The sequence below is a fragment of the Nuphar pumila genome, chromosome 1 (genome assembly GCF_984573655.1).
Source record: "Nuphar pumila chromosome 1, dmNupPumi1.hap1.1, whole genome shotgun sequence".
Classification (NCBI taxonomy): Eukaryota; Viridiplantae; Streptophyta; class Magnoliopsida; order Nymphaeales; family Nymphaeaceae; genus Nuphar; species Nuphar pumila.
Window position 1 is genome coordinate 54906124 of NC_143249.1, and position 72089 is coordinate 54978212.

Here is a 72089-nt window from a genome sequence, read left to right on the forward strand (position 1 = left end):
CCAGCTTTGAAATACATGATTTTTTGATAAATTCAATTTCAATGCAGTTTCTCAAAACTAACGATAAAAATGAGTTTTTAAAGCGATTTTAACACAGATCGTGCATAAATAAAGATGAATAAAATGTCAAATGTATGCATGATCGAATACCCCCATGCTTATCATTTGCTAGTCCTCGAGCAAACTGAAGCAAAAACAAAAAATACTAAATTAGACACAATAAAAACCTAACTCACTTTCGTAGGAATCACGGTTGCATTTAGCGTATGCAACAAGCTCTGTCAACCCCTAGGTTGCCCCAGTGGACGAGTAAGGTCTCGTGAGGATTTACAGTGATGCTAACCACAAATATCTCTATCATGTATGCATAAAGTTCAATTTTAAAAATCATTAGGCAGTCAAGGAGTTTGTTTTCACAAATATTTCATGCCATTATATTATCAAAACATGATTAGAGTATTTTACCTGCCACCACAGAATAATTTGCCTATCTTTCACTTTTCTAAATAGCATAATCATTTATGTTTCATTCTCAGAAATTTAAATACATACATGTTATTTACTTATCCTCACTCATATGTGTTCTGCACATGTTTTCTCAATATTTACTTCTAAGCAATGAACTTTTCTCTTTTACGCTCTTTTCTTTTTCTTTTTCTTTTTCTTTTTCTTGATTTTTAATTTTTTACACATTTTTTCGTTCTTTCTTTTATTGAGCACTATATCAAATTTTCGTGACCCGTGTAACGAGCTTTGGGTTAGTGACTCCTAGGCCAGACGACCTTAGGGCACCAGATATAAAGTATCCCTTAGACTTAATTGCTCGAGTCACTAGACCTTCAATTTTCATAGTTTTACGTATAGTCTACTTCTCTGTCATGTGCAATGTCAACATCTATTAGGCTCTCTACAAAGTTCATGTAACAGGCTTTCAGGCTGGTGGCTCCCGAGCCAGATGGCTTCAGGGCACCAAGTGTAAACACCCCTCAGGCTCTACTTGCTCGAACAAAATAGGCCACAAATATCAACTAGACATTAAAGTGATTTCTTTCGTTATCCTTTTCAACATGGGACTCAAACACTTTAACTTTGTCTGAGCCCAGCTACTGAGGAGTACGAAGATATCAAACAACTAAACGTATGTTCTTTTTCACTTTTTGAGCTCTTATTTTCAATGTTGTTCAGTTGCTTAGTTTTTTTAAAATAAAACTATGCATATTCATACTTGTGATTCAAAATAAACTCTAGCATGCATTTATAATCATTTCTTTGAAATCCATATAAACAACCATGTTTTTCTGATCCATGTTTCATGGGGCTTAAAATTTCTCTAAAAACATTAGATTTTGCAAAGCATTCATATAAGATCAAACTTATTCCTTAAAAGCTCAATTTTTATGAGTTTTCATTAATTTGCAAGTACAAAGACAAAAAAAAATTGGGTATGCAAATTACACCCTCCCCCATGCTTGAATGACACTTTCCTCAGTGGCACTCCCCCATGCTTATATGCAACTAAGGAATGCACCTGAGAACCAAAATAAATGAGAAAAAAGAGTAGAATCAACCTGATATGACATATGAATGCAAGTCCTACACTATAATGAATACAATGTATAATACACGACATGACATGACATGAAAACTCATAAATGAAAAGAAAACGAAAACTAAAAGAATCTACAAATGCTAAGGGAAAATCTAATAATATACAATATATGGGCTGCCTCCCATAAAGCGCTAAGTTTCACGTCCCCAGCCAAACGGATCCCTGAAAAAAACCTTCATCGTCCATGAGATCAATCGACATGAAGTTAGGCTCAATCGGGCTCTCTGAGAAAAAAAGTGTCATCTGTGACACTGCGCACTGTGTTCTCGCCCACTCTACCCCTAAAAGTGATATCATGACTCTCTCCACAAGAAGACAGAAGATTAGTCTTCTCTTGGAGACTACTCTCGAAAGGAGAGTCTAGGACTGATGGACTATCGATATATAAAACATCAAACAGGGCGTGGCTATGATCCTGCTTGACTAGGTCAAGCATCGTTTGCATATGCACCTCTTGCTTGCTAAAAGCAATTGATGATCTAAATGCCTGGGAGAATGGGCCTCGATGAATATATGATGGCAATACGAACTATGGGCCTTGCCCCTTCTCCTGGGGCCTAATGGAGGAGATCAACTCATCAGTGGGTATGACATTGAAATCATGAGTCGATTCTTGAATAGGGTGACACGCCTTTCCGCTCTGAAGAGATGTAACAGAGTTAACCTGCGCAGGATGTGAATCTGTGGGGTGCAGATCTAATGACATGGAATCCTCTCCCTTTGAGATGACAACAGGCCGACTAGATAGGTGTCCCTCGCTTTGCCTGCTGAAGGCCTGAGCCAACTATCCATTTGAGTCTCTAGCTTGGCTATTGATTGCGTATGAAAACAAAGTGTGGCCTTAATGTCAGAAAAGGCCTCTAACATCTTCGCCTGAAACAATATGCTCGATGTGGGATCCTGAGGAGAAGGCAGACTATACTGGGGGTGGACCTGTGAAACTATGTGACGCGAGTAATTTTATGAAGAGTTACTTTGTCTATGTTGTGTCTGGGAGGGCTGATAAGGTGGGTTAAAATTGGGGTGGTTTCGCCATCCCAGGTTATAAGTAGGTGCAAATGGATCGTGCACGGGGTGGACAACATTCACCTACTTCTGAATGAATTCAGGATAAAGAGGTGTTGCGGGACACTCAAAAACACAGTGTGCAGGGCTAGCACATAGCTCACACACTCTTCCTACTAAGCTTCGTGAAGCATTGGTTAGGAATTGATCTAATTTCCTAGACAACAGGTCAACTTTGGTTTGCAAATCTTGCTCGGACCCTACTTCAGAAATCCCTACTTTTCTAAGACCACTAGGCACATATGTGGTCCTATCAAGCCATAAAGACAATGCATGTTGCATCATGTTTTCACTCAGATTCTCAAATAATGACCATGCCTCATCCTCACTCTTGAGCATGAAAGTGCCCCTATACGATGAATCAATCATTTGCATGTCCTTCTCGGTTAGGCTATCATAAAAATACTGCATCAGTTGCCAACGGGGCACCTGGTGGTGGGTGTTGAGAAACTCTGTTTTGATGTTACATAATATGCTACACTGTCTTATTTGATTTCATATGATATGATAATATGTCTTCTTGAAAAATGTTATATAATGACTGGATATGTTTTGCCATATATCTAACGAGTATTTGATGCAAGGATATCTCACTCAAAAAGGATGGAGACCTCTTGTTCAAGTACAACTATGATGCAATCATACTCCTTGAAGAAAAAGCTTGTTGAGCCATGCACTCCTAAAGACCATCTAAAGAGATCGGCTTCCACAAGTTGAAGATTTTTTTCTTTAGAGTCATTTGTAACAGAACCTTCAGAAGGATGCATATTGCATATTACATACTCACTCATAAAAGCTATTTCATAAAAGTATACGATAGTTTCAAAAAGCTCCTTTTTGAAAACAAATAATTGTACCTTCTTACAACCCTTTATGAAAAAGGTGTTTTGACATGATTTCAAAATGTAATAATTGTACCTTATATCATATACAAGACAACATGAAAAGAAAGGATTTCAAATATAGGAAAAAGACAAAACATGAAATCGGCTACACAAAGAAAACAAATATAATATTGGTTTTGAAAAGACTCTAGTTACCTTTTTTAAAGAAATGATTTCAAATATAAGAAAAAGACAAAACATGAAATCGGCTACACAAAGAAAACAAATATAATATTGGTTTTGAAAAGACTCTAGTTACCTTCTTTAAAGAAATGATTTCAAATATAGGAAAAAGACAAAACATGAAATCGGCTACACAAAGAAAACAAATATAATATTGGTTTTGAAAAGACTCTAGTTACCTTTTTACAAACTCATAGAATGTCGACTTACTTGAAGGCATCATTCTCTTTGTATAGCATTAAATACCTTCTGTAAAGAATCCTTGTTAAATATCCTTCTCAAGAATGTCGACTTACTTGTAGTCTTCATTCTCTCTGTAGACTTTGAAAAACACAACATAAAGAAAACTCTTGACATGACTATGTACAAATAAATATCTCAAAGCATTTATTGTATTTACACTCATTTAAAGTAAAGAAGTACTTATGTACCACAAATCATTAATTATGATAAAGACAAAACTACATGACAGCCTACAATCCAACGTTCAATGTACTATTGTAAGAAATAAACTTTTTACATAAAATATATATTACCTAAAATATTACAACGACTAGTGTACCCTATATTTTACTTTTATGGAAAGAAGACTTTCTCGAATTTCTCTAAAGATGTTTTCTGAAATGACATGACATTTCACATCTCAAAAAAGGCTATGATTTCAAAAAGCCAACGACTATTTTTTTAAGCTATAAAAACACACTCAAATGATCTATTCAAAAACAAGGGGAATGGAATAGACAAGTGAGCTTACAACGAGAAAAATACCTATTAGATATTTGAAAGAGAGCCTAGAAAAAGAAAGAGAAAAGAAAGAGAAAAAGTCAAAAATAACTCTTTGACAAAGAGTATCTTCTGAGTGACAAACAGAACATTCTGAGAATCCTTCATTCGTGCATTCATATCATCCTGAAGGTTCTATAGGAAGTATTGTAACTTTCTGTTATTCACTGTATTCCTTCTTTATTGAAAGAAGTAGACCTCTGAGAAAGAGGGTGTTGCCCTTCTCTGTTGAGAGAAGAAGACCTCTGTGTAAGAGGGTGTTGTCCTTCTCTGTTGAGAGAAGAAGACCTCTGTGGAAGAGGGTGTGCCCCTTCTCTGTTGAGAGAAGAAGACCTCTGAGGAAGAAGGTGTTGTACTATTTATCCGGTGACTCGGATGTTATAGTAGAAAGCTCAAGTGGTTTGCTTGGGGACTGGATGTAGGTCAGGGTTTTGACCGAACCAGTATAAATCCTGTGTTTATTGTGTTGTGCTTTACTGCTTTATTTTTATTATATCAACTTGCATCGTATTTCACTATTCACCCCCCTCTAGTGGAATTTCATTTGGTATCAGAGCAGGTTTGCTGGTTTCGACATAACAAGTCTTCCAGCACATATGGCATCTACCTCTTATGCTTGTGATATTGAAGGTCAACACGCATCTCGTCCTCCTTTCTTCAACGGCTCCAACTATGGATACTGGAAGTGCAGAATGGCTATATTTCTCAAATCCATAGATTTTGCTGTATGAAAAATTGTTGAGCATCCATACACATCTCCTTCCGCAGACTATAACTTATGGTCTGATGAAGAAAAGAAAATGGCAAACCTAAATGCAAAGGCTATGAATGCCTTATATTGTGCCATCGATCAAAATGAATTCAATAGAATATCTATATGTGAATCTGCATATGATATTTGGCATTCTTTGGAGGTCATTCATGAAGGAACCAACAAAGTGAAAGAAGCCAAAATCTCATCTCTTGTCAGAAAATATGAGTTGTTCAAAATGAACAAAGATGAACCCATCACAGAGATGTTCACCAGATTCACCAACATCACCAACGATCTGAAATCTCTGGGTGTAACCCACTCTCAGACAGAAAAGGTGAAGAAAATCTTGAGATCTCTCACAACTGATTGGGAGAAAAAGACTACTGCTATTAAAGAAGCTCAAGATTTGTCTAAACTTACTCTGGACGATTTAATAGGCAATCTTATGGCCTATGAAGTCCATATGAAGGAAAGAAGGGAAGAAGAACAACCTTTGAAGAAAACTCTAGCCTTCCCAACCCTTTCTAAGGATGAGGACTCAGAAAAAGAAACTGAGATTGCACTACTCACCAGAAAATTTCAGCGCTTTATGAGAAGGAATCGGCTTACAAATAAGCACAAAGAAAGAAAAGAACCAAAAGAAGATTCTATGTGCTACCAGTGCAATAAGCCAGGTCACCTGAGACGTGACTGTCCTCTTCTCAAAAGAAAATCCAAGACTGAGGAACCAAAGAAAAGGTTCTTCAAGAAAAAGGATCTGCATGCTCAATGGGATGATTCAGAACCATCCACCAGTGAAGAGTCAAATGATGATGAAGCAGAAATCGCCAACATGTGCTTCATGGCAGAAAGCTCTGTAAGTGAATCTCTTGATTTCTCCTTTGAAGAACTTCAAAATGCCTTTCAAGAACTTTTTGAAGAATCAAGGAAAACGATTCTCAAAAATAAACATTTGAAATCTGAGAATATAGAGCTCATTTTGAAAAATGAAAAACTCAGTATTGAAAACTCTGAGTTACAAAAGAAAAATCTTCTTATTACTTCTGAAATCTCTTCTACCAGCTCCAAGACTAAAAATCTGCAAGTAAAAATTTCAGAATTAAAAAGTAAAACTGAGAACCTTATGAAAACGGTTTTCAAGTTTACTAAAGGAAAAGAGAACTTGGATAAACTTCTATCCTCTCAAAAAGTGTCTTTTTACAAGAATGGTATTGGCTACTCTCATTTCAACAAGCCTTCTTGTATGAATCAAAAGACCACATTTGTGAAAAGTTCTTCTGAACCTAAAAAGGAGCATTATAATTTTAACTTCTTGAACTCCTCCAAGGCTGTAGACAAACCCAAATCTAAATGGATATGGGTTCCAAAGTCTAACAAAAAGGGACCCGACTGGGTACCAAAAAGAAATTTTACTTAATGTTTTGCAGGCTCCAAACAAGAAGAACATATGGATACTAGACAGTGGATGTTCAAAACACATGACTGAACATTCAAACCTCTTTGCTGTTCTTCATAAAAAAGAAGGAGGAACCGTCACCTTTGGAGATAACAACAAAGGTTTGATAATAGGTATTGGTAATATTGAAAATATAGATAAACCTCTTATCAAAGATGTTCTCCTGGTTAAAGGCTTAAAACATAACCTTCTAAGTATTAGTCAAATGTGTGATACAAGTTATAATGTTAGCTTTAATCATAATGCTTGTCTTATAGCAGACACCAACGAAAATATTATCTTAAAAGGTATAAGGAAAAATAATATATATGAACTATACCTAGAAAACATCACAGAACATTGCCTCATAGCTAATAATGACTCAACATTTATGGCACATGAGAATGGGTCATGTCAATTCTAAGTACATGTCTAAATTAGCTAAAGATAAGTTAGTACGTGGGTTACCCAAAATATCTTTTAAAAAGGATTATTTTTGTGATGCATGTCAATTAGGAAAACTGTCTAAATCATCTTTTAAATAAAAAATTATCATTTCAAGCAAAAGACCTCTAGAGCTTCTCCACCTGGATCTCTTTGGTCCTTCTAGAGTAGCTAGTCATAATCACAATAAATACATTTTTGTCATTGTAGATGACTACTCAAGATTTACTTGGGTAATATTTTTGAAAAACAAAAGTGATACGTTTTGTCAATTTGAAATTTTTACAAAATGAAAAATCTTGTTCTATTGTTAAAATCCGTAGTGACCATGGAGGAGAATTTGAAAATGAACTTTTTGAAAATTTTTGTAACTTGCATGGTATTTCTCATAACTTTGCCTTTCCTAGAGCTGCACCTCAAAATGGTGTAGTAGAAAGAAAGAATAGAACCCTTCAGGAATCTGCTAGAACTATGCTCCAACACAATAATCTTGCTAAATCTTTTTGGGCAAAAGCTGTTAATACTGCATGCTACATAACAAATAGAGTTCTCATTAGACCCTTATTAAATAAAACTCCCTATGAACTATTTTATGACAGAACTCCAAGAATAGACTATTTCAAAGTCTTTGGTTGTAAATGCTTTATCCTAAACACAAAAGATAGCCTAGATAAATTTGATGCTAAATCTATTGAAGGCATATTTTTAGGATATTCAAGTTATAGTAAAGCATACAGGGTTTTCAATAAGAGTTCTAAGTCTATTGAAGAATCTATGCATGTTAGTTTCTGTGAATCTATTGATCAATCTGTTCATAAGCAAACTAACGATGATGATGTTGAAAGTACAGATTTATTTTTAGATAACACAGCTAAGTCTAATGAAGATGATCATCAAAGAACATTTGTCGATATCAAAGATCATCCTCAAAAGCAGATTTTGGGAGAACTGACAAAGGGGGTTCAGACTAGAGCTCAGCTAGAACGGATTGCAAATATGGCATTCATTTCTCAACTTGAACCAAAGAAGATTGATGAAGCCATCATCGATGAGTTCTGGATGCTAGCCATGACTGAAGAACTGAATCAATTCCAAAGGAATGAAGTTTGGGATCTTGTACCAAGACCAAAGGATCATCCGATCATTGGGACAAGATGGATCTTCAGAAACAAGCTAGATGGAACAGGTAATGTTATAAGAAACAAGGCCAGACTAGTAGCTCAAGGATACAACCAGGAGGAAGGTATTGATTTTGATGAAACATTTGCTCCTGTTGCTAGACTTGAATCTATTAGAATGTTTTTAGCATATGCAAGCTATATGGATTTCAAATTATATCAAATGGATGTTAAAAGTGCTTTTTTAAATGGTTTTATAAATGAAGAAGTTTATGTAAAACAACCTCCAGGATTTGAAAATGAACAATATCCAGATCATGTTTTCAAACTAAAACGTGCTTTATATTGCCTAAAACAAGCACCTCGTGCTTGGTATGACAGACTCAAAACCTTTCTATTAAAAACTGGTTTTTCTGTAGGCAAAGCAGACTCAACATTATTTGTGAAAATAGTGAATAATCATACCCTAATTGTTCAAATATATGTAGACGATATCATCTTTGGATCTACTAACAGCACTCTCTGTGAAGAATTTTCTAAGTCCATGCAGAAGGAATTCGAAATGAGTATGATGGGAGAACTCAACTACTTTCTTGGACTGCATATTAAGCAAACCAAGGATGGAGTTTTCATCAATCAATCTAAGTATGCTCGTGAACTTCTGAAGAGGCTCAACATGAACTCAACTGCTTCAAAAACCACTCCTATGAGCACTACTACTGTTTTGGACAAAAATGAAGATGGTAAGTCTGTGGATACAAAGGTATACCGAGGTATGATAGGATCACTACTATATTTAACTGCTAGCCGTCCAGATATTATGTTCAGTGTTTGCTTGTGTGCTAGGTTTCAGTCAAATCCAAAATAATCACATCTTAAAGCTGTAAAAAGAATAATGAGATATTTAAAAGACACAGTTGATTTTGGATTATTCTATTCAAAATCCTTTACATTTGATTTAATCTCATACAACAATGCTAACTTTGTTGGAAGTAAATCTGACAGAAAAAGCACAAGTGGAACATGTCATATGCTAGGGCACTCACTTGTATCATGGTTCAGTAAGAAACAAAATTGTGTATCCTTATCAACTACTGAAGCCGAATACATTGCTGCTAGCCTAGCCTGTACACAAGTTATCTGGATGAAACAAACCTTAAAAGATTTTGGTTTAAATTTTGAAAATACAACTATTTTCTGTGATAATACTAGTGCTATAAACTTATCTAAGAATCCTATTTTACACTCACGAACTAAGCACATTCAAATAAGACACCACTTCTTAAGAGAACAAGTCTTAAACAACATAATTAAACTCGAATTCATACCCACTAATCAACAGTTAGCAGACATTTTCACTAAACCATTGAAACATGAAGACTTTACACGAATTAGAAAAGAACTAGGAATATGCAAACTAAGTGACTTATAAATTAATCACACTTATTATAATACTTCTTATAAGTTTTGTTAAAATCTTATTTTAAAAGTCTTTTTCTTCTTATCGATTTTTGTTAGTCAAACTAGGTTTCCATATTCACGTATACTCTAAACTCTTATAAGACACATTCTTTATGTCTTTCAACTTGTCATCTTTCAAGTACACATCCATAATGACTCCTTGTCCTATCTCCTTTCACTCATATCCATAAGAACTAATTATATTAAAAGCTATCATGACATTGTTCACATCACTCATCTCATATCTCCTTTATTATTTGTTGTCCTTTTGTGAAAACTTCTCTTACGATAAGTTGATTCACCTTCAACATGATAACATATTATTTTATGAGAAATCTTACTTTTCAAATTTTAGTCAAAATCGAATGATGTTTTTTGGTTCTTTTTACCTTCTTCTAAAGATCTAGTTGCTATGTTTTTACGTATAAATTTTACTATATCATTTGTTATATCATATAGTATGTACACTCTATTTTTATCATGTCTTTCTTTCCTCCTATCGAGACACTTCACTAAGACATTAATGTCTTTCATGAAAAATTCAAATGATTATCCTCTCGTACCACCTTTTAAGTTATTATATTTCACGTAAATTTTTACTATATCATCTATTATATCATAGCCTAAGAACAATCTATTATCATCTCTTCATGGTTTACATCTTTTACGAAAAAGTATTGTAAAATTCTCTTTTCAAAAACTTGTACTCCACTCATTAGTACGTTTTGTATCACCATTTTATCTCTCTCTACATTATACGAAGTTCCTTTTCATCCGTGACCATGACTCTCTCATATATTTTATATCTCTCTTCAATCGAGATTCATTAAAACCTTGTCCTTCACTCCACTTTATGTCATACAATTTCTATCCAACTTCAAGTGATTGGTGTCCTTTATGACCACTCTCATTTCTTTTACATATCCGTATCACCCTCCTTTATATCTATTCACACTCCTTTCACGTATATCAAAATATACACTTCTTAAATAAGAAATTATTGCATTTCCTCATACTCTCATGTTTGTCCTATTCCAAACTCCCTCTTCACGATTTTGGAATGCTTTCACATAAAGTAAATTCTTAAAAAAGTTGTTTGTTCTTATTAGGCCATTATTCACTCTCTATTCTTCATGATCTTCACGAAAATCTTTAAAAACTCTTGAATCTTTCTTTCTCTTACGTTTAATATGACACTCCATACTCAATTCATGACTCTTCTCACTATCCAACAAGATTGCCCATAGTAAATTTGTTACATATATAGAAAAATTATTTCGAAACTATGTCCTTCTTAATATCTATGCTAATATAATACACTTTCTTCCAAAATTGATTTGATTTGTCATTCACAAGTCTCTTATTTTACAACTCACGCATTTCCTCTTTCCACTAAAATTTAAAAATCCTTCACTTCCAATGTCATTCATTTCTTATCACCATTATTTTTCTTCTTCTATTTATTAGATTGATTCATATCTCTTTCCCACGATTTTATCTATTCTATTACAAACCCTTACTCCTTCCAAGATCTTCTCTCTTGCTTATTCTTTCTAAGCTCTTGCCATGGCTTCCTCCTCCAACACTGCTATCACTGCCGCCGACCTAAGGTATCTCGATCTATTTCACTTCTACAACTCCCTTTGTTCTCGACCAATTCATGAAAGTAAATTGGTTAACTACGACGACTTCATATTATTTGACCTAGAAAGATCTCTCTCCGAACTCAAACACTTACTAGGATCTTCATCCCAAGCTGCTTACTATCCCGAACTCGTCCGACTCTTCTACACAAATTTTTCTTCTGATCATGAACAAACTACCATCACCACCAAAGTACGCGGACGCCTGATGTTCTTTTATGCTTCCTCATTAGGCAAAATTCTTAATCTTCCTTCCACCGGACTAAACCTAGACAACATAGTACCACTCGAACGGTCGGTACTTCGAAAAATTATTCTCTGCACCAACTGCTCACAACTTCCGTGGCACATGAGGAATCTCCAACCTCATGCTCAACTGCTTGCCCAGATTCTTCTCCACAATATCTATCCCAAGCCTCCACGCAAGGGATTAGTACCAAGAAAAATCTCTCTCCTTCTCTACGCAATTTTTTCTTCTACTCCGATAAACTGGTCCAACATTCTTTTCGACCTTTTTATTCGTTATAAAAAATTTCAGCCTCTTCTTTTCGGGTGTTTTATAACTCCCATTTTAAAATACTTCAAAGTACCCCTTCAAAACGAAGTTATCCTCCATCCCTCTCAGGTCCTTGATGCTACTTCCTTCAATCTCAGGTCCCTGCACCTGCCCGGCTCTGATGAAGATGCTCCAACATCCAACAACTTATCTTTTAGACTGTATTAGCTGTATTTTTCGGTCTGTAATAACCTTTAATTAATTCTGGTCTGTAATAACTTTACATTTTCTTTGGTCTGTAATAACTCTCTTACTCTGATCCCTTCCTTTTTGTCCATGACAAAGGGGGAGAAATCCTGTCTCCATTATTGGAGAAAAATACTCTCTTTAACATTTTTTCAATAGTTTTATGATATTATTATTTCTATGCATGCCTTTTTGACAAGGGGACCATATTTTGTCATCATCAAAAAGGAGGAGAATGTTGAGAAACTCTGTTTTGATGTTACATAATATGATACACTGTCTTATTTGATTTCATATCATATGATAATATGTCTTCTTGAAAAATGTTATATAAAGACTGGATATGTTTTGCCATATATCTAACGAGTATTTGATGCAAGGATATCTCACTCAAAAAGGATGGAGACCTCTTGTTCAAGTACAACTATGATGCAATCATACTCCTTGAAGAAAAAGCTTGTTGAGTCATGCACTCCTAAAGACCATCTAAAGAGATCGGCTTCCACAAGTTGAAGATTTTTTTCTTTAGAGTCATTTGTAACAGAACCTTCAGAAGGATGCATATTGCATATTACATACTCACTCATAAAAGCTATTTCATAAAAGTATACGATAGTTTCAAAAAGCTCCTTTTTGAAAACAAATAATTGTACCTTCTTACAACCCTTTATGAAAAAGGTGTTTTGACATGATTTCAAAATGTAATAATTGTACCTTATATCATATACAAGACAACATGAAAAAAAAGGATTTCAAATATAGGAAAAAGACAAAACATGAAATCGGCTACACAAAGAAAACAAATCTAATATTGGTTTTGAAAAGACTCTAGTTGCCTTCTTTAAAGAAATGATTTCAAATATAGGAAAAAGACAAAACATGAAATCGGCTACACAAAGAAAACAAATATAATATTGGTTTTGAAAAGACTCTAGTTAACTTCTTTAAAGAAATGATTTCAAATATAGGAAAAAGACAAAACATGAAATCGGCTATACAAAGAAAACAAATATAATATTGGTTTTGAAAAGACTCTAGTTACCTTTTTACAAACTCATAGAATGTCGACTTACTTGAAGGCATCATTCTCTTTGTATAGCATTAAATACCTTCTGTAAAGAATCCTTGTTAAATATCTTTCTCAAGAATGTCGACTTACTTGTAGTCTTCATTCTCTCTGTAGACTTTGAAAAACACAACATAAAGAAAACTCTTGACATGACTATGTACAAATAAATATCTCAAAGCATTTATTATACTTACACTCATTTAAAGTAAAAAAGTACTTATGTACCACAAATCGTTAATTAGGATAAAGACAAAACTACATGACAACCTACAATCCAACGTTCAATGTACTATTGTAAGAAATAGACTTTTTACATAAAATATATATTACCTAAAATATTACAACGACTAGTGTACCCTATATTTTACTTTTATGGAAAGAAGACTTTCTCGAATTTCTCTAAAGATGTTTTCTGAAATGACATGACATTTCACATCTCAAAAAAGGCTACGATTTCAAAAAGCCAACGACTATTTTTTTAAGCTATAAAAACACACCTAAATGATCTATTCAAAAACAAGGGGAATGGAATAGACAAGTGAGCTTACAACGAGAAAAATACCTATTCGATATTTGAAAGAGAGCCTCGAAAAAGAAAGAGAAAAGAAAGAGAAAAAGTCAAAAACAACTCTTTGACAAAGAGTATCTTCTGAGTGACAAACAGAACATTCTGAGAATCCTTCATTCGTGCATTTATATCATCCTGAGGGTTCTATAGGAAGTATTGTAACTTTTTGTTATTCACTGTATTCCTTCTTTATTGAAAGAAGTAGACCTCTGAGAAAGAGGGTGTTGCCCTTCTCTGTTGAGAGAAAAAGACCTCTGTGTAAGAGGGTGTTGTCCTTCTCTGTTGATAGAAGAAGACCTCTGTGGAAGAGGGTGTGCCCCTTCTCTGTTGAGAGAAGAAGACCTCTGAGGAAGAGGGTGTTGTACTATTTATCCGATGACTCGGATGTTATAGTGGAAAGCTCAAGTGGTTTGCTTGGGGACTGGATGTAGGTCAGGGTTTTGACCGAACCAGTATAAATCATGTGTTTATTGTGTTGTGCCTTACTGCTTTATTTTTATTATATCAACTTGCATCGTATTTCACTATTCACCCCCTCTAGTGGAATTTCAGTGGGGACACTTGTGGAGAAGATCTTTCATCCTCTCCCAAGTATCGTGGAATTGTTCTCCCTCAATCTGAGAAAAAATGGTTATGGCTTTACGAAACTGATTTGTCTTACCAATTGGGAAGTACTTTTTGAGAAACTTGCACTGCATTCCTTTCTAAGTGGTAATCTGAACCATATCTAGAGCCTTTAGCCAGTGCTTGGCTTCATCTTTAAGGGAGAACAAAAACAGTGACAACCTCAATGTGTCATCTCCAAAGTTGTTGATTCGCACAATCGAGCAAATCTCAAGGAATTCGTCGAGATGATGATAAAGGTGTTCATTGCTAAGGTCGTAAAATGAAGGTAACATTTGGATAACGTTGGACTTGATCTCAAAGTGGTTCGGTCCTACATCAGGTCTCGTGATGCAGAAGGCAGGAGTGTATTGATTTGGCATAAAATACTCTCTAAGAGGATTAATCAAAGGTTGATCGTCGGCCATGGTGATGGGATGGGGGGGGGGGGGGGGGGCTCTCCTAACGAGAGGCTCAGGATCCTTAATAGGCTCTACAAGCTCAGGGTCGAGCGATCGTCACCCTTGCATGCACCAACGGAGTAGACCTATGCGGCAAATGTCTTAACTTTGGGTTTTCTACCTAACTAACGCACTAGCGGACAAACCACAAAGCGAGTAAAAAAAAACAAATACTAAAAACTGAAAAATAACATGCACCACGCAGTTGCACACAACAAGGATTATGCAGAAAAATAAAATCTATGTACACAGTATTGATTCGTACACAATCACCTCTAAGGGTATCCTAATGGGTGGGCAGTGCAGAAAAAGTAAATTGTTTTCTACGTTGTGCAATCATGTGGTTCTAATACTAAATGTGAAAAACAAACTAAACAATCCTAAGTAATCAACTGAAATGTAAACCAAGCAACCTAAAGTAAATAAACAAACACTAGGCAATAAAGTGAATACTCTTATTTTGCCGTTCTCCGGCAACGACGCCAAAATTTGGTGTGAGTTTTATGAAAACACTTTATAAAACAATATTTTGTATGAAAATCAATGTTAAAGCCAGACACCAAAATTACTAAAAATTGATCTATACTATGCTTTATTGCCAAAATAAAAAAAAACTAATTAAATAATTAACTAAGGGAGTACGGCCCGCCCTACGCAGAGGGCTTAAACAAAATAAATAAATGGTTTTATTACAGACCCAAGAATTGAATTGAATTAAAAATGAAAACCTAATCTAAAATTAAAGCAAAAGTGTCTTCAGTGCTTGGATCCTTGTTCCCTTGTGTTCCCTTATTCTGCTTTTCTTATTTGCATATCACTTTGTGGCTCCTCTGAGGGCTCCTTGAGGGCACTTCTGAGGGCTTGAGGGACCTCAGAGGGTACTTTTAGGGCACAAAAAGAGCTCTACCGCACGTTCCAACGCTTCCCTGCAAAGCACAAAAATAAAACAAAGCAGTACCAATGGATCTAAACAAGAATTAATTATCTAATGACTAAAAAAATTCAGCGAAAACAAGATTTGATTAACTAAACTAAACATGAACTAAACTAATAACCTAACACTAAAAGACAAAATAGGAAAACAACTTAACTACTTGAAACTAATTTATGACCAACTAATGACAAATTAACTAAAGAACTAACTAACTAACTACTTTATGTAAAATGTTGAATCATGCCTAACCAAATAATTGGTTCTAACTACAAAAAAAAAAAATTGAGCAAAACATGGAAATTTATGACTAACTAAAAAGGAATTATGAAGACACGTAAATCTGGTCTAACTAATTAAACCTGAAATGCAATTAACTATCACTAATGAGCTAATGCTAAATTAATCAAATAGTGACTAAAAACAAAGGAACCATATGAAGCTTCACCCTAATTGTGATAAACTACTTAACTTCAAGTCACAAGTAAAACATTAAATCTAAACTAACTATTACTATTAAAGAAGATAGATCTAATATACTAGCTACTAATTAATTGACCTCACATTAACCACTAAAACCTTGCAGCAACCTAATTACGAAACAGGAAATTAAAACTAACTGATGTTAACCCAACTCTCTGCAATAATAATTGACAGACTCTACTAAATCCAACATAAAGTGATGCTTAGCGGAAACGTCATCATCGTTGATTATGTTGGTAGATGTGATTAATGATGATGACAAGACCCATGGCTCTAAAAAAATTTGAATGCACTCAGAGAATCACAATTTGCTGAAATCCAACTCTACCTAATTTATTATCGTTAATTGCATCAGGCCTGAAGATTCAAATTCAGCAGATTGCTCAAGAGCCCAGATCAAAACGTAAGATCGGTGCACACTAGCCAACACACGTAACCTGAGTCTCCCACTGATCGGTCCACAGTAAACTGGTTCCCCCAATTATAAAAATTCCATAGATCAGCGTGCTTTGAGATTCATGTTGCTCTCCTTGATGTTTCCCCTTTTATTTTTATGGGACCTGGTCAGTTCTAACGTTGTTCGGCCAATCAAATAACCCGATCTTGATCGAATCTGTCTGACTGATAAATCAGATTGCATAGGTCGAGATTAAACAACACCCTTCAAAGCAAATCACAGTCTGCTAATCTAGACAATAACTTAACTATCCTATATACTTAAAACAAAAAATTGATTTTTGATGTCTCACTCTGAAAGAAAATCGCTACTATTAAAAAAGCTAGATGCAATCAAATGTAAAAGAAACACAAATCAGAATGACTTTCTACGGTGCAGATGATCTATTCTAAACACGTGAAATCACAAATAACTAATCAAAAATATCAGATTGTATTATATGCAATGAAAATATGAAACACATAAATAACTATATAATATAACAATCCTACAATCTACGGAAATGGGGAAGAAAGAAACGACCTGTCATGAATCGCCTCCGATGGACTGGTTGAGAGGAGAGAGTGGTTGATCCAGTTGCATCTACGCTGCCCCGATGAAGAGGAAGAAGTTGTCGATGACAAAAGGGTTTGAAGCTTGAAGAAAAAGAAGAAGAAAAAGAAGAAGAGGAGAACAAGGGAGAAGGAAAAATCAACTTTCAGAGGGAGAAGGCAAGGGAGAGAGAGAACAGGGAGGCAAGATGGAGGGGGTGCAGAGGCTGCTGAAAAAACATGTTTCCAGCGCTTGACATGACTATTTATATTAGAATATTAGGTTAAAACACATTTTTCAAAACAAGTCCAATAATTTTTCAATAATTTTCAAAAAGGGTCTTTTTAAAAATATGTTTCATAAAACCAAACTTCCTAAACTAACTGGGACTCCTAGTTGAACTCTTCTAAACTAATTAAAACACTAATTAAAAATTCCTAAATTAAAAAAATACTAAAAATACAGGGCAAACTTTGAAATACACAATTTTTTTTATAAATTCGATTTCAATTCAGTTTCTCAAAACTAATGATAAAAATGGGTTTTTAAAGCGATTTTAACACGGATCATGCATAAATAAAGATGAATAAAATGCCAAATGTATACATGATCACAAACATTTGTAGACTTATAGAGCGTGCTTTTCAAAATGTGTGATTGTTTTCAGTCACAGATATCGCTTTTATTATAAAAATGTTGTGAATTTTTAATAAAAAATGACCGTATTGTACAACAAATATAACATGTTTTCTCAAATAGCCAAAAAAATTCAAAATTTGACCACTGCCCAAAACTGTAAAGAGAAAACCTTTTAGGACCGTTTTACTCTTCATACAAATGAACTGCAATCAGAGGCGGAGCTCGGGGGGGGGGGGGGTGTGGGGGGAGGCAAGACTGGGCTATAGCCTAGTCCTGCCTCATGAAACAATTAAAATTTTATTTTATTTTTATTTTTATTTTAAAAGCCCAGTCCAGATTCCATATGAAATAGATTTTTATCCATTTTTTTAGCCTAGTCTAGTCCTAGCCCAGCCCTGACTGCAGCAAATAGTTTGATTTGTCCATATGAAATAGATTTTTATTAATAATTATAGCCATTTTTTATTTTATCTCAAAAAAATATTTTTGGGGGTGCTGCCCCCGAACCCCCGACTATCACACCATTTTTTTTTTTTTTGCTACACCCCTGTTTGCCCCCCCCCCCCCCCCCTCACATGAATCCTAGCTATGCCACTAACTGCAATATATAATTTTGCCCATTGGCTAAGGCAAAACTTTACTTAAATTTCATATTCGCACATATTTTTTTGCAAATTTCAAGAAGCGGGCAAAAAATTATTTTTTATGTTGTCTTCTCTATTAATCATAAAATCACAAATATCTTAGCAAAATTGCATACTTTATACCAAAGTCACAAAAAATCATGCAAATCTGACTTGTTTTTTTAACCATCACTTAAATGTATGTTAACACCTATTTTTTTTGCATTATTTATGAAGTACGCAAAAACAAGTTTTGTGAACCTCCTTATAATTAAACTTTACAAATACCTTAGTAACATTGCATATTTTATACCATCATCAGAGACTTTGCGAACCTCCTTTCTTCGTTTTCCGGTCCTCACAAAGAGTGCAAATATAACATGCAATTTTAAACTCAATTTATGTTGCGTACATCACTTAAATGTATGTTCATACCTTTTTTGTATAAAATATACAATTTTACTAAGGTATTTGCAAAGTTATATTTATTTTTAACCATCACTTAAATGTATGTTCACACCTTTTTTTTTGTATAAAATATGTTATTTTACTAAGGTATTTGTGAAGTTATAATGCATTCATTAAAAAATATATTATGCTCATACATTGCACTAATTCTATCTATTAATTCATAAATGTGCTTGCTCATCCAATTATTCATTCATTCAAATTTGAACTTGCTCATACATTACATTCATTTTATTCATTCAAAAATGAATCTGCTTATACAACTACAATTACTAATTGTCAATTACTTTCCTATCTCACCCATATCATATGATCAAGCTCTGACTTGTCAAAAGTCTAATAGCAAATAAAAACTATTCAGAGAAACATTATATATCACCCTTACAAAATGAAAATAGTACCATGCCTTATCAACTAGACTCCTTATAAGGTTATAACAATTTAATATGTTGGAGCACTTGCATTATTTATAGGTAAAAGAGAACATATCACAGAAGTGGAGTTTTACAAGATCTAATATGCTAGAGCAATTGCATTGTTTACTGGCGAGAGAGAACATGACACAAAATTAGACTAATAAAATAACAGTTTTGCAAGATGTTCTCAAAGAATCTTAAAATTTAAATTGGACAGTCATCATGAACCTATGAACAATTTTGCCAGTAATATTGACTTAACGCTTAGAAAGCTACATGCTTATTGGATGCTACCATCCACTATGTGTTTAACTTTGCAACCAATAATATCTTCTTTAGTGTGATAAATGTCGTCGAAAAATAGTTGCAAGAACAAGGCCAAAAAAATTTAACCCAGAGTAAGAACAATGTTGCATAATAGAAGATACACACAAATATAATAGATGAACACTCACACGTAAATGATTTAATTAAAGAAAAAAATAGAATAGGCAATTAAACATGCAAAGATAGCTCAAAACCCATGCAATTCTTTCACAAAATAAGTAACTCATGTCAATGTTTAAAAAAACAATTGATTCAAGTTATTGTTTCAAAAAAGGACAGGTTCAATTGTTAAAGATATGCTTACCGAAAAAACTCATCATTGATGATTTTCTTTCGATGATGTACCATCAATGAATCGTCACCTATGAAACGCCAAAATTTGTTGTTTGGGGGACGTATGTTGGAGACCACAAAAAACCTTAGTTTATGTGAAAATAGCCCTAGGGTGTAAAAAAACCTTAGTTTTATACAATGAAGGCCACATTTAATGCTTGTCCAAACATCCGCTAATAAGAAAGAACTTTGTTTTATATTCATTTCTAATATTTGTGATGTATCGGAAAATCTGTAAATTCTTCAGCAAATCCGCATATAAAGAACATATTCACAATGACATGTTTTACAAAGTTAGTACCTAATCTGCGGACTTCATTTTTTAGTGCAAACTTCACGAAAAGTGATGACAGCAGAAGGAAAAAAGGAGAGTCACACGGTCTTCAGTAACTTTGGTATAAAATATGTAATTTTAATAAGGTATTTATGAAGTTACGATTATAAGAACGTTCACAAAACATTTTTTGTGTGCTTCTCGAAGACCACAAAAAATAGGTGAGAACATACATTTAAGTAACGATTAAATAAATGAGAAAGGAGGTTCACACGGTTTTCTACAACTTTGGTATAAAATATATGATTTTGCTAAGATATTTATGATTAATAGAGAAAACCACATAAATAACATAATCTTTTTTGCACGCTTCTTGAAATTCACAAAAAAAAAAATATGCGAATATGAAATTTAAGTGAGGTTTTGCCTTAGTTGACGAGTGAAACGATATATCATGTGAACTTCATGAGGTTCACGTGTGAAGAGTAAAAAGGTCATAAAAAATTTTCTCTTTGTAGTTTTGGGCATCTGGTAGACTTCAGAAATCTTAGGGTATTTAGGAAAACACATCATATTTGTGTTACACTATGGTCATTTTTCAATTTTTTAACATGATACAATGTCTTCGTTAAAATGATTACATTTTCAAGAAATCACTTATTTTGAAATCACCATGTGAAAAAAGATTTTGCAATTTTTGTGTTATTTATATGTTTATATATTTTGTACTTTAATATACTGATTTTCCCAAGATTTTCTAGTGAAAACCCATATTTTTTAAAAAACTAATCAATCTCATCTTTAAGTTTGTGTTGTCCAATCGAGAGGGCAGATCAGGTGCAATCACATTGCACACTTTGTGTGTGCCGCTGCACCAGACTGCCCTCCATCTCTAGGGTACAGCCTGTCAGATGAGAGAAGATGTAGGACAGATCAGGTGCAGCGGCAATGTGATTGCACCTGATGTGCCGTCTCCGATGGATCTTTCGATAACCGAGTTTAACCAATCAGTGTTGTCGATGCACATGCTCAGCATGTGAAGTTGATGCCTTGGTGCAGAACAGAAGTGGCTTTCAGCGTTACCCAAGCCAGGCAAAGCTTGGGAGTGCAAGCGTTTCATTATTTCCACTAGACGAAAAAGAGTGAAGATGGTGAAGAAAACTATAGCCATTACCCTTTGGTTGCTTATCATGGTCCTCATGTTTGTCATGAGCCACGCGATTCGCTTGCACACTGACAGGATAATCAAGAATCATCGTCCAATTAGTTCTCTCCCTCTCTCCAAAGATTTTATTAGAAGTTTCTGGATGGCACTGTACTTGACTACATTTAGGGGTGTCAATGGTCGGGTTTGGTTCGGACACAGGACCAGATTTTCGGGAATGGTATCTGGTCCGGACTCGGGTTTAATCGAATTCACTATAAGAAAAACCATACGTGGACCGATAAAAACTACATGAACCAAACCCAGACCATACCCGGTAAAACCATATCTTTTATCATTTTTACATTGAAAATTTGTGGGTCTTAATCAAAACTCAGATTGGGTCCAGGTCTGGTATAAAATTTCACAAACTACACCCGGGTTCATGTATTAATCGGACTTTCAGGTCCGGACCCAAGTATTAATCGTGTCTTCTTATTTATCACCAGACCCAGACCCTATAGGGTTTGGTTGCGATCAGGTCTAGGTAAACCAGGCCCGTTGACACCTCTAACTACATTGGTAATCCTAATTTTTTTAGTTCATCCTCGTTTCCGTTTCCCAGGATGCCACTGTTGTCAATTTTCGTTGGATGAACCAAATATTTTTTTTTATAGCCAAGCTTTAGGCCGACCCCTACCAGTTATGCAGCCATACCATTAGGATTCAAACTTGCAACGTCCCAATACAAGGTGACATGCACTAGGTGCTCATGCACTATTTGGTAGGATGCCTCAAATTATGCTGCAACTAGATTCCATGCTTATCACAAAAAAGTAGGAAGGAGAATCCTGCTTTCTTTTCGAGCAATTGGATACGTACGAAATGAGAGAGAACTATAAGACAAAGTTCCCAGTAAGCGCGGATATATTTGTTGTGCGTGCAACAAAATGTCAGAGATATTGTGATTGTTGTTCTCACCTACTAAAAAGTTTGGCAAGATGCTTTATTTTAGTAATCCTTTTTCTCTTTCTGTTTCGAGAGAGAGAGAGAGAGTAAAATATGACTAATTTTATTGACACTTCACAAATCGGACATGAATTAAAGTTCCAACAAACATTACACAGAAAATACTAGAAACCACCTTGTATTCAGGTATTACCTAGTAGACTGAAACAAGTAACCATTTTCCATTTACATAAAATTCTATACCCAGCATCAAAACAAGCAGATTTTTATATGCCATCAGATCGACAAAGCCTTCAATAAAGCTTGATCCTTGTGGTGATACTGCTTCGGCAAATGGGGCACAACGGAAGATCTTTACCGCATTCATAGCATGTCTAAGAAATAAACGGCCTTAGTAATGCACCCACGATGAAAAATGAAACACATTAATAAGAGGTGTTTGTTCCTCACCTGATGTCCGCATCCAAACGCAAGATTTTTGTTGTTCCAAATGCATATGGGACACGTCTATTGATCAAAGAACGCATCAGCCATAAGATATGAAATGGTTTAAATCATAAAGCCTAAACCAAAGACAAAAGAAGGAAAATGCCACTGATGATTCTAGATGATCTTGTGAAGAGCCCATGGACTTTTAAATTCCAAATCAGAGTTTTTACCTTCACTAATTATCTGGATAAGCAAGTCCAACCCCCAAATTAATGCAGAGATGGAAGCCACAACATTAACTTCGCTCCAAGACAATGAACACCACAGTATTTAAGTTCTTTTTTATTTCATAATTGATGAAATTCAGAGCAAAAAACTCTCTCAAGAAAAAATACTGGAAAATCAACTAGCACATGTTTTCCATAGTGCATCAGACAGTTCCAATTTATTGATCTGGATAGTCATGAAACAGATTAGTTGTGGAAAACATTTCTTTTTAACAGGAATTGTGAAACATGTTTCCTTGATAGATGATTTAACAAAAATTAACATGATAATGCTGATTTTCAATGTGTTGACATTGTGTCACAGAGGCACCAAAGCCTGGGCAAACTAGCTCAGTTACTTGTCAGAGGTATCTAAAAATGAAAGTTCTAAATTTCCCACATTTATCAATCAACCAACTCAGTTCTGTTTGACAGCAGCATTTAGTGCATACAGGGATGCTATTTCTTACAGAGTATTCCAAAAGATCAGCATTCATCAAATTCTTAAAAAACGAGTCCCCAGACTTTACTAGCTGAAGCAGTCTCTCGGACTACTTATAGCAATAAGAGCAGAGACAAACAAGAGGAGTGCTGGAAAAGATAAATACAAGCCAGTTACCTGGCTATTGCTGGAGGAATTTTCTGGAGGAGCAGAGCCACTCTGGTAAGAAACACCATTCTGTTCAAAGCTGCTTGATCTCAAGTACTTCGAACTTGAATAAGACGAGGCATAATTCCCTGAAGGAGGGGGAAGAGCAACCCTGCCAGAGCCCTTTCCTCTCCGACGACTTCAAAACCACATCACAGATCTGTCAGCTTAACTTTATATTAAACTTTGATCAACAAAAAGAAATTGCATGGATTTGTGGATAACTACCCCAAAATCTGAAGGTCCAATGTTGCTTTATATTGTGATGGTATTTCCATCAAAGCTGCAAGAGCAAATTCTGTCTCCTTCTTGGACATGGGGATGTTTCTGGACATTATTTCTGTAAAATTAACAAACTGCAGGAGAGAAGAGTCATATATCACCATTGCTAGAAATCTAGATTCACAACCACAGTTTAGTTTTTTCAGCAACCTGGAAATTATCAAAAGCCCTTGCTGGGATGTTGTCATCAAATTGGCGCATCATGTCCCAAGGACCATCACCAACACCTACTAAGACTATGGACAAGGGGTATTCACTACAACACGAAGCATTTTGTCAGCAAATAAAAGCAGTTATTATGAAGTATTATGTCTGGTTGCCTGAAACCTAGTACCTAGCATTGACTATGGCATTCACAGTATCTTGTTCTTGTCGACTCAAATGGCCATGCTCTGTGTCAACACTTCTTGTCACCTTAGACGATTTAGAGACACAAAACATCAGAATTATACAGAGGTACACTTCAAAACAATGAGAACTGTATGCAAGAGGACATAGTAGGGGTTCAAATAGATAGAAGCATACAAAAAACAAACTGAAAACACTTTAAGATTTTACTTCTCTGAGAGCATAAAATGAACTAGCCAAAACAAGTTGAGATCATCAACAATGTGAATGCTTGTTACTTATACCACCAAAACAGAAGAAAGAATGTTAATTGAGAGTGCCTTTAAATGCATATTTGACAGGCAACCTACTTACCTGTCCATCAGCAATAATCAGAAGAACATGATACTGCCCACCACTCTGCTCAACAATGCTTATAGCTGACTCAATGATTGGAGCAAAAGAGGTTGGACCTGCCATGTACCAAGAACATCAAGCATGAACCTAGAACACCCAAAGTTGAGAAATACAAAAAAAGTTAAAAAATACAGACCAGCCAACCTAAGAAGTGGAACAATTTCTCGATATCGGCTCAGTGCTTCCCCAAATCCATTGCAGGGACGTTCATCTGGATAAAAACTAAAGATCTCCTGGTCATGAGTTGATGCTGCATGGTTGAGAAAGGAAACAGGCTATCAGTGTAAAACAACAAAATAATGATCTCTAGAAACTTGCCATTACATGGTGAACATGAATAACACATGCAAATTACACTGCTGCCTACTCACCATCTCCAAATCCATAACAAGGAATCAAATTGTCTTCATCAAAAGTAGATAATGTTTGTCCAATAATAGAGATTGCCTGCTCATAAGGGTTGGGAGAATCTCCAATGTGATGCAAGCACTGACGGTTGAATGATCTTGCCCCTAAAATCAAGAGTAACATACATATACTTCTAAAATGTCAAAGTAAAAGAGGAGAAAAAAGGGGACCACTGACTTTATAAGGAATAATTCTACGTATGTAGTATTGTTTAAATGATTTTACAGAGCCCCTTTTTGGAGGAAGTATGGTAACTAATTGTTGGTCGTTTCCATGAGGCCATAATAGTTGCTCCAGTAGATGTGTCTCTGGTCAATATATGAGACAAGGATGCATAACCATATGGCCTCAACCAGTAAAAAGCAGTTAAACTGGGAATGTTTTGCACATGAATATGTCCACTAACCTCGGAAAATCACGATACATTTTCATCTGGTGCTAAACACATGAAAATGCATGATGTTGGAAGTAATACAAAATAGAGAGGGGACATGAAGCTCATAAACTTCAGTCATTGTCTGGAATGTATAAAAATGTATTAATGAATTACTAAGGGAGTGGAAATCAAGCTCGTAAATAGCATCAAACAACCAGGGAAGTGAGATTGCTTATTAAACTCTTGTCAGCCCATCCAACAATCATGCAAGACAAAACCTCATTTCTAAACATTTTGAAGGTTGAATACGCAAAGGGAAATTCATAGCGATCCAGCAAAATGCTAGTGGTTGATGAATGCATGATCCTCTAGTTCAGGGTGCTTGACAAACCTGTCCATTCATTGCTTTTTGTGAAATCAATACCCACAATCAGATTTGACGATTCAAGGCCAGCTTGAGCTAGAGCTTCAGTCACCTGTTTCACAATTAATACAGTAAGAAACAAGGAAAATGGCATTTAAAAGAGGTTCTGATGCACTTAACGAACCAGGTAGTAGACTAAAACAAAGATCTTTTGGGGGGGGGGGGGGCGATATTTAGTAAACTTCAAAGCTAAGCATCAACAGGAACGAGTTCTAAACATACAATCTAAACCATTTGTCTGCTAAAAAAGGACAACCCCGCTCATAAGTTAAAGGGAGAAAAGGGGAATAAAATTGCAGGCTGCCATACAGATACGAATACATGAATCAACTTCTGTAACTAATTTTAAACCAAGAATCAGAATAATTTCCCATTGTTAAGTGGGTTCTCCTCTACATATTATTTTTTCAGAATGACTCAATAACCATAGCATCCTCAAGAATGTGATAAACAACCCCATTAACCACAAGGCATGTTACACAGATTTGGAAGATGACCACGATCCAAAACTACTAGCATGTTACACACAGCCTGACACCTATGTCACAGGGACTCGGCAAAACAGGTGCCGCACCCGCGTCGACGCGACGCGGGTGCGGGTGCGCGTGCGGCACCGGGTGCGGTCAACACGACCCTGGGTGCGGTCAACGCACCCAGGGTCATTTTTGTCCACTGTTTTGGCGTTAAAAAAAAATCCCCGATGAAAAGGAGGATTAGGGCAAATTTTTTTTTTTGCCCTAATCTCTCCTCTCCTCTCCCCCTGAGCTCGAGCTCTCTCCTATCGACGCCCCAGCTCCACCTCCCAGGCTCCTCCTCTCATCTCGCAGGTATGTACCCTCTCTCGGTCTCTTGTTGGGTCGGCAGGGGAGGGGCCGAGCCCCTCCCCCCTCTGGCTCTCTTTTTGGGTCGGGGTCGACAAGGGAGGGGCCGAGTCCCTCCCCCACTCTAGCTCTCTTTTTGGGTCGGGGTCGACAGGAGCCCCTCCCCCCCTCTGGCTCTCTTTTTGGGTCGTCAGGGGAGGGGCCGAGCCCCTCCTCACTCTGGCTCTCTTTTTGGGTCTGCAGGGGGCCCCCCCTGCTCCCTCTGTTTTCGGCAGGGGAGGGGCCGAGCCCCCCCTCTCGCTCTCTTGTTGGGTCGACAGGGGAGGGGCTGAGCACCCCCTGCTCCCTCTGTTTTCGGTAGGGAAGGGGCTGAGCCCCTCCCTGTTTTTGGCAGGGGAGGGGCCGAGCCCCCCACCCTACTCCCTTTGATTTCAAGGGAAGGGCCGAGCCCCCCCCCCCCCCCCCCTCTCGCTCTCTTGTTGGGTCGGCAGGGTAGGGGCTGAGCCCCCCCCCCCCCCTGCTCCCTCTGTTTTCGGCAGGAGAGGGGTCGAGCCCCCCTCGCTCTCGCTCTCTTGTTGGGTTGGCAGGGGAGGGGTTGAGCCCCCCCATTCTCCCTGTGTTTTCAACAGGAGGAGGGGGTAGAGTATAATTGATTTGAAAATTTCAATGTATTTTTTTATGCGTTTTCAGGATAAAAATGATGGATAAAGGGAAAGGACTTGCGTCATCCTCATCCCAACATGTGAGTTCTGCTGCTAGTTTTGTTGATAGTTGCAGTGGGATTGATGATGTGGGGCCATTATGGGTACATGTAGATAAACTTGCAAAAATTGGAGAAGGAGGTGGTGGAAACAAGAGATTTCGATGGAAGCTCTGCGAAAGAGATTTTGTTGGGTCTTACACAAGAGTGAAGGCTCATTTGTTGAAGATACCAGGACATGGCATTTCAGCTTGCAGAAAAGTTGATGAGACAATGCGAAGACAATACAAGAAAATACAAGAAGAATATGAGAAGAGAAAGGCAATGACCGATTCTTCTGCAGTCAGTATGTCATTTGCAAGCCACCAAGAAGATGCTGGAAAAAAAAAGAAAAGTCAATGTAAGAGGTAGAGGAACGATATAAGCAACATTCAATACATATGGAAGAGAAGAATTGGATAGAAAAGTTGAGAGGTATTTTTATTCTGGTTTACTCCCATTTAATGAGGCTAGAAATCCTTATTGGAAGGATTTAGTAACATCTTTGGCAAATTGTAATTTGAGTGGTTATGTGCCTCCAAGTTCAGAAAAAATACGAACCACACTTCTGGCAGAAGAGAGGGCAAATGTGGAGAGGTTGCTAGAGATTAAAAAATATTCATGGGAGCAAAATGGAGTTTCTATTGTGTCTGATGGATGGACAGATATTCAAAGGCATCCATTAATCAATTTCATTGCTTGTTCGCTTAGTGGCCCAATATTCTTGAAAGCAGTTGATGCATCTGGGGAATATAAAAATGCAGAGTATTTGAAGGGATTGTTTATAGAAGTGATAAAAGAAGTGGGTGATCAGAAAGTGATAAAAATCATTACAAACAACGCTCTAGTTTGTAAAAGTGCAGCGTTGAGTTTCGAGAGTGAGTACCCTTATATTTTTTGGACTCCCTGTGTAACACACAGCTTAAATCTAGCCCTAAAGAGCATCTGCAACCCCAAAGAAGAAGAAAATTTACAAGCATATGCTTTATGTTCGTGGATTGAAGATTTAGAAAGAAATGTCAAAAGCATTAGAAATTTTGTTGTTAACCACCATCGTGCTAATGCTATATTTAATAGGTATTCTGATTTGAAATTGTTGAAGGTCGCTGAAACACGTTTTGCGTCCATCATTGTGACAATGAAGATGATTAAAAGAGTGAAGAATGCTTTGATTAACATGGTAACTGATGAAAATTGGACATTCTATCGTGCTGATGATGATATCAAGGCTCAAGAAATTAAAAAATTCATTCTTGATGATGAGTTTTGGGACAGAGTGATATACTTCGTTCAATTTACGCAACCTATTTGAGAAATGTTAAGAGAAGTTGATAAGGATGAGTTCATGCTTCACAGAGTTTATGAAATGTGGGATCATATGATTGAAAAAATACAAGCTATAGTTTTCAAGCATGAAAAAAAAAATCCTGCATTGGATGATTCAGATTTTTTTAATCATATTCATTCAATTTTAGTCAGAAGATGAGATAAAAGCAACACTCATTTGCATTGCATGACACATTCTCTTAATCTAAAATATTATGCAAATAAGTGGCGGGCTGGTGGTATTGGTCGTGTCCCTCCAAATTTAGACCCAGAGCTATCAAGACATAGAAATATATGTATGACAAGACTTTTTTCAGAAGTATATCTTCTACATCAAGTCACACAAGAGTTTGAAAATTTTTCATCTTCGAGATTATATGGACCAGCATTATTCGCGAGAGAAGATAATATAGATCCTATCACATGGTGGTCAACATTTGGATCAGAAACACCTCTTCTCCAACGTCTTGCATTAAGATTGCTATCGCAGCCTGCTACTTCATCTTGTTGTGAAAGAAATTAGAGCACATATTCTCAAATCCACAACATGAAGAGAAACAAACTCACCAGCAAGCGTGCAGAGGATTTAGTATATGTTCATTCAAATCTTCGATTACTTTCGCGAAGCAATGATGAATACAGGTACTAATTTGCTCTCTTAGTTATTTGATTATTTCTTAGTTTTCATTTAAATATACTTGTATTGTATTTATCATTTTCAAATTGGGTTTATAACGCAGACAAGGAACATCCAAATTTTGGGATATAAACCTAGAAGAGTGTGACTTCGAGGGAGAACATGATTTCAACATAACAAACATGGATTTAGCTGAGCCCAGTATTCCTTCTAATGATGTATTTGATGATGAAGAAGAAAATTATTAACATCCATTACTTCATCAGGATATACTTTAGTATGTAATTTAGTTCTTTTATACTTTACTTATTTGATTGATATTTAGGTCGATTTATGTAATTGCTTTACTTATTTGATTGATAATTTGATATTTAGGTTGATATACTACATGCATGATGAATCATATTATGACAATGTTAACTGTTAAATGTTAAACTGTTAAAACTTTAAAATTATATATATATATATATAATTTTTTTTTATATTTTTGCCCCTGCCGCACCCCCGCACCCAGGTTTTTTGGAAGTGCCGCATCCCCGCACCCGCACCCGCACCCGCACCCATGTGACATAGCCTAACACTTATAGAATGTTGCCACTTGATTATTTTTTCCAACAACATGGACACAAAACTCATAATATCATCATTAAGGTTTCTCTGCATAGACTGTTCAAGGTGAAATGGTAAGAGTGCAACCCGTCCAAGTGAAATATTAGAATGACTCCCTCATATGTGTATATACATTGACACTGTTAAAATGTAGTCTCTTTCATATATATATATATATATATATATATATATATATATATATATATATATATATATATATATATATATATATATATATATATATATATATATATATCAAAGAGGTCGGGATAGGCCTAGGAAGACATGGATGGAGGTGATAGGAAAGGATATGAATGCTTTGAACCTCACCGAGGAGGTGGCATTGGATAAAAATGATTGGAGGAGAAGGATTCATGTGGAAGACCCAAAATGATTTTCTTTTTTGGTTCATATCGCCGACCCCAATTGTTTTGGGATGAAGGCGTAGTTGTTGTTGTTGTTGTATATATATATATAGATATATAGATATAGATATATATATATAGATATAGAGAGAGAGAGAGAGATGTATATGTATCTAAGTATATATATATATATATATGTATCTCAAACCCGATAAGGGTATTTATGTAAATTCACTTATTTTACGCATATTCTCACTTGAGAATATGATTGCACTTTTTTTCATTTTTAATTTCTTTTTTGTATTTTTCTTTTTCCTTTTTTATTTTTTGGACTGATGTGACATGAGGGGGCCCTCAATACATATGTTGGAGCCCCCTCCAACGGCTACATTTCTAACCGTTGGAGGGGCTCCAACGTATGTATTGGAGCCCCCCCATGTCTCCAATGCTTATAAATAGGGGTGATCCCCTTTAGTTTTTTTTCATGCTTTTGTAAAGCCCCTTTTGGGACCCAATATATTGAAGTTGATATTTTTTATGCTTTTGTGCTTGTGCCTGTGCCTTTATGCACTTGTGAGAGTTCTCCTTTGTGCCTTTGTACACACTTCATGTTTTTAGCATTGTGTTTATACACAAAGTCTCTTTTTATAGAGATTTTTACATGGTATCAGAGCAAGGTCGTTTGGAGAAAGAAATTTGTGTCGTTCTTCACAATATCGAGTGCCTCGAAAAGCGTGCCTTCAACCTTTTGGTGATAGGATAAACACTCCTCTTCATCCAATATTTTAGAAGATTACTACAACAAGTAAGATTTAAAATCTTATTGTGGTAGGTCCCATTTTCTCTCATCTTACCTCTCTAATGGGTGAAAAAGACTCCCATTTTTACATTCTCGCTCGAGGTGTTGGTGGCAGTGAAGGGGCTCGACCCCTCCCTACGCCCTTTGCTCGCAGAGGAGTGGCTTGGCCCCTCCCTACGCCCTCTGGTTCGCAGGGGAGGGGCTCGGCCCCTCCTCGTCCCTTTTCTGTCAGGCAGGCAGGGTTGGGCCCGGCCTGTCAGCTGACCCCTCCCCCCGCCTTCTTCTTCGCCGGCAGGCAGGGCCTGCCAACCCTCTTTTCGGGTCAGGCAAGGGCAAAGACCCTGCCGCCTCTACCTTTCCGACAGGGGCTTCGCCTCCTACCATTGTCATCCTCCCCCGGCAGTGCCCCTGCCGCCGTTAACTTTTTAGGCAGGGGTAAAACCCTTGCCCCTCTCTGTTTTTCCCGGCAGGCAGGGGTAGAGCCCCTTCCTCCCTCTAATGTTCTGTCAGACAGAGGCAGAACCCCTGCCACTGTTAAGCTTTTCGGCAGGGGCCCTGCCTGTAAAGCCCGTGAAAAAAAAAAATCGCGTCCGACTCGTGTCAGACACGTGCCTGGCACGTGTCGGACATGAGTCAGGGTCTGACACCTGTGTCAGGCCCGGATCCGGGCCGGACCCGAGCTCAACCCGGACCCGGGTTCTCGAACTCTCAAGAACCTGCGTCTTTTAAAAAGACGCAGGTGTCTCGGGCGAGGGGCAAAACCCTAGCTCCTTCTCTCTCTCCTCTGCTCCGCCTCCCTCGAGCTGTCGCTGGCGATCGGAGACGCCGACGAGCGGCTCCGTCTGGCCGCCTCCTCTCTCGGTCCGGCGGGCCTCCCGACGACACGAGCACCCCTCGGCCTCCCTGACGACCGGCATTTCTCCCCCTTCGAGCTCCGGTGAGTCCACGATCGCTGCCGACCTCCCTGCTTGGCTAGCGGCTGCTCCAGGGACCCCGAGCACCAGCGACCCGCCGCCAACCTCTTCCCCCTCCCTGCTGTTCCTCCCTGCGGTCACCTCTTCGCCTTCGCTCTGAGGTCCAGCGACTTTCGAGCATCGCCACCACCTTCCGTCCGAGTGGCCTCAGTCGACAGTGGCCTCGTCCTTCCGACCTTGACGACGCGAGCTCTTTTCCACCCAGCATCGGAGTACCCCCGTGCGAGCAACCCCTCTGACGGTCCCGTGGCTTCGGTCCTCAGAGGTAAAACCCCTTCTCCCATTCTCTTCTTTCTTTCCTAGCGCCGGCAGGGAGCTTCGCTCCCTGTGTTGGCTTAGCTTTTCGGTAGGGGGGCTCCGCTCCCCTTCCTCTAGCAGGTTTTTCAGCAGGGCTCGATCGAGCCTTGTGACCCTCCTCTTCTTCCTTTTGAGGAGCTGTTCGACAGGGGGCTGAGCCCCTGTCGGCAGGGGGTTAACCCCCCTGCCTTCCTCTTTGTATGGGTCGACAGGGGACCTTGCCCCTGTCATCGTGCTTGCCGGCAGGGGGCTCAGCCCCCCTGCCATTTCGCCTTGCCGGCAGGGGGCTCTGTCCCCTGCCATCTGCCTTTGTTTTTCGGTAGGGGACAAGCCCCCTACCTTCTTTCTTTTCTCGGCAGGGGGCGAGCCCCCCCTGTCGTTGCTCTTGTGTTCGGCAGGGGGCTTCGCACCCTGCCTTATGTTGTTGATTCCGGCAGGGGGCTGAACCCCCTGCTCGCCTGTTGTTTTTCGGTAGGGGGCGGGGTCCCCCTGCCTTTGTGTTGCTTCTCGGCAGGGGGCTTCGTCCCCCTGCCTTCTTTTGTTTGCCGGCAGGGGGCTAGGCCCCTGTGCCTTCTGTTGTTTCTCCTGCAGGGGGTGGAGCCCCCTGCACCCTCTGTTGTTCCTGGCAGGGGGCGGAGCCCCCCTGCTCTTTTGTTGCTCCTCGGCAGGGGGCTCTGTCCCCCTGCCTCTTGCATTGGGCCGACAGGGGGCGGCCCCCCTGCCTCCTACGTTGTGCCAGCGGGGGGCGAAGCCCCCCCTGATTTCTTGTTTTCGAGCAGGGGCTTGCCCCCTGCATCTTTGTTGTTCTTCGGCAAGGGGCTTTGCCCCCTTGCCTTGTTCTTGCTGCCGGCAGGGGGCTGCGCCCCTGTCTCTTGTTCTGACAGGGGGTGTTACCCCCCTGCCTTGTTGTGGCAGGGAGCCCCTGCTCCCTCCCCTGCCTTTCCTTGTGCTAGCAGACAGGGAGCTCCTGCTCCCTGCCTCTGCTACTGTTGCCAAGCAGGGCTGAGGCCCCTGCCTCTGCCACCCTTGTCTGCAGGATGCAGAGCTCCTGCCTCTGCCTTCTGCAGGCAGGAGACCTTGCTATGTTTGCTTCTCTTTTCTTATGTGGCATATACTAACGTTCTAAGATCTCCAGGTTGAACGGTGGATCCCGCTCGCCCTCTGTGGCTCGAGCTCTTGCTTGCCTACGCTACATGCGTACGAGGACCCGCAACCCCTTAAGGTAGGGGATTCTTGCGTGAAAGGACAATGAACTGATAAATGCTAAAATAAGAAAGATAACTAAAAGAGGATGATATATGTATACGTATAATATATATACGTATGTCTTTACCTTCAAGGACGCGGTTTCGCGATCCTTGTCCTCTTTACTTTCTTGCACTTTCCTTTCTGTCGCCGTCGCGCTATATGTGCCTAGGCTTTTCATTCCTGTCTTTACATTACAATTCTTTTAACTCAAGGACGCGGTTTCGCGATCCTTGTCCTCTTTACTTTCCTGCTGCCCCGCGCTTTGCGCCTTGGCATTTACTTGCTTGTGGTTGCCTTTGTTTTCCAGGATGCCTGGTCCTTCTTTACGTTCTTGCACTTTACTTCTTGCATTTACTTGTTGCCCCGCGCTTTATGCGCCATGGCCTTGCTTCTGCTTTACTTCTCGCGCTTTACCTTCCTGTGCTGTCGTGCTTGCTCTTGCCCTTATCTTTTGTATGCGTTTGTCTTTACCTTGTTGCCGCACTTCGTGCATATGCCTTGCTCATTATGTATTCCATTATTGTCGTATGCTTCTTTACTTGTTTACGCTTAGCGATCTATCGAGGTGTAACCCCATGCCTCGTGAGTCGTCCTTTACACTTGCGTAGTCAGTATAGGATCTCTTACCTCACGCGTTGCTTGCGTAGTTGCCTGCTTGTGCGTTACGATGATCGAGGTATGATCTCATACCTCGTGTGGAGCTTTAGCGTTCTGCCCTCGCGGTGCGGCTTCGCCCCCGAGGCTTGTCCCTCGTCGTACCTTTGTATTAGTATGTGCATGAGTTTGCCTCTTGTCAGCTTGCACTCTCTGAGTGCAACTTCGAGTGCGTAGTGTATATCGTCTCACTTGGCTTACAAGCCACGACACACACTTATGCACTTCAGTTCTCAAAAGACATCGTCTTAGGTGCAAACCTATTTTCAAGATGTATAGCTCGTAAAACAGAGGTAGCGGTCGGACCTCCCAAATTGATGTATTTGGGATTGATGTGTTACAACCTTAGTTTGCCTATTCGATACGACTTAGATAACCTTATTTAGGATCCTGTGCACGATTAGGGGTGGGGATCCTAGCAAGGTACTTGCGTCATCACTAGACCGGCGTTACCTCACCTCTGATGCGAAACCTAGTTTTAGGCTTTCTGGTTCAACCATGATTGTAGCGCCTTCCTTCGTGAAGGTATTGTTGGATCTCTTATAATAGATCCATGTTCTTCCTCTTGTAGTTATACCTTTAGTTATGTACGATATGTTTGGACTACGAAGAGAAGGACGAGAGGTTTATAGTAACCTCTAAGCGTGTATTGACACATTAAGCTAATCCTGTTATGTTGCTTTCGCCTAATAGGCAGATTGCTCGCGATTGTCTAAAGGACCCGAGCACGATCAGTTGGAACTGGAATGAGTTCACTGCGGGTTTCTATAAAGTAGAAGCTTTGGGATTTGCTGCGAGAGATCCATACCCCTTTCATCGTAGGTGTACTTTTGAACATGTACGTTGCGTACTACGATGAGTAGGATGAGAGGTTTATATCTGCCTCGAACATGCAATGGCATGTGTTTGAGATCACAAGAGTGATGTTTCTACCCTCACTGAGGATTGACCCCCTTTTTATCATGATTGTATATGTAAATAGTTACGATGTGTACTGCTGTGAGTAAGATGTGAATTGTGTGCTTGTCTCGAATGCGCAATGGCGCGTATAACTCACCTAAATAATAATCATGCGCCTTCACAGGCAAGATGCTCGATTGGGTTGAAAGACCAGAGCATGAGAATGGGACGGCGGTTAAGAAACCCTCCGTCGTGCTCATTCGGAACGGTTCATCAAGAGAGGATGGATGGTACAAAACTCCGATGGACAGTCATATATGGCAATCTCGAGCAAAGATCCGACCTTCCCCAGTCATCGGAGGTTAGGGGAGATCCTTCGGGCCACTTCTGCAGAAGTACGGATGCGCATCCATTGGGCCTTTGTTTGCCTTTGGGGATTTACTCTCTTGGTCACAGACCGTCCCCTTAGGAAGCGGACTCAGACAGTCATTCGGGGTATAATAAAATACATAGCATAATGAACCCCCGAATCGATCTCGGCTGTTTCTACGTTTTGCCTTGTGCGTACCCACAACGGCCTGCTCAGTAATGAGACAAGATATAACTTATACACATGATCTTGAGATATGCATATTGTGACGTGCATTGCTTGCTTGTTAGCTCGGTAGTTAGGTATGCTACTCGTTGAGCTAGGTACGCCGGTCGAGGCGTTACCCTTATTGGTTAAACTGCTTACGCAGTTCTGTGCTTGGTGATAACTAGTTTCTCATACTAGTTGATTGCTTATCTTGTGTAGCTTATAATTGCTTGTGATGCAATAGCTTGTGCCTCACGATTAATGTAGCTGCTGGCCGATAGGCTAAACCATATAATGGTACTTGTATTTATTTCGAATGTTGTTATGAATACCTGTCTTTTGCAATTGCTTTTGCTTGACTGGTGGATAGAGTTAGTTACTCTTCACCTATTATATTTGTGAGGTTGCTATAGTGGTCTGTTCAAGCACTCTGATCCTTCCTGCTCTTTTACGTAGCTGTCTGCTTTACTAGAGCTTTGCTTACTCCACAGCACATTTGGTTAGATCTGCTAGTCTTGCTTGTTCCTGCTTGAGCTAGCGTTTATCTTACTTATTGCAACTTCTGCTCTTTCTTGTCCTTTGCACCCCTACTAGTCTGATGTGTGACTGACCCATTTTCATGGGCAGGTGGTGAACAGGTTGAGACAGCTTGCGATGGCATGATGACGCGATGCACTCAAGGCAATGCCCTTTCCTGACGTTGCGCTCCTGGGGATACTTTTGATAGATGCGGTATAAGGTTTTTTTGAAAGCATCTCTTTTGATTATAACTCTGCTTTTCTAAAACTGTATTACCAAAATGTGGTTCTTCTTTAATTTCAATAAAATATCTATTTGAACTGCAAATCGGTTTGTAAGAGGGAAACTGCTTTTTGGTTGTAATGTGCCCAAGGTCTAGGGACTTGTTGTTTTGAACCTGATCTTCCGCTGAACTTCTGTTTTAAACTCTGATAAATGATTGATTTCAAAGCTTTCAACCTTTTTCATAAAAGGTTTCAAGTCCACGATTTTGGGGCGTTACAACTTTTGGTATCAGAGCAACTGGGAAAGTGGTAATCCTTGATCATCCGCCATCTGCATCGCACTGTGAGTATCTACTTCTCTTAGATTGTTTTGTAGTTATTTTAATTAAAGAATGTGTTTTTGCTTAGATGTCGTTCAATAAACTGATCAAATCTAGAGACGCATTAACCGGAGCAACTGAGCAGCTCCAAGCGATGGTCCAGAACCTGGATCATAAGGTTGATAGGTTGGTTTGCACGAGCACCAATCTAGAGCGAGGTGTCAACCCTCATGTTTTGCCCGATCCGATGTGCCTTCGGAACCCTGTTGATTGTCACTTTTGCAGAAAGATGGGGCATTCTGCTAAAGAATGCCACTTTAACCAACGGCGCGACCGAAAGTCTGCCAAAGATAGTGCTGACAACAAGCGTTGACCTGCTAAAAGACAGAAACTAAGTGAAGGAAATGAGCCTCAACGACCGTTAAACCCAAAGTGTTTGAGTTGTGATCGTGTTCACCATAGACAGGCATGTCCCCGAGCCTCTGGTGGTTGCTTTTATTGTGGCAGGGTGGGCCACTTTATCCGTGATTGTCGCATAAAGAAGGTGGATGACCTCCGACAAGGGGGCAATACACCCCAACCTCCTCAGCAATAGCAAAAACACATAGTAAACATCGAATCGATGCTTTGATAGTCTTAGTTTAAGACTTTTTGTGTGTTTTGTTACGTATTTTTGTCAAGTCAAAGCTTATCAATGGAATTACGTGTGACTTTGGTGTCTTTGTGATCTTAATGATTGTGATGCTTATTAGGTGAATGACGTGTTACGCCTACAACTGATTAGTTTTTGGGTAGTTGACTTGTTACGCCTACAAATGATCAGTTTTGACTTTTAGGTGGTTGACTTATACGCCTACAAAATCATTAGTTTAGATCATTTAGATGAATGACACCTCACGACTACAAACAATTAGTAGTTTGATGATACATCACGCCTACGTAACTGTGTTGCAGGGTTTCACCTTATGATTGGTTGTGTGAATCTATCATATCTGTTTAGCATGATTGATGAGTATCACGAGTATTGGACTAGAGAAGTCTTGTAGATATGTGCGTGTGTTTTACGCTGAAGTGGTCGAATGCGATGTGCTTCGAGGTAAGAATTGTGGATGCATATGATGGTGCAAAGATTTGAATTGTCTTATTTGCACATACAACTTGTGGATTTATTGAACTGCGTAGGAGTTACGTAAGTTGAAGATAAGTTGATTCATAATATATTACCTGCGAGTTTCTGTGTATAGAGTTCATGTTTTGATTGCGCATGCTTTGAGGTCCTATTTGAGGATATAATGTTTCTTGTGGCATTGATGAGTTGCGTAGTTTAAATCTTCTATGTGATGTGATTGATATGCCACGTGATAAGAATTGTTGGAAGAATGTGTGATTTTGTGATTTGTTCTGCCATGAGAAGTGATACGATGCATATTGCTGGTATTTATGCTTATGCCCATCTTGGTGGCTTCTGACCCTGTGTGCGGTCAATTATTTTGATCAGTCGATTGTTTTGATGCATGTATCACTGTGTATGGTGCCTGTTGAGGATCTGATCTCCAATGGATTATCTGCAAGGGGGGGGTGTATGACCAAGATCAGGTGACCTACTAGAGTGGTAGAATTCTGTGAGGACGTGCACTATCCAAGACCGGGTAGCCGCGAAGGCGGTGAACTGTGAGGAAGTGTATGGTCCAAGACCAAGTATACCATCTAGGGCGGTAATTCCTTGTGAGGTCGTACATTTTCCCCATACCAGGTGATTCGGCGTGGATCTTGTCGATTATTAGTGGCTGTCGACCTAGTGAGCGGTCATTTGTGCTGATTCGTGTATCGTAGTGATTTTTCTTTGTTTATGACATTTGTTGAGGATTGGGTTCCCAAGGGTTTTCTGTGAGGGTTCATATGACCAAGATCTGGTAACCCGACTAGAGTGGTAGAATCTCTGTGAGGATATACACTGTCTAAGAGCGGGTAGCCGCGGAGACGGTGAACTGCGAGGAAGTGTACTGTCCAAGACCAGGTATACCATCTAGAGCGGTAATCCCTTGTGAGGTTGTACGTTTCCCAGATCAAGAAGTCCGACGAGGAACTTGTGTGACTTTGATTTCCATGAAAGGCTATGGTGAGCTGTATTGATCTTCTGATAATGATGAGTATAGTCAGTTGTGAATCTATAGTTTTGGCTTTCTGTTTTTAGCATGATTATATGCCCAACTCAGATGTGAGAATTAGATCTGTATTGATTTTTAGATCTTGATCATGTTTCAGACCTTCTGTGGAAAGGTGGGCTTTTATGAGAAAGTATGTCGCCTTAAGTGAGTCTTGATAGGTGGCAGTTGGCCGCATAAGGCCTTGAGAGAGTATAAATTGTGGTTATTCATTACACAGAGTTTGTTAGAGTTTGCGAGTGTGACACACAACGTCTTGACGATGATTTAGAGACCCTGTTCAAGGAACGCAAGTTAGAGCAGTGTCTTGTTTTGTCTCTTTATCCCTTATCACGTCTAGTAGAAGTTAATGTTTAACCTTTCCTTTTGGTTTTCTACTAGACCCATTTTCTTTGATGACTCGTTGTGTCTCTTCATCCTTGAGGATAGCGAATAAGCATTCTTATAGCCTTCGGCTAAACTCCTTTTATGGCTCTCTATGAACTCTGGCTAAGACAAATTTATAATGAATTCACACATACGTTTTGTTCGATCAAGTTGTTGACTTCGAACCTCTCTTTGGGACGCATTATGTGTTGTCCTGATCCCTTCAGAAGCTTATGTGTCTGGGGGTTCGTGTGCGTGCGTGCATCCTAATCTACCTAGTTCCCTTTGGCTGCGATCTAGGCAGATCACCTTCCTATGAAATTTCGAGGGCGAAATTCTTTTAAGGGAGGTAGGATGTAAGCCCGTGAAAAAAAAAATCGCGTCCGACTCGTGTCAGACACGTGCCTGGCACGTGTCGGACACGAGTCAGGGTCTGACACCTGTGTCGGGCCCGGATCCGGGCCGGACCCGGGTTCTCGAACTCTCGAGAACCTGCGTCTTTTAAAAAGACGCAGGTGTCTCGGGCGAGGGGCAAAACCCTCGCCCCTTCTCTCTCTCCTCTGCTCTACCTCCCTCGAGCTGTCGCCGGCGATCGGAGACGCCGACGAGCGGCTCCGTCCGGCCGCCTCCTCTCTCGGTCCAGCGGGCCTCCCGACGACACGAGCACCCCTCGGCCTCCCTGACGACTGGCGTTTCTCCCCCTTCGAGCTCCGGTGAGTCCACGATCGCTGCCGACCTCCCTGCTTGGCTAGCGGCTGCTCCAGGGACACCGAGCACCGGCGACCCGCCGCCAACCTCTTCCCCCTCCCTGTTGTTCCTCCCTGCGGCCACCTCTTCGCCTTCGCTCTGAGGTCCAGCGACTTTCGAGCATCGCCACCACCTTCCGTCCGAGTGGCCTCAGTCGACAGTGGCCGCGTCCTTCCGGCCTTGACGACGCGAGCTCTTTTCCACCCAGCATCGGAGTACCCCCGTGCGAGCAACCCCTCCGACGGTCCCGTGGCTTCGGTCCTCAGAGGTAAAACCCCTTCTCCCATTCTCTTCTTTCTTTCCTAGCGCCGACAGGGAGCTTCGCTCCCTGTGTTGGCTTAGCTTTTCGGTAGGGGGGCTCCGCTCCCCTTCCTCTAGCAGGTTTTTTGGCAGGGCTCGATCGAGCCCTGTGACCCTCCTCTTCTTCTTTTTGAGCAGCTGTTCGACAGGGGGCTGAGCCCCTGTCGGCAGGGGGTTAACCCCCCTGTCGGCAGGGGGTTAACCCCCCTGCCTTCCTCTTTGTATGGGTCGACAGGGGGACCTTGCCCCTGTCATCGTGCTTGCCGGCAGGGGGCTCAGCCCCCCTGCCATTTCGCCTTGCCGGCAGGGGGCTCTGTCCCCTGCCATCTGCCTTTGTTTTTCGGTAGGGGACAAGCCCCCTACCTTCTTTCTTTTCTCGGCAGGGGGCGAGCCCCCCCTGTCGTTGCTCTTGTGTTCGGCAGGGGGCTTCGCACCCTGCCTTATGTTGTTGATTCCGGCAGGGGGCTGAACCCCCTGCTCGCCTGTTGTTTTTCGGCAGGGGGCTTCGTCCCCCTGCCTTCTTTTGTTTGCCGGCAGGGGGCTAGGCCCCTGTGCCTTCTGTTGTTTCTCCTGCAGGGGGTGGAGCCCCTTGCACCCTCTGTTGTTCCTGGCAGGGGGCGGAGCCCCCCTGCTCTTTTGTTGCTCCTCGGCAGGGGGCTCTATCCCCCTGCCTCTTGCATTGGGCCGACAGGGGGCGGCCCCCCTGCCTCCTGCGTTGTGCCAGCGGGGGGCGAAGCCCCCCCTGATTTCTTGTTTTCGAGCAGGGGCTTGCCCCCTGCATCTTTGTTGTTCTTCGGCAAGAGGCTTTGCCCCCTTGCCTTGTTCTTGCTGTCGGCAGGGGGCTGCGCCCCTGTCTCTTGTTCTGACAGGGGGTGTTACCCCCCTGCCTTGTTGTGGCAGGGAGCCCCTGCTCCCTCCCCTGCCTTTCCTTGTGCTAGCAGACAGGGAGCTCCTACTCCCTGCCTCTGCTACTGTTGCCAAGCAGGGCTGAGGCCCCTGCCTCTGCCACCCTTGTCTGCAGGATGCAGAGCTCCTGCCTCTGCCTTCTGCAGGCAGGAGACCTTGCTATGTTTGCTTCTCTTTTCTTATGTGGCATATACTAACGTTCTAAGATCTCCAGGTTGAACGGTGGATCCCGCTCGCCCTCTGTGGCTCGAGCTCTTGCTTGCCTACGCTACATGCGTACGAGGACCCGCAACCCCTTAAGGTAGAGGATTCTTGCGTGAAAGGACAATGAACTGATAAATGCTAAAATAAGAAAGATAACTAAAAGAGGATGATATATGTATACGTATAATATATATACGTATGTCTTTACCTTCAAGGACGCGGTTTCGCGATCCTTGTCCTCTTTACTTTCTTGCACTTTCCTTTCTGTCGCCGCCGCGCTATATGTGCCTAGGCTTTTCATTCCTGTCTTTACATTCCATGTCTTTTAACTCAAGGACGCGGTTTCGCGATCCTTGTCCTCTTTACTTTCCTGCTGCCCCGCGCTTTGTGCCTTGGCATTTACTTGCTTGTGGTTGCCTTTGTTTTCCAGAATGCCTGGTCCTTCTTTACGTTCTTGCACTTTACTTCTTGCATTTACTTGTTGCCCCGCGCTTTATGCGCCATGGCCTTGCTTCTGCTTTACTTCTCGCGCTTTACCTTCCTGTGTTGTCGTGCTTGCTCTTGCCCTTATCTTTTGTATGCGTTTGTCTTTACCTTGTTGCCGCACTTCGTGCATATGCCTTGCTCATTATGTATTCCATTATTGTCGTATGCTTCTTTACTTGTTTACGCTTAGCGATCTATCGAGGTGTAACCCCATGCCTCGTGAGTCGTCCTTTACACTTGCGTAGTCAGTATAGGATCTCTTACCTCACGCGTTGCTTGCGTAGTTGCCTGCTTGTGCGTTACGATGATCGAGGTATGATCTCATACCTCGTGTGGAGCTTTAGCGTTCTGCCCTCGCGGTGCGGCTTCGCCCCCGAGGCTTGTCCCTCGTCGTACCTTTGTATTAGTATGTGCATGAGTTTGCCTCTTGTCAGCTTGCACTCTCTGAGTGCAACTTCGAGTGCGTAGTGTATATCGTCTCACTTGGCTTACAAGCCACGACACACACTTATGCACTTCAGTTCTCAAAAGACATCGTCTTAGGTGCAAACCTATTTTCAAGACTTAGGTGCAAACCTATTTTCAAGATGTATAGCTTGTAAAACAGAGGTAGCGGTCGGACCTCCCAAATTGATGTATTTGGGATTGATGTGTTACAACCTTAGTTTGCCTATTCGATACGACTTAGATAACCTTATTTAGGATCCTGTGCACGATTAGGGGTGGGGATCCTAGCAAGGTACTTGCGTCATCACTAGACCGGCGTTACCTCACCTCTGATGCGAGACCTAGTTTTAGGCTTTCTGGTTCAACCATGATTGTAGCGCCTTCCTTCGTGAAGGTATTGCTGGATCTCTTATAAGAGATCCATGTTCTTCCTCTTGTAGTTATACCTTTAGTTACGTACGATATGTTTGGACTACGAAGAGAAGGACGAGAGGTTTATAGTAACCTGTAAGCGTGTATTGACACATTAAGCTAATCCTGTTATGTTGCTTTCGCCTAATAGGCAGATTGCTCGCGATTGTCTAAAGGACCCGAGCACGATCAGTTGGAACTGGAATGAGTTCACTGCGGGTTTCTATAAAGTAGAAGCTTTGGGATTTCCTGCGAGAGATTCATACCCCTTTCATCGTAGGTGTACTTTTGAACATGTACGTTGCGTACTACGATGAGTAGGATGAGAGGTCTATGTCTGCCTCGAACATGCAATGGCATGTGTTTGAGATCACAAGAGTGATGTTTCTACCCTCACTGAGGATTGACCCCCTTTTTATCATGATTGTATATGTGAATAGTTACGATGCGTACTGCTGTGAGTAAGATGTGAATTGTGTGCTTGTCTCGAACGCGCAATGGCGCGTATAACTCACCTAAATAATAATCATGCGCCTTCACAGGCAAGATGCTCGATTGGGTTGAAAGACCAGAGCATGAGAATGGGACGGCGGTTAAGAAACCCTCCGTCGTGCTCATTCGGAACGGTTCATCAAGAGAGAGGATGGATGGTACAAAACTCCGATGGACAGTCATATATGGCAATCTTGGGCAAAGATCCGACCTTCCCCAGTCATCGGAGGTTAGGGGAGATCCTTCGGGCCACTTCTGCAGAAGTACGGATGCGCATCCATTGGGCCTTTGTTTGCCTTTGGGGATTTACTCTCTTGGTCACAGACCGTCCCCTTAGGAAGCGGACTCAGTCAGTCATTCGGCTGTTTCTACGTTTTGCCTTGTGCGTACCCACAACGGCCTGCTCAGTAATGAGACAAGATATAACTTATACACATGATCTTGAGATATGCATATTGTGACGTGCATTGCTTGCTTGTTAGCTCGGTAGTTAGGTATGCTACTCGTTGAGCTAGGTACGCCGGTCGAGGCGTTACCCTTATTGGTTAAACTGCTTACGCAGTTCTGTGCTTGGTGATAACTAGTTTCTCATACTAGTTGATTGCTTATCTTGTGTAGCTTATAATTGCTTGTGATGCAATAGCTTGTGCCTCACGATTAATGTAGCTGCTGGCCGATAGGCTAAACCATATAATGGTACTTGTATTTATTTCGAATGTTGTTATGAATACCTGTCTTTTGCAATTGCTTTTGCTTGACTGGTGGATAGAGTTAGTTACTCTTCACCTATTATATTTGTGAGGTTGCTATAGTGGTCTGTTCAAGCACTCTGATCCTTCCTGCTCTTTTACGTAGCTGTCTGCTTTACTAGAGCTTTGCTTACTCCACAGCACATTTGGTTAGATCTGCTAGTCTTGCTTGTTCCTGCTTGAGCTAGCGTTTATCTTACTTATTGCAACTTCTGCTCTTTCTTGTCCTTTGCACCCCTACTAGTCTGATGTGTGACTGACCCATTTTCATGGGCAGGTGGTGAACAGGTTGAGACAGCTTGCGATGGCATGATGACGCGATGCACTCAAGGCAATGCCCTTTCCTGACGTTGCGCTCCTGGGGATACTTTTGATAGATGCGGTATAAGGTTTTTTTGAAAGCATCTCTTTTGATTATAACTCTGCTTTTCTAAAACTGTATTACCAAAATGTGGTTCTTCTTTAATTTCAATAAAATATCTATTTGAACTGCAAATCGGTTTGTAAGAGGGAAACTGCTTTTTGGTTGTAATGTGCCCAAGGTCTAGGGACTTGTTGTTTTGAACCTGATCTTCCGCTGAACTTCTGTTTTAAACTCTGATAAATGATTGATTTCAAAGCTTTCAACCTTTTTCATAAAAGGTTTCAAGTCCACGATTTTGGGGCGTTACACTGCCCCTTTTATTTTCCTCAGCAAATGGGGGTTCACCCCCTGTCTCTGCCTCCCCGTAACCTGCTCAGGTATGACAGGCAGGGTTGTCACCCTACCTCTCGGATTTCGCCGGCTGCTTTCTGTCGCAGGCAGGCAGGGGCTTTGCCCTGCCTCGCTCTTTTCGGTCGGGCAAGCCATTGACATAGTTGAATCGGCAGGGGCAAGGCCCCTGCCTGTTCTGACTTTCGGTAGGCTGGGGTCGGACCCCTAACTCCTCGATTTTCGACAGGGGCTTCGCCCTTGCCCCTTTTCATTGCTTGGACTGGCAGATACATACCTCCTTGCTCCTTTTTCTTTTCCTTTTGTTGTTTTCATGCTAACTGTTTACCTTTTTGCAGATTGCACAATGGAGCACGCTTGCGCCTCGTGGCCCGAGCCCGTCCTCACTAAGGCTCGCAAGCGTATGCAGAACCGCAACCCCCCAAGGTAGTGGCAAGTTGCGCAAAAAAGACTATAAACAAACAAAATGCTAAAATAAATGAAAGATAATTAAAAAAAAGAAAAAGAAATGAAGGACAAATATATATGTATACGTATAAGTATATATGTATATTTTTACCTCAAGGACGCGGTTCCACGATCCTTGTCCTATTTATTTTTCTGCATTTACTTTTCTGTTGTCGTCGCGCTTTATGTGCCCAGGCTTACTTTCTGTATTTACTTTTCTGCATCTACTTTTATGTTGCCGCTGCGCTTTATGTGCCCAGACTTACTTTCTGTATTTATTTTTCTGCATTTACTTTTCTGTTGTCGCCGCACTTTATGTGCCCAGTCTTACTTTCTGTATTTACTTTTTTTGCACTTACTTTTTGTCCTTACATTCTTGCTTTTACTTTCTGTCGCCGTCGTGCTTGATGTGCACTGACTTATTTTCTGCATTTACTTTTGTCTTTACTTTTTTGCATCTACTTTTCTGTTGTCGCCACGCTTTATGTGCTCAGGCTTTACTATCGCAGATTCTGTTGTTCATTGCTTTTGTTCTGAGCTACCACACCTAGTGTGAGGTCTTGCTTCGTGTGTTTGTCCAATGCAAGCCTCGCAGGGCGGGTGTGGGCGCACACCAATTTTCGCTCCTTTCAAAAAGATGCAAAATTGCGTACCAACACTCCAGTCTCGAGAAGGGGGGAGAAGGGGGTGTCCCTGTGTGGATTACAGACTTCTCGAGTGCGCAACCATGCATAGCAAAAGCTAGCGTTTCCCTATATGTTGCTAGCTGCAGCTAGCTTCGACTAGAACTTTACTTGGGAGGAATGTCTGGATCTACAGTGATCATAAGCCTTGCATGATACTTCTATGGTAAAGACTAAGCATGAACTTACTTACATTATGCAAAACTCTGTGTAGGGTTATCTTTTGAGAAACCCATGCCTACCATCGTAGCTGTGCCTTTAGATAGGGACAGTATGTTGTACTACGATGAGTAGCACGAAAGGTCGAGGAAACCTCGAAGCGTGCAACAAGCACATTTGTTGAAACACACCAAATGATAATGATGCGCCTTCACAGGCAAGATGCTCGAGTGGGTCTACAGGACCAGAGCATGTAGAATGGGGCGACAGTTAAGTAACCCCTGTCGCGCTCATTCGTCTCCTGCAGTTCATCAAGAGAGAGGATAGATGGTACAAAAACTTTGATGGACAAGTTGTTAACAACCACCATACGAGCAAATGACTCGCCTTCCACAATTATCGAAGTTAAGGGAAAGGGACTACCGAAAATTATCCTAGGTGATAGCTCCCATAGACTTCTACAGAAGTAGGATGCATTCGTAGCCACCAATGCTTTCAGGAAATTCTCTCTTGGTCATTGGTTGTCCCCTTAGGAGCGGACTCGGTCAGCTATCCGGGTTATCAAAAATATATTGCATAATAAACCCCCGAATCAGTCTCAGTTGTTGCGTACCCACAGTCCAGTTAATATCGAAACTAAATATATCATTTTCACATTTTTGAATGTTGTGCACTTTTAAGTTTCATGAATTACTTACTGTGTTGGCTCATATCTTGGGTTGGTTATATGCTTTAGTTAATTGTTCTTTGCATGTGAAATCAATTGTACATAAATTACTTGCCTGCGTAGTTAATTATTCTTGTTATGGCTATTAAGTTCAATTGCTTATCATGCTTTAGCCTTTGTTCCTTATTGTCTTATTTTTTGCGCACTTACCAGTTTTTCACGAAACTGACTCATTTTATGGGAACATGTGATGAGTAGGTTTTCTTCAGACAGTCGATGGCGGGATGCGAGATGGCCTGAGACTTCACTCTCCTGCTCGCAGTTTTGAGCCCTAGTTACTTGTTTTGGTTTGGAGTTTTGTATAAGGGGAAACCTTAACTTTTGTACAATGGATAGTTTTCATAATAAATATGTTGGCTCACTGATTTTCTTGTAAAAATGTTTTTGATAACAATGGCTTCACAATGGAATTTTATAGTAACGTGCCCAAAGTTGTCAACTTGTTTTGCTTTTCGGAAAAATTGTTTTCGTTGATAAAAACTCTGAAAAATGAAAGTTTTTCTGAAGTATTTTAAAAGTTTACAAGTTTGAAATTTTGGGACGTTACAACTATCCCACTTTTGAGTCTCGTCTTCAAGAGGTTTCACACAGAAAGTCACGCTAACAAATTAATGTGGCATTACAATGAAAATATATTCACAAAAGTTAAATATTTTTCCTGTTCCCTTATCTCTTTACATGGACAAACATGATATACAGTGTAGCCTCTGTTCATCTCAATATAAGAAACTTTTTTGAACTTTCAATAAAAAATGAGAAGAAAACATGATGATATACATTAATCTAGAATCTGTGATGTCTTTGAAAAGAAGATAAATCAGATTATGAACTGGAAATTGCTGCTTGATTTTTTTCACCAAATTAGCTGAATCAACTGTATTGTGCTTCATATTAAAACATTTTAAGTGGTACCACAATTATGGCTATAAAAAAAGTGGTATCACAATTTTATCATCAGTTTCATGAATCCAAAAGTTTCACAGATCCCCATAGACTATGCAGAACTCAAGTTTTAAGAAGCTAAGTGGGGATGGCAGTGGACCGGGGGGGGGGGGAACGAGCCCCGCCCCCACCTCGCCGCGTTTGGACCGGGGATGGAGGACATGAAACGGGGATGAAGGTTAAAATCAAAACCCGTGCAGGGATGGACTTACACCTTCCCCCACCCGTCCCCGTCCTGATCCCCGCCTTGCCCCGCCCCACCCCACCCCACCCCACCCCATCCCCAATCCTTTTAAGGATGGCAATGGTCCAAGGAGAAACGGGGCCCCGCCTCACCCCGTTTGGATCGGGGATGGAGGACATGAAGCCGGGATGGAGGCGGGGATGGAGGTCCGGATTTTGAGACGAGGCAGGGGTGGAGACCTTGTCTCCCGCCCCCACCCTGGTCCACTGCCATCCTTAAAGCTAAGATTATGTTCAATAGTAGTACCAGTAACCATTCTATATGACAAATACAATACATAAGAAGAATAAAGGAGACAAAAAAAGTACACACGCTTTACCTGCTCAAGTGAGCTATAGTTGTCTGCTATCCGAGAATACCTTCTCTGCAATTTGTTCTTCACATCAGGCTGCACATAATTTTCTTGTGGAGGAGCATAAGGCACAGAATTCCAGGATGAAGAAGGGCCATAATTATGAGAACCATAATTATAAGAGGAAGAATGTTCACAACATTTCCTCTTGGAATGCTTGCCTCCCATGACTCAATCTTCTAGTCAGGATACTTTGGTATTATATTCCTGCTTCTCTTTTGAATTGTCCCAAAAAAAAAAACTCCATTAGAAATTGCACTCTCATACAATGAAAAATAACCCACAAAACATACATAGTTAAGACTAACAAGATTGACAAAGACACTCTGACAAGTGCAACCTTATCAACTGACAGAGTAGAATTTCTGCATCAATCTATTATTATAACTCCCATAAAGTAAGAAATATTTATATATCCACAGATGAACCTCATGAAGACACAGAAAAGCAAGTTCAAGAATGAAAACACAAAACATAACATCTCAATGTATGCACAGATAAAAGATGACTATCTTCCATAGTTTAAAAAAAATACTGAAAGACAAAATCCCTAGAACTGAACAAAGTAGAGACATGCCTCACATCTTCAAATGGAAAATGCCCTTTGAAATAATGAAATGGCTAAAAGATAGGTTCATATGATTATTTCTTTAGCCTCCGGTCTTAAAAAAACCTGCTTAATGAGTATAATCCAACTGCACCAAAGCTTGAAATGCAAATAAATAAGCACAAAATTTATGAAGTGAAGGAGCCCACTAAAGCCTCAGCTGTATTGTGGCTATTGCCAATGGCAGATGCATGCTTTTCTGTTTAAGTCTGAAGTTAAGACCTATAAAAATTAAGAATAGCCAAAAGCTTCCTTGCAATAGTAATTAAAACGATTAAACTAACACTGCAAAACACAATGGAAATTTGACAAATTTTTCAAAATTTTGCACCGACACACTAAAACAAGAACTGATCACCGGGAACAAATTTTCCTACATAAGAAACAAATCTCCTTGATCAGGAAAAAGAAAGAAAAATAGCACCCTATAAATCTATAGAACTAAGCACATGAGATTAATTTTCAAATCCACAAGGGAATTCCAGATTACATGAGAAAATTTTGAAAAAGAAGTAAAACAACCAGATAACGAAGAGCTGGTATTATAATCCTGACAACATCAAAACGAGCTTGTTAACAATTCAAAACCCTCAACACGGTACAATTAATTTGAAAAGAAAAAATCTTCAGATAGATAAATGGTGGAACTAATTGAAAAGCTCGAATTTCAACTGAAAAACCAAATCAATTTCACATGAAAAATAACAAAATCAAGCTCCATTTGCAGGTATGGTTGAAACATAGAGTATTCGCATCCTTCAACTTTAAATCCAATCACTTCTGAAAAACAGTAACTGAACTATGACTAAACCCGCAGACACACACATGAAGAATTCTTATGAGAGACACAAAAGTGTAAGAAAAAGGAGAAAATAGAGTTCTAAAATCAAAATTTCACCACAAACCCATTCTATAATAATAAAAAGAAAACCACACGCTTCTTAATTGGGAAAATTCATCGCAGACTCAAACTGGACATGAAATCACCATAATCCATATTCCGAGGAAAATAAAGCCATTTTTACTTATTAATATCATCATCAGTAGAACTCAAGCTAACCAGTCAAAAAGAGGGAGAACATGAAGACTGAAAATTACATGAAAATCATCAGAAGATAACTCTACCTCCGAATAAGACAGAGTGCTTAAACAAAAATCTTCACCAAGCAATAAGAGCATAATTACTATTTAAAGGAAGCACATTTCTTTCTAACACAGATTCATGACAATTGACCGTCAAAATTCAAACTAACACGAATTCAAACGTTCGAACCGCATTAATCCGACGTCTCACATGATTGAAAAGAAAAATCAATCCTTATACTGATTCGAATATGACGAAGCATCTGATCATCATATGGCCTGATACTTAAAATAGAAAAGGAATCGCTCCTTTTGCACTTTCGTCAGTAAAATTCAGGATAATCAAGAAAACTAGGTACCAAAACATGACTAGAAAAACAAATAAAATCATCAGAATGATGGATTTTCTTCCAAATACCGACGATCAATAACTCGATTCTGCCAAGAATAGAAGAAAAATCGAAATCTATACTCACAGAGGTGAAGACGATGTCGAAGAAGAAGAAGAAGAAGAGGGGAATCGGCGGCTTAAAACCCTGCGAAGCTGCAGCAGGCAAGAAGGAAAGTAGGGTTTTAGGAAGGAAGAGGAGGGATAACAACAAAAGCAGAAGGCACCGGCATTCGTTATGTGCGAAACGGGAGATGGCTTCTCCAGGACGCTTCCCAATTTCTTAACTAACAAAACCCACAAAAATAAATAGAATTTTTTTTAAAAACGAAGAAAATAATAGAGAGCAATCGAAAGTCAAAAACAAGGATGTGTTGGAAGATTTAATTAACAAAATAAATGGAAGCAAGCAACCGAGAGAGTTGAAAGGGTCCCCGATTGGGTAGAATTCATTTTTTAATTACTCGCATATCTATTTATTCAGAAGAAATGTTGCCATTGACGCATGACGACACCGAAAAGTCGAGTCTCCCCGGCGTTGCCCTTCCGGTCGCACAAAAAAAAAATGAATGAGCGAGCAGATGACAAACTATGTGTGAAATTTCACAAGACTTCAAACGTGGCAAAGAAGCAGATATAGGATTTATCTTTCAAAAGATATCATCGGATCAAGATATACATTTTCATTTATCATTATTAGAGATAAACATAAAAGAAATTGGAGAGGGGTTGGTGTGGGCTCACAAGCGTTTGCTTTGCACGCTTGACTTCGAGAAGGCTATGCAGAGAGAGAGAGAGAAATAATCAAACAGTGGGTTAGAAACCGGAAGAAGGCTTCTTCTTAGTTCTTCTTGTTAGTGCTTGGTCACAGTCCCGGACAGAACAGATGAATGCAGAGAGAGAGAGTGAGAGTGAGAGAGAGAGATCTTACCTGTTTGGGCATTCGATATTCGTTAACATCCACTTGTCTCGTATACTCCTTCCTACCTTTGCCATGTATCAAACGAGAGAGGGAACCAGTGACCACTGGTGTTGCCTGTCGGTTGAGGGAGACCCAAGCTGGTGGAGTTGAGGAGGGAGGATCAGGTGCAATGTGATTGCACAGTTTGAGTGTGCCGCTGCATCTCTGATCATCCACCAATCACCATCATTTTTGGGCCCCACAACTGACAGACCTTGTCTTTAAGATAGAGAGTTATCAGGTACTGCGCACACTAAAAGTGTGCAATTACATTGCACCTGATTTTTTTCCGGAGTTGAGCTCGGATGGCGTAAAATTGATGTTGAGAATTAGAGAAATTTTCAAATACCTTAAATTTTTTTGGGCTAGGTTTCAACGTTGGGTTAACAATCACTCATATTTTGAAGTTACCATTTTACCCTTATAATTAGTTTGCCCAGTGAGTGAGTGTGAGAGAGAGATAAAGTCACAACTCACCACCCTTGTGTTCAATGAAGAGAAAAAGAAAAGAAAAGTTCACTAAAACTAGATCTCCTCACGTGGGCAGCATAGTTATTTTTTAATAAATTTAAGACAGAAATGATTAGAGGTATCTAAACTGAGGTCATTTGATTGACCTGGTAAAAATTTTGGTGGGCATTTGCCAACTTGAAATGTTTGGTAGCAAAGTTTGGGTGTATTTGAAAATTTCTCTTTTGTCTTCATATTCCTGAAGGAAGATTCCTGGAAATATCGTCGGATGCTTCACGTCTTTGTTATGTCTTGTAGTGTCGGACTATTATACCTAGAGTCGGTAATCTGTCAGAGACATTTCATTCTTGTGATGCAATGAACGACATCCAAAACACTATGGCTAGGCTCAGCGCTTCTTGAATGAGCCCCCCACATGTAATTCAGAGCGGTTGATGTCTTAAAATGAACGGCTGAAAACATAGTGTTTGGGATGTGGTTCATTGCATGGATGAACGGCATCAGAGTGACCTCTGACGGTAGTTCTGACCTGATATGCGCGCTTATAGGAAGATACATACATGTGGAGAGAACCGTACTGTCTAGCATTTTAGGAGTCCAGTGCATAACATTTCTATAGTTGATTTAGTGCAAAATGTATCTGATTGTATGTATATCTAGGTTTTCAGAGCATGTAAAATCAACGATTCATAATGAACACAATAACTCAATGAAAACTGTGTCCCGACCGAATGAACTTTGTTCAACAGATATATATGATAAGGTTGAGGGTACCATGTCGAGGTAAGCCCAGAACTTCAAACCCGCACTTGACAAGTCAAAGCCAAGCTTCAAATTCATATGCAAAACATAAGCAACATGTGAAAATGCTATGAAAAAAGCAGAGAGAGAGAGATATGGGTTATTATTCTAGAAAAAATTAACATGAACTATGTTGATAAATGAAGAAACTTACAAAACATCTTAAATAAGGCCTTTTTGTATAATCTTCATGTTGAATATTGGTGGATAGTTGCGGGGGTTGTTGCTTAATTACCTAAAAAAACGGGTCATAATTTTGACCCTGGGGCTAGCTTTTTCATGAGGCACAATGTCAAACTTTATTAGGTGAGTACGTACGATGCTTGTAATGTACCCAGCTATATATTTTTAAAAGCTAAATATTCTATTTAAGAGAAGCTTTACAACAACTCACATAAATTTTTCAAATGAATAAAAAATAAAAATACACCAACTAGTTTAAGAACCAAACTTAGACACACGCACACATCTATTTTAGAGAAGCTTTACAATGACTTACATAAATTTTCAAATGAATAAAAATTAAAAAATACATCAAACTAATTAAGAACCACACACACGGTTAAAAACCTAGTCAGCACTAAACTTTTGCTGTAAAATTAGTTTCAAAACAATTTATAAAAATCATTTATATGATTTTTAAAAAATATTTAAAAAAAAATCATATATTGTGTTCGTTTGGTTTATGGCCATTGATGGTCATGGTTATCCAAGTCTCATGGTGTAAAGAGTCAAACTTACACGCAACTAATGCCTTTCCACGTGGATGGTCCACGTGGATGGCAATGTGGTAATTAGACTCTTAAGAGGCAACTATGTTCCATAAGAGTCTTTTTGGTTGTTTATCCAGGATTGGACTAAAACAAAAAAGACTGAACACATGTTTATGTTCTGTAACAATTGTACTTTGTTCATCACATGTTTTGTTTGAAATAGGAAATCATATTTGTTTTATACAAAAATTAAATATAAGAAATCCCTAATCAAATCAAACCATAATTTGAAAAGCCCTAATTCAAAATCCCTTAGTTAATTCAAAACTCTAAATCAAAAGCCCTAATTCAAAACCCTAATCTGAAAAGCCTAATTCAAAACCTTAAATCGAAGAACTTTAATTTGAAAGCCTAGTTTGAAAAGCCTAATTTAAAACACTAAATCGAAAAACCCTAATTCAAAAAAGAGACAAAATAAACAACGAAACCAAGAAGAAGGAGAGAGGGAGAGAGATGAAGAAGAATAAAAAAGGAAAGAAAGAAAGAAAGAAAGAGAGGAATAAAAAAAGGGAGAAAGAGAGAGAGTATACCCCCTCCACCCTTATTAGATTTTTTTTAGAGTGAGATCATCATTTTGTTCCCGCCATTTCAAGGGAAGGAGGGAGGTGGTTAAACGATGTTTCATCATTCCTGAAACACTATAGATGTGTGTTCTGCATGTTTGCCATGTCCAACGTTTGATGCGACATGCAGAACACACAATCAAATGCATCCTAAGGGTGCCTCTTCAAATAAGATTTATTTTATGACACATTTTTCAATTCATTACGTATTCAATGATTGATGGGTGCACAATAGTTAATCAGTTATTTGTTGATGTGAGAAGTTGTATATAGTAAACTAAAATAATTTAATTTTAATGTTATATTCAATGATTAAATTATGATATGTGAGTGTGCGTGAAGCATGTTTGTAAGAGAATCAGTTATATATTGCAATTCATTATTATGTATTCAATGATTAATGTGTATGCAATAATGGATCAATTATTTGTTAATGTATATAGTTGTCTTTATTAAACTAACATGATTTAATTTTAATGCTATATTCATTAAGTAAATTATGGCATGTGACTAATTTTATACAAATTTTATTGTCTTTGCATGAGTCATAACCACAAATAGCAGATGATCTATAGTATTTGACACATTGGTTCTATTGGTTTCCAATGTACGAGTAGTTTCTAGTCAGAGGAACAAAAGGACTAACTAGATTAAATACATTTTCAATGATTCTTGGAGGTTGTACCATGAATTATTAGTCATAATCTTATAGGTTCCATGATACAGTTTTGAAATTCTACTATGAGCACTTTTTAGTTCTTCATATTTGCGTTGACCATCACCTTGAAAGATGTGACATGCATTACAGGATTAAGGTGATACAGAGTAAATGCACCATGGTTTAAAAACTTCAAGTATTAATGTGAAGTTTTATTGATAGAAATTAAGGGTGCATTTGAAGGTGATAGTTGAAACTGTTATGGTTGAGGAGGATATATGACAACATCAAAGTGAGGAGATTAAAGAGAAAATTGCATTGTGTGGAAGGGAAGAGAGGTTACAAAGTAGACAGAGAGTTGAGGGCATTATTGTTGTATTTCTTTGGCACATGTTTATTCATCGACAATGGCAGGAAGACAGTTCATGCATCTTATGTGCAACTTATGAAAAACTTGAATCATGTCAAATTGGGAAGCTTAACAAATATGTGAATGTCCTTATGTTCACATATTGAGATATGCAAACATTATCATTCAAAAAAGTATATAACACTTGTTATTTACATAAAAATTCAATGATTTTATAAAAAGTTATGTTTCTCATATTTTCATACATTCAAATACAATATAAAAAACTTGTTATTTATAAGTAATCTTAGATTTTTATCAAAATACATTAAAATCTTTGCCAATACATCTCATGTTTCTATCAAAATACTATAAAACTCTGTCTATACATTCATTCATTCAAACCCTTCTAATAATTCATACATTCAAATACAACATAAATTTGCCAATACATTCATGCATTCAAATATGATATATACATCCATATATTCAAACACATTATAAAAATCCTATTATCTACATAAAATCTCTTGCTTTTGTCAAAAATTATAAAAAATTATAATATTATAAAAAATATATGTTATTTATAAAACATTTCATATTTTTTATAAATTAAAGTATATAAAAATTTATCTTAAATCGTTCTATATTTCTTCAAGAGAAGCTTCTTCATCATAAGCCTTTAACTCTAGCTGACTAGTTGTTAGAGTCACTGTCATGGTTGCCTCCACTCTTTTTTGGCCGCTAGAGTTATTGTCATGGTTGCCTCTGCTTTTTGTTTGGCCAATGCTTGCATCACCTTCTTCTTCTTCAATTCTTCGTAGAATTTAATGATCAACATTCTTACGTATTTTATGTCATCTTAAAAAAGTTATTACCAAATAAATAATTAGCTTACATTTCAAATACACAATAAAACCTTACATGACAATGTACCTACGTGAAACTGAGTTTTCATCTTCTTGCCCAAATACTTTATGTACATTAGCACGAATATACCAAAATCATACGTGTAATAATTGCATTGTCAAAACATGTACTTGTATATATTAAGTTAACAATCACATATGAAAGTAATTATTCATTATTTTATTGAGGAATCTTTTGCATGGGATAGACCTGCCATTTAGTATAAAGATCATAGCCAAATGACTACAAAATAATATACTTGAAATCCAATATTTATCATAAATAATATGAGAGCAAACTAAAGACATTATTGAATAAGTTAACAGTTTGTACTACATCTGTGATGTCTTTGTCTGCATTAGTTATGGTCTTAATGGCTTGAACTCTCTTGCATTTATGTTCATCTCGCAAAAAACCCATTGTTAATTGACCTTGTTGATTATGATTAAGATCTGCAACATAAATTAGGTTGAAAACATAAGCACATATCATATATAGTGTATATATAAATGTAAGTATGTACCATAATAAATATCAAATACACTATGTTAGATACTTTGTCACATTTCATAAAAGGATATCACAAGTTATAGCTCTTCAATAAAGCATGAGCCTCAAATCGATTATTGATTTATCAATCATTTGAACAATAATGTTGAGCAGTTAGTTCATGTGAGTCGAGAGAAAAATAGGACTATCACTTTTGGACTCACCGAGAACCAAATGTTAAGGTAAATGGCCTTGTGTAATTCTTTTCCTATAGCCTGGTTCCACATATAGATGCATTCAATTGTTGTTATAAATCTTTCTAGATGCTACATAATCAACAATTGTGATATATTCATATATATTCAAAATATATATATATATATATATATAAACATGATAACCTAACATTTACATCACTACTCAAGAATATCTCTATGCCAAAATCATATTGGTGCTCTTGTTGTTCTGATTCTCATTCACATACATGTACTAGAAATAAATGTATAAACACATAATTTGTTTCTTTATACATCTTACCTCAATTGGTTGTGTTTCGATATGTGGTTGTTCGATTGCAATATTTCTTTTATCATGTTTTCCTTTATGTGATTTATTCATTTTGTGAAAGACATAAGATACACATAGAAGATATAAGATAAGTAAAATCATCTTCTCAATAAAGACATTGAAGTAGTTCATTGAAAAATGCTCGATAAATACATATAAGTAATTCATTCAAAAATTCTTAATAAATATACACACACACAAACACACATTTAATAACAAGAAGTACTCAAAGATATTGTTATATGTGCTTCTACCTATTATGGCCAATTTCACCACATATACTGCATTTATATGATATAAACATAGATTATACAATCCAATAACTTGTACCTAGTTATGTCATATGCCCTAGAAGGTTGAATGTCATCCACATTATTATAGTGAATATCAATAACATTGATTTACTAATATAGTTTCACATTCTCTGTACACATCCTTTGATCATGTACATCATTAATTGTTGGTGCAAGTTGTTGATCTCTGTACGTATGACATCTATATCCTTAATTGGTTGGGGCAACTACATGCCCTCTAAATGCATGTTACGAACATCAATATTGTCAATTGCTTGAGAGAGTTGGATGCTTACCTTATGATTGCCCTCAATAGATATTGCCTGAGATAAATCCATTACTTCTTGAAAATCACTATCAACTACTTTTTGTTTAACCTTGTCATGTAGTATAATGAAAATAATTAAGTAAACATTACTATTACATAATATAATATATATCATCATCATCCAAAATAAGTATCAATCTTCTCTAGCTTTCTATGTATGTAGAATCATCATTCTAGAAGCTCAAATTCTCTTTGACATATTTAGTTTTAGAAGACATCAAAGCCATAAATTTCTTAAAACTATTATTTTTGGACACCATTATAGATCTCTAATAAAGGTCATTAATAAGATAGTAGGGTACTTTAACCCTTTTATGGCAATCATTAACTACCTACATCAACCACACAACATATCATGCATCAAATAAAAATAGCATATAAGAAAAGGCCATCCATATAGCCTTCATACATTCAATTAACACAACTGTCTATACCAACCATAGTTGTCTCACACTAAAAACCATTCACTTCAACTATTACTCCATTACTCTAATTGAATGCTTCTACACAGTCAACCCTAACCCCATTAGTCCAAAATAAAACAACAAAATACTAAATAAAAGACAAACAAAAAAATAAAACATCCATGATAATAGTCAAACACAAATACTATAAGGCCAACAAATATATATATATATATATATAAATAAAAAACTACCTACTAAAAAATATGTCAAACCTACCCACCACACATTTTATTATATTTTTTCTGTTTTTTCAAAATTCCGATCGTACAAATGTAATCTATATGCTTGTTTTTAAAGGAATCAGTTCTTGAAGCATTTGATTCTGATGCATGGATAGGTTTTTATAAGTTTAAAAAATCAACGACATAGAATTTTCATAAAATTTTAAAGCTCCAAATACCATTTTTCTATCCAAAATCCATGATCCAATTATTGATTTCGAGTAAATCAATCATGTTAAACACGTCTGTACAATCAAAATTTTGAAACAAACACCAATTTTTTTTCATTGGGTAGGCTTGGCATGTTTTTAGTGGGTAGGTTTTCATTTCTCTCTCTCTCTCTCTCTCTCTCTCTCTCTATATATATATATATATATATATATATATATATATATATATAAACATCGACAACTCTAAACGTATAATCTGATGCTAAATATTAAATAAAAAATATGAAAACAAACATAAATCATCAACCAAACACAAATACTAAAAACCTTTAAGAAAACAAGAAAATATATGAATCTCATTTTTCTTTTCGTCTTGAGTTTTTGAGGACCGAAAGATAGAGAAGTTGACCAAAAAGTTGTCGCAACCTCGTTGGTTGACCAAAAAGTTATCGTGACCTAGACAAAATGATGCAAGATTAATTATACAAGAATTATCGCAAGGAGAGAGGAAAAGGGTTAGGGTTCTAAAGTAACAAGTGTTAGGGTTAGGGTTATAAGAAGAAACAAAAAAAATGATAAAAAAGAAATACCAATAACTTTATATATATATATCAGGAAGCAAGCAAAGTTAAGAACATTTGCAAAATGACATTGCATTAACAAGATCTTCACATATAGTATTTGAGACATTCATGTCAAAAATTGTGCATCCTGACTTTATACAATTTTGTTATCTCCCATCTTCCTCTTGCACTCTCCTCTTCTCCTCACGTTCCCCTCTCTCCCTTACTCCCTCACCTTCTTCTCTCACCACCTCTCTTCGCTCTCTTCCTCCCTCTCCATTTTCAACTCTCTCTCCTCCTTTGGTGGCTACAACCACCACCTGGGCCACCTCAACCCAGCCTATCCTTTGCCTTCATCTTACTACCCCCCCAACCCCCAACCCCCACCTTGAGTGCCCACCCGGTTTTGAGCCCACTTCAATACCCCCTTGCACTCGATCAGACTAGTACAGTCCTGCACCCACCTAGCTGTGACCACCCCCTTCTGGTTCAGCCGCACCTGCCACCACCATTTTGATCTTAGCTACTCTAGCCACCTTCACACTAAGCCCAGGTCACCCCGACCCAGTTTTGTTGAATCCCTCAGCTAGGTACTGCTAAGCTCACCCTCGCTCTATTCGATTCTTGACTGAACAATCACCCACCCTTGAGACCTGGTTCGGTCCTCCTCTTAGCCTGACTCAAAGCTCCTCCTTAGCCAGTTTAGTCCCATTTAACCGGTTCCTGACCTGGCCGAGCCAGATTCGTATCCGGTTGACCCAAATTTTCCCATAGCGCACTCGGTTTAACCACCATTCAGTCCGGTTTGAGCTAGGCGCCGACCTCCATCTCCTCAACACGGTTCAGCGTAAGCCAACTCCCCTTCGACTCAGTCTAGTTTAGGTTGACTCTGCCACCTTCATTGATTTGGACACATCATCGGAGATTCATATTTTTGTGGAGGAAAATTCTCCCAAGTTATTTTGAGAATTTTCTGCTTCTATCAACAAGCTATCAAATGTAAGATCTTCTCTTGTCAAATGCTCGCAAATTGTATAATATTTAATATATTCAATTAGATTAGACTTATGCAATTTTGAGTATTTGCTCACTTATGATTTCTCAAAAATATTAAATTGTTATGGACATTTCTTCCAAGAAAAATATAAGTATTTTACAAATACTTTATAAGCAAAGAATGCTTCTCAAAAAATAAATATTCTCAGAAAAGAGTGAAGTGTTTTTAAAAAAGATAAATACTTTCCTACGTATTCACCCTATGGAGAATAAAAGACTTTTTCAGAAGAAAATATTTCACAAATATCTTATAGAGGTTAATCATCAAAGAAGCAGATATTTGGCAAATATCCCTCGAACTAACCCTGAGTTGCAAAAAGACTTTCTAGATAGCCAAGAATACTAAGTTAAGATTTGTGAAAATCCTAAGAGTCAAAGTGACTTAGAAAATACATAGTCGGCTCCAAGAATATAGCCAAGGTTCAAGGAACTTCTGAGATTCAAACTAAAATACTTGAAAAGTATGATAGACAAGATTCACTTAAATAAGCAGAGTGCTAAGAAGGGCCAAAAGTGTCAGCGCAACATTGAAAGATCAAATAATCATATACACCTAAAAGTGGCATCCCCTTCATAGGCACAGACTCATATGGATCTGCTGAGATCAATAGAGTGCTAAAAAAGGGCAAGAGTGTCAGAGCAATACTTGAGAAATAAGATACTCCATACACATATATCTAAAGTAAAATAAGCATTTACATGTGAAGCTTGAATGTGTACAGAGCTTTTACTGAATGGGAGAGAACATATATCTGTGTCATAAAAAATTGATTACCGAAATGGGGTATGTGGGCCATCAAAGCCTTGGAATGCCCAAGAAAGGTGGACACAATAATAAAATAGTGACTAAGAAAGAAACAATCCCTATCTCCCATTTAGAACTTAGCCTACCTTGCAGAGGATAGGAGATACAAACTTCGATGGATACTATTGTTAATTTGCCCCTCGAGTGGTAATGACTCGATGTCCCTGGCCATCGAAGGTATGGGACAAGATCTACCATAGATGAATCCTAGGTGGGTAGTTTCTATACTTCTGCAGAAGGTTAGGGTGCATCTTTGTTTCTAGCCTAGGGTGAACTTCTCTCCTAGTTATTGAACCACCCTGTGCGAAGTCACAGAGCCGGTTAGTCATATGGAGTATTAAAACACAGCATAATAAATCCCCATATAGCCTCAACTGACTCAAAGTTTCTCCTGTGAGTACCCACAATAGGAGTTAAATATTAAAATTTAAGTTTAACAAAATAATTGTAATGCCCCAATTTTTTAAATTGAAAATTTTAGGTTTTTTTTTTAAATCTCTTTATATGATTTTTAAGAATACAACGAAAACTCTTTTTAGATTCGATTCAAACTTTGGGTGGGTTACAATTACCAACACACACATAAAAGACTAGAATAATAGAATCAAACCATTAATTGAATTATAATAAATCAAATACTAGTCTTTTAAATATCAGAGTTTACAGGACTAAAGAAAAAAATAATAAAGTAACTAAAATAATTTAGTCTATCCAATAAGCCTAAGAAATATGACCCTCTTGACACCACCCCGAGCCTCCTATCATTGCCCTTTAGCTTATTTATTTCCTGAAATACTAAATTGTAGGGGCATTAGCCACAGCCCCAGTAGAAAAACACCCTACACATAAGCATGTAAAGAATACAAGTACATAAAACATACATCTATCATAATGTAAATAAATCATATCATATAAACTCAAAACAATTAAAGATCATAACAATAATAATTTAATCATGCAGGATTACACAATAATTCATTATTATCATCCACTAACATACCTGCATCCACTATAAGAAATCTGCAAATTAGCGACGAACGTATTCTGTCGCTAATCCATCGTAAATTCATCGCTGAACAGTTCAGCGATGGACTAGCAATGGATAACTTACATCGCAAATTCCTAGTCGCTGATTAGTGATGAAACATATATATCGCTACTTTTATCGCTAATTTGTGACAAATTAGCGAATGCCATGATCCATTGTGAAGCCATCGCTAATCCGCAAAGATTTGGTTTTGTAATAGATACACATCTGTCGCTATTATAGCAATGGATTTGCGATGGATTACAATCCATCGAAAAACACCAGCCGATTCAGTTTTGCAATGAATAAATATTCGTCCCTAATCCGTCGCTAAATTGGAGGTCGATACTAATTAGCGACAGATAATATCCATCGCTAATCTGTCGCAAATTTTTTTTAAAAAAATGTTTGAAATATAAATATCGAGAAAAAATTTCTCGTTGTATAATTTATATATCTTGTGTATAAAAAATAAAGTACACATAAAAAATACATATACAAAGCAGGTGAAACAAATTTAACACAAGTCACAAGGGGAAAAAATTTATCGATCCACTATAATCCTTGCCAAGTTCTAATTATTTAAAAGTGAACATATACAAAGAGTTTCGTTTGAAACAACAAGAAGGTGCAACAAATTCAACATATGAATCTAATCATCACCAAGATTTGAAGCATCATCCTCTTCATTATCTCGTTCTGCCCCTTCATCCATGCCTTCATCAACTCCTCTACGCTGATTATCTCCAGCATCCTACAAGAGAACCGAAAGGTTAGTATTGATAAACACAATATAATGAAATAAATTATATGCAATGCACCTAATCTAAGGCAATCAAAGTAACATGGATGAATGACACATAGACTATCAATAAAGTAAAGGACATTAACATAATTCAGATATGTGTTCTAAGGCTGACAAAAAAAATTCATAGTGATTCAATCATGCAAATATGTGTTCTAAGGTTGTCAAAAAAATGTCATAGTGATTCAAGCATGCATATATGGTTTATAAGGCTGTCAAACAAATGTATTATGTATCACAATCATGCATATATGTGTTATAAGGCAGTCAAAAAACTTTTATAGTGATGAAATCATGCTTATATGTGTTCTAAGGTTGTCAAAAAACTTTCATAGTGATTTAATCATGCATATATGTGTTATAAGGCAGTCAAACAATTTCATAGTGATGAAAATTATGCTTATATATGTGTTCTAAGGTAGTCAAAAAACTTTCATAGTGATTCAATCATGCATATATATGTTCTAAGGTTGTCAAAAAACTTTCATAGTGATGAAATCATGCATATATGTGTTATAAGGCAGTCAAAAAACTTTCATAGTGATGAAATCATGCTTATATATGTTCTAAGCTTGTCAAAAAACTTTTATAGTGATTCAATCATTCATATATATGCTATAAGAAAGTCAAACAATTTTATAGTGATGAAATCATGCTTATATATGTGTTCTAAGGTTGTCAAAAAACTTTCATAGTGATTCAATCATGCATATATGTGTTATAAGGCAGTAAAAAAACTTTCATAGTGATGAAATCATGCTCATATGTGTTCTAAGGTTGTCAAAAAACTTTCATAGTGATTCAATCATGCATATATGTGTTATAAGGCAGTCAAAAAACTTTCATAGTGATGAAATCATGCTTATATGTGTTCTAAGGTTGTCAAAAAACTTTTATAGTGATTCAATCATGCATATATGTGTTATGAGGCAGTCAAACAATTTCATAATGATGAAATCATGCTTATATATGTGTTCTAAGGTTGTCAAAAAACTTTCATAGTGATTCAATCATGCATATATGTGTTCTAAGGTTGTTAAAAAGCTTTCATAGTGATTCAATCATGCATATATGTGTTATAAGGCAATAAAAAAACTTTCATAGTGATGAAATCTTGCTTATATGTGTTCTAAGATTGCCAAAAAACTTTCATAGTGATTCAATCATGCATATATGTGTTATAAGGCAGTCAAACAATTTCATAGTGATGAAATCATGCTTATATATGTGTTCTAAAGTTGTCAAAAAACTTTCATAGTGATTCAATCATGCATATATGTGTTCTAAGATTGTCAAAAAACTTTCATATATGTGTTATAAGGCAGTCAAAAAACTTTCATAGTGATGAAATCATGCATATATGTGTTCTAAGGTTGTCAAAAACACTTTCATAGTGATTCAATCATGCATATATGTGTTATAAGGCAGTCAATATGAAATCATGCTTATATATATGTTCTAAGGTTGTCAAAAAACTTTCATAGTGATTCAATCATGCATATATGTGTTGTAAGGTTGTCAAAAAACTTTCATAGTGATTCGATCATGCATATATATGTTATAAAGTAGTCAAAAAACTTTTATAGTGATGAAATCATACTTATATGTGTTCTAAGGTTGTCAAAAAACTTTCATAATGATTCAATCATGCATATATGTGTTCTAAGACAGTAAAAAAACTTTCATAGTGACAAAATCATGCTCATATATGATGAAATCATACATATACTAGCTTGAAATCTAACGACATGAAACTTTCATACCTAATGACACCTGCAGAGGAAGTTCCCCTATTCCAAAAAAACTGCACAACTAATTATGGACAATGTCAGAAATGGCTTCATGTAAAAAATCGCGCATTGTGTCCTTAACAAGCTGGCAGACATCATCCCAAGAATTAGCATGGTCAATCAGACGCTGGGAGTTAATGCTGGAGGGAGAACTCTGAGATCCCTGCTGGAAGAGGCAACGACTAGTGTGGTGTTCATATTACTCCCAAACCCGAACACACGACCCTTTTTTGGTTCACCGGTTGCAGTCACCCATGCTGTAGGATCAAAAGGCAGATGTTGAGTAGAGTCATCGCCATATTGCTCTACCATCTGCTGCTCGTATGGCTCCTACAAAGTAATGATTACATTATAGTTTAATAATTAAGAATTACAATGTTCATGGTAACTTGTCTATTATAATGTTTATTAATATAATAAATACATACCGTTGTCGCTCTCGCCTTCTCTGATATGAACTCTCTCGTGCTCTTACGTTTATGTGTTTCAACAAACACATCCATGTAAGGCACAATGCTTCCTTTTTCTGCTTTTTGAGAGGTTAAATGATAAAAAAAATCAATTAAAAAATATGCAACAATACTTATAAATTCGATAATATATATTGATGGGTACATCCACTGATATTGCACAGCTTCACCAACCCTAAGTTCATATGACAAATGTATGATCGCATATTCCATAACATCAAAAAATACTAACAGAAATATCTTCTCTAGATGACAAATAGTAGTAACGACAGAAACCTCAAGATTCTTTACCTCAATTACTACAACTTTTGATGCACACAATGTTCTAAAAAATCTACTCAACTCGGATAATACCCTCTATATAGGTTTGTCTAACATATCATGGAATGGTAAAGAAATCAATCGTTGCATAATGACATGACAATCATGGCTCTTCAACCCATATAATTGTCCTTCGTCTATCTTCACAGCCCGAACAATGTTAGAGACGTATCCATCTGGAAATCTCAACTGTCTCAACCATTGACATACCTGCTTTACTTGATCTGGTCCAAGCACATACCTTGCCTTTGGTTTCAGTACTTTGCCATTATACTCTTTGAGTTTCAATTATGGTCTTTTACATATTACTTTTAAATCCATATGGGTTTTCGGATTATCCTTTATTTTTCTTTTGACATTCATTACCGTATTGAACACATTATCAAACACATTTTTCTCCACATGCATCACATCCAAATTATGTCATATCAATAAGGTTAGCTAATATGGTAGTTTCCAAAATATAGATTTCTTTGTCCAATTATGATCCTTCCCAAATCCAAGGAAGGGCGTCGGACTATGGGTGTGGCGTCCCAAACCCCGACCTTGGAAAAATCCTTTGAATTTTGAAGGTAATTTTTTTTGAAGTGGTTTTATGATAAACAACATAAAGCAAGGAAAAATGGGTAACTAAGTAACAAGGCTGAAAGTCTGAGCGGGTCACAGGTAAGTATGCATATCTAACAAGTTTCTAAAACATACAACCCAAAGTTTAATTGCAAAATGAGACAAAGGTATAACAAATCTAACCGTCTCTTAAAACTGGGGGATCATCCCCTCAAAAACCCCAAAACCAAACAGGAGCAGGATCTGCAGCAAAGTGTGGGTCCCCAAGCCTCCATCGTGTGTTGTCACATCACCGTTGTACCTATTCGTCACCTGCATCCCCATAAAATGGGGTCAACACTCTTGCGAGGTGGTGAAAAAACAACATCATATCTCTATTTCTCAAGAAAGAAGCATGTATATATAACATAGAAAATGTGAAACAGCAGATACATGTGCCTGTGTCAAGTATGTGCACGTGTAACAAGTGCAAACAAGCTAGAGCAGTAACAGGAAGCTGAACAACTACTATACACAAGTAGCTAAGAAAGGTACGGGAAGCAGAACAAGTACAGACGCAAGTAAGCAAGTAAAGGGGACTACTACAGTACATTAGTTGTGATTGGTTAGTATTTAAGTTCTTCTGATTACTCATTTGAGTACGCGAAGAACCTCACATTCTGTGAGTCATGCACCCAATGTCTGTTATTCAATTTCTAATGTAGTAACCGAGGATGCTACAGACCGAGTAAACCTCATTCGAGCAACACGCAGCTGAGAGAAACCCTCACATAGGTAAGGATTGCAATCCATACTACTATAGTAGTGAGGTATCTTAAAAGATCACCTTGACCTCCCTAACTCTGAGTGAATGGAGGTCAAAGGACGCTACAACTCCTGTCAAAACACGTATCGTAGTAATGACTAGTCACTCATGGTTGTACCATCCACCCTCTCTAAGGTGAACCATTTTATGAATTGGGCACGACAGTTTATCTTTCTTAGGCTCATTCATCAAGTCATACCTATTTTCGAGGTGGTTATGTCTCATGGTCTCTGCGGGGTATGCAAATGAGGTTTTAGCCTACCCATCCACGTGCTCAGCCTCACACGGCTAACAAGAGCACATCGCTTGTGAAAGTGATCATAACACCATTTTATCTTTCTCATTACTAGGGTATAAACATACATGAGCTTACTCACGAACAAGGAGCCATCATCCACAACTCCAACTGAGTTTAAACAACCACAACAATGTGTTTCTCATACCCTATGGTGTTTAAGTTTTTGTGTCATTCTGTATATCACAAGTGTATTATGCACCTTATGCACTCATCAATGCCTCAAACATGTGACCAAAGTATACCGCTCAAGGTACGTACTATGCAATACTAGTGTCAAGTTGTGCTACATGTAGGTGCGAACTAAGACCCACAAAATCTCAAGTCAATCGCACAATTATGAAACAGAGGCAAAGATACATATTCATACCTTAGGAAAACACATTTCAATTACATGAGAATGTGCAAGTGAGTGTATAATTCCATAATTTCAAGAGATATGCAATTCAAGAGCATAACGTAAACACAATTGCAAGTACATTGAGCTGAAACAAGCAGTGCAAGCTTCTAATTATAATTTCAAGTAGTTAGACTTCAGATGTCAATATTTGGCAATTCTCGTATAGCGAGGCCACTTTCATAAAAAAGGTTTACGATTTCGGTGTACTCATGTGTTGAGATTGAAATCTAAAATATTTCCATTCGTATGGGAATTATATTTGCATTTCCAAGGTGGATTGTCGTACTTGCGGGAGAAACAATGTAAATATGTCACAAGGACAATTATACGTATATGCATCATAGGGTTACTAATGTTCACAAAACATCTCGCTATGATGCTGACAAGGCGAAACAATTCATAAAGGGATTCGTGAATTCGACACACTTACGTGTCAAGAATGAAATCTAGGATATTCCCAACTTATAGTAATAACATTTGCATTACCACAGTTGGGTGCCGCACCTGCGGAACCCGATGTTACGAGAATGATGGTTTGACAAAAAATTCTAAGACTTACAACTGATAAAGGATTTTACATACGTGTGGGTAGCATAAACACTCACCTGACAACTCATACTAAAATTACCAAAATGAGACCGCAGAGAACACGGGGTTAACTCTGGACCCAAATTCCAGTTCGGCTACCCGAATAACCGAAATAAGGTACAAAGTACCAATGTATTCGACACAATAAATGGAGCGCGTATGGTCACATAACATGCATTTGGACAAGGCACAAGTGTGCCAAGTGAACAACTGGGTCCACTAAACAGCGAACCCGCACAGGCCGACATCTATATGTTCGCGGTTTAGCTCGCATTCTTTTCTTTATCATATATATATATATATATATATATATATATATATATATATATATATATATATATATATATATATATATATATATATATAGGTGTTTTATTTTAATGGATCACTTAGTGATCCTATGGCAATGAGGGAATGAACACCCTCATATGGTGGCCAAAAGGGTTCCACAACATCTGGTCCTGATGGGACCAAATCCCTGCTAACTCACCCTTGCCTAGATCCGGTCATCGGGAGTGGTGCGACAAGAGTGAGTAGATCAGTCTGAGTATTCCAACCCAAAACAAAACCCAACAAAAAGGGGCTCCACATCACTGGACTGAACCTAAGGGTTCAGTTCAGGCAGTGCACACAACATGCATTCCGGACTAGGGCCCAGAAGACCCGGTGAGCTCACTCGGGTGTGGTTGCACCCGACACCCAAATCCGCTCCTGTACAAGGCATAAGGGCCAACCACAAAGGGTAAAGAGGGTCGGGTCTGGTCCTCTGGACCAGACCATGGTCCAGAACTACCCCTGGTCTGAACCCAACGGTTCAGACCAGGACCACCGTGCCATAGCAGGCCCAGAGCAACAAGCCCAGCCTCGCAGGCAATCTGGGTGCAACAAGCACCCGACGGCTAGTCTGGTGCCAAGTCGAAAAAGAAAAAAAATATATAAGGGCCACTGGACCAAACCTTGGCCCTGGCCTGAACCCAAAGTTCAGACTAGGTGACTACCAGAGGTTGCAGCCAACCTTAAGGGTACCCGACCAGCAGAGCACCCGGGTGGGGTTAGCACCCGGCAACCCACTGTTGCGCCTGGGTGAACCCGATAGGGCCTAGGTGCAGGTCTGGTCCTCTGGACCAGACCATGAGGTCTAACAAGGGTTCTGGTATGAACCCATGGTTCAGACCAGACGCCCAGGTAAAAGAGCCGTAGTCCCAAAAGAACGAAAAGAAGAAAAATGAGAAAATTGGGCCACCCGGGTGCGCCTAGCACCCGGCGGCCACTATGCACCAAAGCCAAAAGCTAAGGATTGGGTCACCTGACCTAGCCCCTGCTCAGACCAGGGTGCACCAACTAGGTCTGTCCCAGAAAGGTAGAGACCGAACTGAACCAAAGGGGGGGGGGGGGGGGGGGGAGGGGAGAGCAAAAAAAAAAAAAAGAGAACCGAAGAATGGCACCTCACATGCCAAAAACCCAAACCACCTTCAAACACATGCAATCCTCTAATGGACGAAGCAACAAACATGCATGAAAAGAAATCTGAACAAAACCCATATCATAATCTAAGTGTAGGGACTGAAAACAAGCTCAGTAGAAAGATAAACGTGTTAATAAAAGTAAAATGAGAAAATCAATGATGAAGGCAAAAATGAGAATTCAATTTACTCGAGCATCCTCAATACTTTTCATGGATTGAAAAGGGAGGAATATAGGCTCAAATGATTAACGCATTTTACTAAATCCACCAAGAGCCATGCATGACACAGATGCAACTGGCCTCTTGGTTTCATTTCCACACTATGTACCAATCTTTCCATGGGAAATGGAAGTAGGGTGTTTGAAGCTTCACCTTGATTATCCGGAGAGGATGGAGGAGGAGCTACGGTGGATTCGGTTGCAAGGGCTCCACGAAAATGGTGGAGGTCACACCCCACACGGCTAAGGGAAGAGATGAGAAGATGAGAGGGAATGGGAGAGTGAAAGAGAGAGAAGCTCCAACTCGCCACTCCAAAGTGCCCTCTCTCTCTTGTTTCAAAGTTTTTATATCAAGAACCAAACAGATCAAGGGCTGGGATTGAAGTAGCAAGAGATGGGTGGATAGGGGCATTACACGCCCCTCCATGCTCTGGCAATGTGATGATTGCCATGCACGGCCGCCCCTCTCAGCTAATGCATGTGCGCCCTTTTTGGCTACACTTGCAACTTCACGAAAATGCCATGGGCTCCGCCCACCTGGCCAACCCATGGCCGACATTCAAAGGAGAGCTGGAGTTGTACCTTCATGCCACCACCTAGACTGATCAACCCCTTGACCAGCTGGTCCTCATGGCCACCACCATCCACCTGAAAGTCGCCCCATGGGTTTGGGTCGCCCCTGGTCGGACCCAACCCAAAACAATGAGTACATAAAAAAAAATTGCTATTTAATTCTTTAAATAAAATTTAAAATTAGCAAGACATCTTTTCATTTTAAAATCCTTAATTACCATTAAATTTTCAAAGCTCCTTTGAAAAAATTTCCATCATTTACGAGAGTTGCTCTCGTTATGACTCGTATTCAATCGATATGCATTTTCCAATAATTCACATATACTTAAGGGATTTTTTCCTCGTTTGGGTCTCAAATTCGGAGACAAACTAAATATATATATTATGAATTTACCCTTAAATTTTCAAAAGTTAATTCATCATGTATTTCCCTCAACTGCTATTTATATTCTACTCACGTGATTTCGGACCTCGTATCTCCATACAAGTACAATTATGAAAAATTCTCGAGTCGCATAAGAAATTTTCATACATTGAAACACTTCGCATAATATTACCTTAAAAATATCGTGGACCTTACATCCTTTCCTCCTTAAAAAGGATTTCGTCTGTGAAATCATCCATATTAGGTTACAAAAAGATCAGGATATTTCTCTCTCATGCTCGCTTCAGGCTCCCATGTGCATTCTTCGATGCCATGGTGTTGACAACATACTTTAACTAACAATACAGTCTTCGTATGCAACACTAGTTTTCATCCATCAACAATCTCAATCAGACGTTCTGCCAATGTCAGATCTTCTTGAACTTCTATGTCTTCATAACGAATGATGTGCGATGGGTCAGAAATGTATTTTTTTAGCATCGACACATGAAAAACATTGTGAATATGGGCATACTGCTGAGGTAGCTTGACCCGATATGCCACTTCACCAACTCTTTCCAGAATCTCGAATGGTTCAACGTATCTAGGGCTCAACTTTCCCTTTTTACCAAAATAGAACACACTCGTGGTCGGTAAGACTCTAACAAAAATCATGTCACCAACCTCGAACGATAACTCTCGCTGTCTCTTATCAGCATAACTCTTCTGTCTATCTTGTGTTGTTTTCAAACGTTCTTGGATCTTCTGCACTTGTTGAGTGTAGTGCTGAATAACAATCGGCGATTCTCTGGATCTATCGCTGATATCGTCCCAATACAAAGGTGATCGACAAGGTCTCCCATATAATGCTTCATACAGAGCCATCCCGATACTGGCGTGATAACTGTCATTATACGTAAATTCAACTAAACACAAATATGAATCCCATTCGCACTTCCAATCAAGCATACAAGCTCGCAACATGTTTTCTAACCTATGAATAGTCCTCTCTGATTGACCATCGGTCTGAGGGTGAAAAGTTGTACTAAACTTCAGCTTCGTACCCAAAGCTGACTGTAATTGACTCCATAGTCGCGATGTGAACCTGGGTTCATGATCGGAAATAATCAATCTGGGTACGCCATGTGTGAACACCCCAAATTTTTTAAAATTTTGTAAATATTCTTTTTTTGCCCCTGACCTCATTTTATGAATAAATTGAGTCAGTTCCAATCTAAATTCCAGTTATTTCTCGGATTCACTGGATTCAGAATTCATTTTCTATATCTGACTTGATTTTGGATCCGAATCCAATGTCAAAACTCGGATGTAAAAC

General features: G+C 38.7%; 1 protein-coding gene across 4 annotated transcripts; it reads right to left on the reverse strand.

Annotated features, from left to right (window-relative positions):
* Nucleotides 1-22501: 22501 nt before the first annotated feature.
* On the reverse strand, nucleotides 22502-51680 carry LOC149848944 (E3 ubiquitin-protein ligase RGLG2-like). Of its 4 annotated transcripts, none has more exons than XM_089998221.1 (13): nucleotides 51553-51680; nucleotides 50710-50777; nucleotides 48511-48753; nucleotides 25963-26047; nucleotides 25159-25299; nucleotides 24924-25037; nucleotides 24746-24843; nucleotides 24378-24457; nucleotides 24194-24299; nucleotides 23990-24117; nucleotides 23732-23900; nucleotides 22868-22924; nucleotides 22502-22791 (listed from the first exon to the last, which is right to left on the reverse strand). In XM_089998221.1, exons 3-13 carry the CDS (start codon nucleotides 48709-48711, stop codon nucleotides 22711-22713), a joined length of 1260 nt encoding a protein of 419 aa, XP_089854347.1. In that variant the 5' UTR covers nucleotides 48712-48753; nucleotides 50710-50777; nucleotides 51553-51680; the 3' UTR covers nucleotides 22502-22710. The 4 variants fall into 4 exon arrangements, with proteins under 4 accessions (XP_089854347.1, XP_089854332.1, XP_089854340.1 ...); XM_089998206.1 differs by having other exon boundaries at nucleotides 48511-48758; XM_089998214.1 differs by lacking the exon at nucleotides 50710-50777 and having other exon boundaries at nucleotides 48511-48758; nucleotides 51553-51632.
* Between the last annotated feature and the right edge of the window lie 20409 nt (nucleotides 51681-72089).

Coding starts and splice junctions, on each gene's coding strand:
- LOC149848944 (XM_089998221.1), bottom strand. CDS start 48,711: ATGGGAGGCAAGCATTCCAAGAGGAAATGTTGTGAACATTCTTCCTCT. Junction 24,300..24,377: donor AATGCCATAGTCAATGCTAG/GTACTAGGTTTC, acceptor TTCGTGTTGTAG/TGAATACCCCTTGTCCATAG. Junction 23,901..23,989: donor TTGGACCTTCAGATTTTGGG/GTAGTTATCCAC, acceptor GTGGTTTTGAAG/TCGTCGGAGAGGAAAGGGCT.